We start from the raw sequence: 72,089 nt of genomic DNA, 5'->3' as shown, positions 1-72,089 counted from the left end.
TGAACATTTTGATCATTCCTCTAATACAGGGGAGACCCTTCTCTGTGGATTAAAAGATGCTGAAAGCAGGCATTTGCAGAATACTGGATTCAAGTTAGATCATGAAAAGAATATGTGAAAGCGTTGAAAAGATTATTTTCACATATACAAGCATGCACATTAGTACTTGTATGTCAAATTGTTTGAATAATGAATCAGATTTTCAATTTTTTCTAATAAGATTTGAAGATTGATCTGCAGAATATGAGACATGCATTGTCAAAAGATACTCTAAGACCATTTTCAAGAGTGAACTTCAACTGTCCCTTCCAACAGTTTCATTGGTTGATTTATGATATAAATTGGCATTTATCAGTTTTAATAATTGTGTTCTTGCATGCATAAATTGTATTGTGTTATCAAAGAGCTGATCTGTGAGTGGCGAAGTAACTGTTACCGCTCAATTTAGCAAGGGTCCAAGGAGGGGTTCCTAAGGGACTACTAGTAGATCAAGTGGCAACAATGGGACAAGGACCCACTGTCACCTTAGTCGATGTCCCTTGTTCTTTACAGACTTTCACCAATGGGAGGAGTCCCGATATGAGGGAAATCACTAATGAATGATAAGTCAATGATAGGATAAACAATGGTTTCTAGAGCCCATTCATAGGAGAGACTGAAATGGTAGGGTTTGCTTGCTTTAGAAGCAAGGTGTGGGGCTCTCCAAGAAAGGCTTAAAGTAGGCCTAGACCTAGGGATTGGAGATAATACTAGGTATGGGATGCCCTAAACCTAAGGTTCCTAAGGGAAGAAGGTTTCTAAGTGGCCCTGTGAAGTAGGGAAGGATGGAGATATGGGACCACAAAGAAACCCAAGAGGACCAAAGAAAAACCTAGTGTTTTGGGTGAAACTTCAAACAAAAGATCCAGACCAAGCAAGGGAAGAAGAGGGATAAAAAATGAGTGAACTTCCTTCGAGTTTTCTAGTGAAATAGACCCCTTCGAAGGTCGCTAACCTAGAGGGACCAAGTGCTAAACGATTTTGGAGCTAGGTGTGTTAGTTTTTGTAGCATCAAATGTGTTCTAGTCATGAAACTTGGTGAAGAGGCTAGAATACATGAAATCTCCATAACCCATAAATTGTTTCTCGAAATTCCACCTAGAGATGGCTTAATTATATTATGAGCCTATTTTTTAATGTTTCATAAGTCTAAATTTAGGAAAACTGGTTAATTAATTAGAACAAATTAAGTCAAGGTGAAAATTCTCTAGAAACTCACACGGATCGACTCCGATATGATCCTTGCCCTTGATTAAGTTTTATTATTGGCCGTTGGAACCCCAACAAAGGATTATAAGAAGAAGTCAATGGGCACTTGAGAGTACACTTGAACACTTGTGAGAACCACAGAGTTCGATTTCCTTAGAGGGTTCAATTTTCAGTGAGCTAGTAGTGTTGGAAGAATTCGAGGTTTAGTAGGGAAACGAAGATAGTGAGGGGCAGGGACAGTGATGTTGGCCGAAGTTTCTCCAGGAGGCTGCGCAGAAGCCTTAGAAGGCAGTTTGATTTGCTGAGAGAGGAAGACGTCTTCAATTCCAGAGGTCGAGAAGGAGTCCCAGAGTGCCAGAGAAGAATTTTCCCAGCCAGTAGCAGACAGGGAAACTTGATTAGCAGATGATTCGAGCAGCAGTTGCAACAGGCAGCTTCAGGTTGATGCAATGCTTGCACAGATCCAATTGGATGACTTGCTTTTCAGAGGCAGTCTAGTGCTAGAATTGCTCGGAGTGGGGGTGATTTCCCTCTAGATATTTTTGCCATATTTTCTCTTTAGGATAGCCAGATTTCAACATCCAGATTATTGTACTCAAAATTTCTCACTGCTGCATAATAATAACACCCTCATCTACTCCAATGGTTTTCCCATGTTGGGTTTTTTCGGGGACAATTGTCCAAAAATAATGGTGTCAAAATTTTTGGGTGTGCAAGCATTTGTTAGTTTCCTGCATTTTATTTTCCGCAGTATTTTTATGGTGAAAATTGCAGTTGTGATTTTATTCATTGTTTGTCGTAGCAAATAAACTGCACAATTAAATTTACAGTTAGAAGAATAATTTCCAGTTGCTGCAATAGATAATTTTTTCACATGGTATTAGAGCATGAGTGATCTATTAGCTCTGCTATTGACTTCACTGGTTAAAGGGCAAATTCAGGTTCTGGGAGCGGTCTTTTCTCCCTTCCTCCTCCATTTCCGTTACACTCTCATACTCTCTGTTATATCTGCTTCATCCATAAATCTCTTTCATCTTCGTTTTAAGCCCCGATAATGTGTCGTCACACCATTACTCGCCCTTCCTCTTTCCTCTCGCTCATATTTCTTAACCCCTGTTTTCCTTCGTTTTGCTCTAAATTTCTCCATAGCTCCGTTTCCTCGCCTCCCGTGCGGTTCTGTTTAAATTTTATAAAACCCTGTGTAAACTCTGTATAACCCGCTTTTCTTCTCCCCGGGCGCTCAACTCACGAGACCGCACCCATAATTAACCCTCTGTTACCTTTGCATTTACAACCGTTGATCACCACGATCTAACGGTCTTCGTTCTTCGCCTGCGCGTTAAACCTCGCGCTTGTTCCCTTTCATCTGACTGTCCACCACTAGATCGACGGCATTCGCTTCCCCCGATCGCGTGACTTGCGCATGCGATAGCCAACGGGGAAGTGATTTTGGACGGCCACGTGTCTTAATCCGATTGTATCGCGCCCCACGATACGGAAACCGCCATCGCACCAAAATCGGTGCGGGGAATACTGCCCGCCCGTGAAACCGTCGTCCTTTACGATTCTCCCGCCCGTGAAACCGTCGTCCTTTACGATTCTCCCGCCCGTTAACGTGTGCGCGCCTTCCGATAGCGATCACCGTCGGATCTGGTGCGTCCAGATCCGACAGCCCTCGTTGTCCCGATCCCGTTGCCCTCCGTTAACTCGCGTAAATCGATCCCCGCCGTTGATTTTATTCATCTGACGGCCCATGTTCATTCGCCCGTCTGCGCCATTTCCGATACCCCTCGTCAAGTCATCTCCGCCGTGGATTTTTATGATCTGACGGCCATTATTTACCTTCGCCTTCTACTCATGCCTCCTCCATGATTTTTGACTCATTCGACTGTCTCGAGCTCCCGACTGATCTCTGCTGCCCAAGGAAGGAGAAAGCAATGATCTGCTGCCTGTACCTGCACAGTTAAAGCCTCAACAACTGCAATTAATCAACAGAGTGGCCGAAGACAAATAGGACTGCCTCGAGCAGTTAAAAGCAGTCAAAGGTTATGGGTTTCATTCATATTTTACTCCACCTGATCAGAGAAGGACTGCAGAGCACCAGAAAGATTAAATTCATCCATTAAAGCAGTCAGACTGCAGCAGAGACCCATATCTGAATGTAAATGTGGTTGGTGGTCCATTAAAACACCTCCATGCTTAGTAGCAGAGATATTTTGTAACCAACCTCTATATATACCAAGAAACAAGATGTAATCAGTTGATGAGTGTTGGATGAGTGTTATTTTGCTGTAAGGTTCAACTTCTGGAGATTGTAACTGCTGTGATACCTGCAGTGTCTGGTCTTCATTTTCAACTAATGCAAGCTTCTTTTGCTGTTAATTGTTCACTGTCCACTTCTTCTTCTTGTTCCAGGCTATGCCTGTCTTGCATTTATTCATGTGCTGTTAATGTTAGCATTAGAGGGGTTGTCATCCCACCTCTGTGTTAGGTTTTAGCATGTATCATTGAATTTGTATGCAGGTTTTTGTTGTTTTAATGCCAGAGAGCTGTCATCCTGTCTGTGTATTAGAAAACAGATTTACAGACCTTTTAACTGGTTGCAGCCGGCCATCACAAGGTCCTGTGCATCTGCTGGTGTGGTCAGTCTTCTCCATTATCACCTTATCCTCAAACTGTGAGTAATTGGTGGTTAAAAGCTTTGTAGTCTGGGGGTGTTCACCCATGTCTGGGGTCAATCATAGTAGAAGTGGTTATCTGGCTTGAATATGTAGCATTTGTTTCATTCATCCACCAATTTATCCAACTTTTTGTTGAATTTGTAATGTTCCCGAGCATCACTGATATACAACCTAGGTGAGTTTCTTGGGCTGATAACATGATCAACCGGGAGGCTCAAAATTGGAGAAGGGAATTTCGTTGTTTAGAGGGAGAAACAGATCGAAATTCTCAGAGGCTGCGGAATACCTTGACAGGTAGATCAAGTTGCTAGGTAGGGAGTTCGATTTTCAGTTGTAGGCTTGTAGAAAATTCGAAGTTGCCCAGGATAGTAATTCCAGCAATCAGAGGGAGTAGCAATAGCTCTGTTTTTTGTTGAGCATATTTTTGATTGGACATAGAGGGTTTTGCAGCAATAGAATCAACGTCGGGTGGAAGAGAAAAGCACACGAGGGAAAATTTCTCTCAGGGGACTTCGAGTTTCAGAAGTTTGGTTTTTTCCAGGAAGACTAGCAGTAGCTGAGTGCAAATTTCCTCACTTCAGAATGGAGTGTGGATAGCAAATCCAACAGCCAAGCAAACAGAAATAGGGTATTTTCGATAGATTCAAAAACGACCACAACAAGGCTCAGAGACCAAGATGTATTGGAGGGAGCCTCCAATTATGTCATCTGGAAGGCTAGGATGTTATTCCTTCTAGATGAATATGGTTTGAAGACCTATGTAGAGAGTGTGGTAGTAGTTCCCCAAGACCCTGATTAACAGGAGTACAAGAAGGAAATGGCGAAGGCCAAGAGGTTGATTCTGGATGGTGTCTGAGATCACCTAGCCTCACACGTGGCAAATAAAAGGACGACCAAGGAGACGTGGGATGATTTGTCTGATCTATTTCAGAGTCCTTCCAAGCAACAAAATATGTATCTCCAAAGGAAGCTGAGGAACACCAAAATTTAGAAGGGCGAGAGCATAGATGCCTTTCTCACTTGGATTCAAGAAGTATGAGATCAACTGTCAGTTGTTGGGTCAACACCTCAACCAATAGAGCTTGTAAGATTGGCACTAAATAGTGTCTCGGAGGATTGCCATGTATTTCTTCAAAGTATCTTAGCCAGAGATACCTTGCCAAGGTGGGATAGGATGTGGTCTGATTTGTAGCAGGAGGAATTGAGGCAGGCTCTGTTGAAGAGTACATTCAATGGCAAGAATAATAAGGGCATGAAGAGTGAGGAGGAGAATGTGGCCCTAGCATGTAAGGGCCCTAGTCAGGGACGAGGGGAGCAGAAGAAGAAGAAGAAAGACCTGTCTAAGGTCAAGTGCTTCAGGTGTGGCGAATTTGGCCACTATAGTACCCCATGTCCTCTTAGGATGAAGGACAAACATGAGAAGCAGGACTAGGCAGCAACACATGTTGAGATACATAGGCTATCCTCCAGGTTGGAAGAATATGTTGCGGTGATGGTAGCCATACCTCCAGGAGAGAGGTGGGGTGACTTGGAGATGTAGTCCCAGAGATTGCAGAGTTTGGCAGGGTCCATTGAGGTTTCCTCCTCATGGATCATTACTTGGCTACGAGGACCCATAATATTCAATAGCAGGATGGATCAGTGTCAAAGATGTAGTCAAATTCCATTGTGACAATTGCAGACTAGTAGCAGTCAGGTGCTAAAGGGCTTAGGTGGCTCAGTGCAGAGTTGGCAGCAACACAAATTCTTCAGTGACAATCAATGTTATCAAAACCGGACTGGAACCGGCCGGTCTGATCATTTTTGGCCCAAAACTGGACTAGTTTTGTTCTGTTTATCCCTTCCCAGGTCAACGTAAAAAAATAGTCTTTTTTGATTTTTTCAATTGGTTGGCCCACTTCTTTCCCATAGGCCAACCTAATAATGAAGACTATGGTCCTATTATTGCTATGCATCTCATGGTAATGTTAAATTCGTAAAGTAAAAGTGACATTCTCCTTGATCTTTCATTTCCATCCTTTTACTTAAATTTTTAACATTACCATGAAATGAATCAGGATTATTGATTTGAGGCTTTTGCGATCTATATTCTTTGTAGTATTGTCTTCCAGAGTCATCGCATTTATGTTTGATTGGAATCGACGTTTCGAACCAACCTCTGTGGTTCATCATCAGGATTAGATCCATGAGTGAAATAAGTCAGAACTCACTGAGGTTTAAATAAGGCTAGGGTTGAGATGGGAACGAATAATGGCCATTATTCATCTAACTTGTCGACCATTATTCATTCCCATCTCAACCCTAGCCTTATTTAAATCTCAGTGAGTTCTGACTTATTTCACTCATGGATCTAATCCTGATGATGAACCACAGAGGTTGGTTCGAAACATTGATTCCAATCAAACATAAATGCGATGACTCCGGAAGACAGTACTACAATGAATCAGGATGTTTGAGAGTGGTTCCAAACTCAATGGATTTCATATGGAGAAAGTAGAATTTTAGATTTCACTCGAAATCCAAGAGACCTAAAATTTTTTCAGGATATCAAGATTGCGGGGATTGCAAAGTGAAAATTTCATCTATCACAGCAACTGGAAATTATTTTCCTAATTGTTAATTTATTCAACAATTTATTTGCAGTTTGCTACGAAAAATACCAAATAATTTACACTGTGATTTTCACAAACGAATAATGCGGAACAAACATAGTGTTGGAAACTGTTGAAGTTTCTAAATTTACTTGGTTTAGAAACCCTTCATGCACTTTTCTGATTTATTCCTACCTACTTGTTATTTTTCTTTAACAAGTTATTTACAAAGTAAATACTGAAAATAAACACCAGTGCATGCGTAACATATTACAGATCAACAACTAAAAGAAACAAGAACAAACACACCACATGACACCATTATTTTTCGACCAATGTCCCCGAAAAAATGCAATGCGGGAAAACTGGTGCAACTATCTGAGGGTTTTCTTATTAAGCAATATCAGCGTATAATCTAGGTGCCGAAACTGGCCTACCCAACAAAGAATTTCCTTAGTAGCTATACCTCACAGTTTGAGAGAAATCTCCTGGCTGAAACCCCGAAAAATCCTTCCGGCAACGCAGCAGAAAATTGCTCTGCAACCCCAGCGTCTGCCCAATCTGGACTGCGTTAGCCCCTCTCTGTCTCATGCTGTCCCTGCGTCAGCCTTTCTTGGCCTGTGTCAGCCCCAGGAGGCCTTGCGTCAGCTTCGGGAGCCTCTACGTCAGCTACGCTGGCCCCTCTGGTGCTCTGTGTAGCACTTGGCTGCCTCTGTGTGGCCCTGTGTGAGCCCTTCTGGCTCTGCGTCACCCTCCTTGGCTGCTGCGCTACTCTCCCGGTACAATCTCTGCCTTCTCTATTTCTCTGTACTCAACGCCCCTCAGTTGCTCTCCGATCACTGATTCTATCTCTCTTAGCAAACACCGCTCTAGAGAATAGAATGACTGATCACTTTGATGTGTTCTCCAAGTGACCCTCAAGCCTCTTATACTTTTTCTATTGACATCTCGACGGCTGAGATTAAGTCCCTAATCAATGGCTAAGATTAGATCTGGCTTGATCCATGTTTTTTGGACCATTCTAACACAGATTCATATTAATACACATTAATATTTTATTTTCCCTAAGTTTAGACTTAGGGACTCCATTAAAAATATTAATTATTTTAATATCTCCTGATCTGTTTAGAATCTGCCCAAACTCTTTTTGGGTATTGGAGATCTCATGTGCCCCAACCTCTCCACCAAATTTCGTGGCTAGAGCACATCCGATGCTACCCCAAATCAACACTCCCTCTTAGCGAGGACTGTGCTTTAGCAATACTCCTCACTAAGTATTACTTTGATCATCCGGCATCGGTACCTGTGTTGATGCTAGGCCTTCCTGCCCAACATCCTTTGCACTGCTGCCTCCTATGCTGCTCCCCATGGTTGTGCCACTACCACTGCTACATCTGTACGACAAGTCCCTCTGCATCCGTGCTGCTGCTGGTCTTTTCTCCCAGCATTGCATCTGCACTGCACCTCCTCTCATCATATTGCATCGTGCTGTCCACTGCTGCATTGCAACTTAGTTACTGAGAAGTAAGTAACTGATCTCCTAACTGACCTCCTTGTTGGGCTAGAAACACCCACCGATGCACCCACTGATGCTGAAGCTCCCTCTGCCGCTGACAAGTGCTCCCTCTCTCTGACCTTTGCATGCTACAGCAACTCCCTGCATCTCGCACCGCTGCACACATTTCTGTGCCTTCTTGCACTGGTGCAACACTCCTGTGCCTCTCGCATTGTTGCAGCCTGCTAGCTCTGCGTTGTCTGGGGACTCCTGCACTGTAGCTCTCTTTGCCGCTCCATCTGCATCCGTCTCTACCCACTCAGCAAGTCCTGCTACTCCTTGTCGGGGCTCCCGTAGCAATGTATAATCCAAGAGGCTGGGCACCTCGAGGATCTTGCCCCTCATCGCCTATAGTCCTCCTGACTACAACTTGATGTCTCCCCACTTCCGCTCAAGTGGCGTGTGTGCACTCATGGCATAGTCACCGTTTGTCAAAACTTCCTTCTCTGCCCGTGCTGGCGCTACCTTAGTCTCGAAAGACTCTCCCTTACTCTTCTTCCTTGGGCACTGGGTCGCATAATGACCCATCTCCCCATAGTGGAAGCACTTGATCTTGGAGAGATCTTTCTTCTTCTACTTCTCCCGCTTTCCCTTAGATGCTAGGGCCACATCCTCCTCCTCCTGCTTGACCTTGATCCCTTTGTTGTTGCTACCTGTCTTCGACTGCCGTCTGATCTCTTCCTGGCGAAGAGTTGCCCACATCTCGTCCCAAGGTGGGAGAGTCCCTCTGCCCAGGATACTCTGGACAAACACTTCCCAATCTTCTGAGACAACATTCAGGGCTGTCCTCACCATAAGCTCCTAATCCGGTGTCGCTCCTATAGCAGTCAACTGGTCTCGGATCTCATTCAGTCCTCCGAGGAAGGTGTCAATCGGTTGACCCTTCTTCATCTGATACGACCTCATCTAGTTCTCGAGCAACGTTCTTCTTTGCATAGAAGTATGCTGGTACAGGTTCTTGAGAACCTCCCACATCTCAACTGTCGTTTCCTTCTCGGCTATATGTGGTCCCACATGATCCTTGACCCTGTCAAGGATAATGCACTTGGTCCTCGCCATTGCCTCTTCATACTTGTCATTATCATTGGGGTTGACTGGGATAGCTATAACCTTCAAGGCGAAGTTTTTGACAAGATTCCTGTCAAGTATTGATAAGATTCTGGCCTTCCAGACTGCGAAGTTCGATGCTCCGTCCAGTTTATCCCGGTCTCTTACCCCGTGTAGTGCCATGATGCTCCTCTACTTCCCTCTTGGAAGTTCTTTGTTCGACTCCTCTGAGTCTACTTCCCGTCAGGAAGTTCTCTTCTGGACTCCCTCTGAGTCCTGATTTCCCTCCTGGAAATCCTTCTGCCGCTTGTTGAGATGCCCCCTACTCTGATCGTCTTGTGAAATTGCACTGTTGATCCAGGTTCCTCTGCTAGAAACCCTCGGTAACAACTCCTCTAGCCCTGCTCTGTCAGGTACTGTTTTGACTACAGCACCTCACCAGCTCCACTCTGCAATATTTCTGCAGCCTTCTAGACTCCAGTGACTGCCTCTTTGTGAACTGCGTCAGGCCCCCTCTGCCTCACGCTGGCTCTGCGTCACCCTAGATGGGTTTGCGTCAGCCCTTTGGCACTTTGCGTCAGCAACACTGGCCTCTTTGAGGCTCTGCGCAGCTCCTAGCTTCTTCTGCGTGACTCTGGCTGGCTCTGCGTCACACTTCTTGGCTTCTGCGCTGCTAGAAACAACTTCTGTCACCTCGGGACAATTGTTTTCTGCTGCTATTGCTCCACTCGGCTGATGTCTTTTAGTCCTCCTGTGATCTGCAATCACACTTTGATACCATGTTGAAGTTTCTAAATTTACTTGGTTTAGAAACCCTTCATGCACTTTTTCTGATTTATTCCTACTTACTTGTTATTTTTCTTTAACAAGTTATTTACAAAGTAAATACTGAAAATAAACACTAGTGCATGCTCAACATATTACACATCAACAACTAAAAGAAACAAGAACAAACACACCACATGATACCATTATTTTTGGACCAATGTCCCTGGAAAAACCCAATGCGGGAAAATCGGTGCAACTATCTGAGGGTTTTCTTATTAAGCAATATCAGAGTACAATCTGGGTGCCGAAACTGTCCTACCCAACAAAGAATTTCCATAGTAGCTATACCTCACAGTTTGAGAGAAATCTCCTGGCTGAAACCCCAGAAAATCCTTCCGGCAACTCCTCAGCATAAAACTGCTTTGCAACCCCAGCGTCTGCCCAATCTGGACTGCGTCAGCCCCTCCCTGTCTCACGCTGGCCCTGCGTCAGCCTTTCTTGGCTTGCATCAGCCCCAGGAGGCCCTGCATCAGCTCCGGGAGCCTCTGCATCAGCTACGCTGGCCCCTTTGGTGCTCTGCGCAACACTTGGCTGCCTCTACGTGGCCCTGCAGAACCCTTGTTGGCTCTGCGTCACCCTCCTTGGCTGCTGCGCTACTCTCCTGGCACAATCTCTGCCTTCTCTGTTTCTCTGTACTCAATGCCCCTCAGTTGCTCTCCTGATCACTGATTCTATCTCTCTTAGTAAACCTCGCTCTAGAGAATAGAATGACTGATCACTCTGATGTGTTCTCCAAGTGACCCTCAAGCCTTCTCTTATAATTTTCCTGTTGACATCTCAATGGCCGAGATTAAGTCCCTAATCAACGACTAAGATTAGATATGGCTTGATACATGTCTTTTGGACCATTCTAACACAGATTCATATTAATACACATTAATATTTTATTTTCCCTAAGTCTAGACTTAAGGACTCCATTAAAACTATTAATTATTCTAATATCTCCTAATCTATTTAGAATTTGCCCAAACCCTTTCTGGGTATTGGAGATCTCATGTGCCCCAATCTCTCCACCAAATTTCGTGGCTACATCACATCCGATGCTACCCTAAATCAACAGAAACTGAGAAAATATTGCACACACATAAAAATATGACACCATTATTTTTGGACAATTGTCCTCGGAAAAACCCAACTTGGGAAAACCAGTGCGACAACTCAGGATTTTATTATTATGCAATAGTGAGAAAATCTGAGTACAATAATCTGGATGCCGAAATCTGGCAATCCTGCAAAGAAAAATACTGGCAAAAATACTAGAGGGAAATTACCCTCACTCCAGGCAATTCTAGCACTGAGCTACTTTTGAAAAGCAAGCTGTCCAATTGGGCCCGTGCAGGCTTTGCGTCAACCTGATGCTACCTACTACAACTGCTGCCCGAAGTGACTGCTAATCTAGCCGTCCTACCTGTTGCTTGTTGGGAAAATGTCTCTCCGACACTCTGGGACTTCTTTCCAGCCTCTGGAACAGAAAACATCCGCCCTCTTCAGCTAATCGAACTGCCTTCTTGAGGCTCTGCGCTACCTTTGCGCGGCCTCCTGGAGAAATATCGACCTCTTTGCAAATGTACTCGCTGGATCTGGAAAACTTCCTCTAGCCTCATTGTCCCTGCCTCTCACTGGCTCTGTTTCCTCACTGAAGTTTGAATTCTCTGACAACTGACTGTTGCTATCTGGAAATCGATCTGCTAAGGAAATTGAACTCCTGGTGTGTCTTCTCCAAGTGCCCATCGACTTTTTCTTATAATCCTCTGTTGGGACTCCAACGACCAAGATTAAATCTTAATCAAGGGCTAGGATCATCTTGAAGTCGATTCTTGTGAGTTTCTAGACTATTCTCACCTTGAATTAATTAGTTATGATTAATTAACTAATTTTTCTAAGTTTAGACTTAGGAAACTTTAAAAAATAAATTAATAATCTAATTAAGTCATTTCTAGGTGGAATTTCTAGAAATGATTTCTGGGTTTTGGAGATCTCATGTATTCTAGCCTCTCCATCAAATTTCGTGGCTAGAGCACATCCGATGCTACAAAAACTAACACTCCCTCTTAGCGAGGACTTGTTCTCTCTAGTGCTGAACAACTTGCTACAACACCTTGTCGCTGTATCACCTCCTGTCACGCTGTTGATGTCTGATCATATTGCCCACAACTCTGATGCTGCATCTGTGTTGCTGTTGACACTGCCATACTGTTGCCAACTCTGCATCTGCACTGCAACTACCTCTCATCTGTTGTTGCTGCAACTACAACTACTGGAACTGAGAAGCAACCAAAACACTGAATCATCTGTGATCAGTATAATGCATTTGTCACTCGAGTATCTGACTGCTACTAGCTATTGCATTGTCACTGAAGAATTTGCACTGCTGCCAACTTTGCACTGAGCCACCTGTTCTGCTGTCAATATTGCATTGCACTCCTTAGCATCTGACTACTACTACTTTGTAACTGTCACTCTGGTACTAACTGCATCAACTGCCACTGATCCATCTTGCTGCTGAATACTGTGGGCCCCCGTAGCTAGGTAATGATCCATGAGGAGGACACCTCAAGGATCTTGCCCATACTTTGCAACTCTGACCTCTGATCTACTCATACTGTTGCTGCTATTGCTTTGTTGCTGTCTCTGCATTGCGGCTGCAGCTACTGCAATGAGTCTGATCTCCTCAGGGCTTAAAGCACTAGCTTCCATAGGGATGCTCCCTCTGAAACTAGATTCCCTCTAAGTCTCGATCTCCTGATGGGAAATCTATCTGCTCCCGCCTAGCAACTCGCGCTGTCCTCTTATACTGGAAACTGGACCGAATAGTTTTGCATTGGGAATCTTCTAGCTGGAACTGCATCTGCATACTACAACTGGGCAATTCACAATGCCTGTGTCACTGCATCTAGCTTTGCAACTCTCTTCCGAGTACTCACTGCAACTAGATTTGCAATTGTCTAATGATAGATTGCGTTTGCCGACACTGAACCTACTATTATGATACTGTGAGCTCCTGTAGCAAAGGTGATGGTCCTGCTACAACAACCCAAAACTAATTTGACTAATCTCCTTATTGCATCTGTGTTGGACCCTTCCCAATATGGCACATTGGATTCTTATACTCCTCTTGGATCTGGTGCACCACTATCTCCTTTTAAGTCTAGTCCCTGGCTGGGACCTTCCTTTCTTTGCAACTCGCACTTCCTTCGGCATCTGCCTACGACAACTGGAAGTCGATCTGCTGCCTAGATTTGCATTCTGGCTAACTCGCATTGCCTCCTTTGTCATTCTCGTACGACCATCCCTGCAGAGCTTCAAAATCTAGAAACTAAAAACTGGAGAAATAAACTTTGAAAATCTCCCTCTTTCCCTTTGCTTGGCTGTTGAATTTGCTATTCGCACTCCCTTCTGGAGTGAGGAATTATGCCCACAGCTACTGCCAATCTGCAATCTGGAAAAATCAGATCTCTAAAACTCGAGATCCCCTGAGAGAAATTTTCCCTCTATGTGTTCTTTTCTCTTCCACTCAAAGCTGGTTCTGTTGTTGCAAAACCCACTGCATCCAACCAAGGAATCTTCTCAGCGAAAATTTGAGCTACAACTGCTCCCTTTGATTACTGGAATCACTAACCCAGGAAACTTGACTTTTCTTCAATCCTGCAACTAAAAATCGATTTCCTGCCCCAGCAACTTGGACTGCCAATCTGGGTATTGCGCAACCTCTAGGAATTTCGGCCTACTGCTCCCTTTGAGCAGCGGAATTCTCTCTTCTGCTTCTGAGCTTCGTGGCTGATCACTCATGCTTTGATACCATGTGAAAATTTCATCTATCACAACAACTGGAAATTATTTTCCTAATTGTTAATTGATTTAACAATTTATTTGCAGTTTGATACGACAAATACCAAATAATTCACACTGTGATTTTCACAAACAAATATTGCGGAAAAAAATAGCGTTGGAAACTGAGAAACTTAGCGCACATAAAAATATGACACTGTTATTTTTGGACAATTGTCCCTAGAAAAACCCAACTTGGGAAAATCGGTGCAACAATTGAGAAAACCTTAATACAATAATATGGATGCCGAAATCTGGCAATCCTACAGAGAAAAATACTAGCAAAAATACTAGAGGGCAATTATCTGCACTACGGGCAACTCCGGCACTGAACTGCTTCTGAAAAGCAAGTCGTCCAACTGGGCTTGCGCAGGCTCTGCGTCAACTTGAACTGACTACTAATTTAACTGTCTTGCCTGTTGTTGGTTGGGAAAACGTCCCTCCGACACTCTAGGACTCCTACTCGACTTGTGGAACTGAAAAAGTCCACCCTCTTAAGCATATCGAACTACCTTCTTGAGGCTCTGCGATGCCCCTGCGCAGCCTCCTAGAGAAATCTCGGCCTCTCTGCAATGCACTCGCTGGATCTAGAAAACTTCCTCGAACCTCGCTGCCCCTTTTCCTCACTGAAGCTTGAACTCTCCGGCAACTGATTGCTGCTCTCTGGAAATTGATCTGCGAAGGAAATCAAACTCATGGTGTATCTTCTCCAAGTGCCCATCGACTTCTTATAATCCTCTGTTGGGACTCCAATGGCCAAGATTAAATCTTAATCAAGGGCTAGGATCATTTTGAAGTTGATTCGTGTGAGTTTCTAGACTATTCTGACATTGACTTAATTAATTCTGATTAATTAACCAATTTTCCTAAGTTTAGACTTAGGAAACATTAAAAAATAGGTTAATAATCTAATTAAGTCATTTCTAAGTGGAATTTCCAAAAACGATTTTTGGGTTTTGGAGATCTCATGTATTCAAGCCTCTCCATCAAATTGCGTGGCTAGAACACATTTGATGCTAGAAAAACTAACATGCAACGTTTCCATTGGATTTTGTCATGTATGAGGTTAAGGAACTAGTATTTAATAAATAGCACCAATCCCTCTACGTACTTTGGTGTTAGTGGCAATGGTTGCTGAATTTTTCTATCATGATTCTACTAAAAATGTACCCATCACTGAAACAAAATCTTGACCTGAAATGCTACGCTTTTTCTCTTTTATTTTAATGCTCAGAGGGTTATATTGATGATAAAGATCCCAATATAGTCAATGATTGCAGACTTGGATGCTACTCATTCTTCAAATGAGGACGAGGAGGATGATCAGGATGATGATTTTGATGATGACATTGACAATTAGCACTTTTAGGTTGTAGTTGTAGTATTGTAGACTGTAGTATCATACTATCATGTTATTTTGGACTATAAAGGCCTTTTAGAGCCTGCTACCTGATGTTTTTTGATTCAATGATGTTTTGCACTAAGTGCTATTTTGGTTATATGCACTATTACTTGCTATATGAATGAGAACTTTTGCGTATGTGTATAAATGGTTTGGATTCATATGGATGCACTTGAATATATATGCTTTTCTTTAAAATATGAATATTTTGTGTTTTTGGTAAACCAGTTTTTTTCCCAGTTTTTTACCGGTTCCGGTCCGGGTCCAACCAGTTCCCAGTCTACTTGGTTTTTCGGTTCGATCACCAGTTCGGTTCTGATAACATTGTTGATAGTGCAGAGGCTAGTAGCAGTCAGGACTTAGAAGACAATGGTATAATACTGAACACAGTTGATTAAGTATTTTTGATGCTTCTCAGTTGTAGTTGTTGCAGTTGCAACAACAACATATGAGAGGGAGTTGTAGTGCAGATGCACAGTTGGTAGTAGTATGGCAGTGTTAGCAACAACATGGATGCAACATCAAATTTGTGTAGTGGTTGGTGGGCATTAGTAGCGTGACAAAGGATGATACAGAGACAGGGTGTTGTAACAGGGTATGCAGTACTAGAACACAATCCTCGCTAAGAGGGAGTGTTAGTTTTTGTAGCATCGAATGTGTTCTAGTCACGAAACTTGGTGGAGAGGCTAGCATACATGAGATCTCCATGACCCAGAAATTTTTTCTAGAAATTCCACCTAGAGATGGCTTAATTAGATTATTAACTTATTTTTTAATGTTTCCTAAGTGTAAACTTAGGAAAACTGGTTAATTAATCAGAATTAATCGAGTCAAGGTGAGAAGTCTCTAGAAGCTTACACTGATCGACTCTGATATGATCCTAGCCCTTGATTAAGTTATAATCTTGGCCGTTGGAGCCCCAATAGTGGATTATAAGAAGAAGTTGTTGGGCACTTGGAAAATACACTTGAACGCTTGTGAGAACCACAGAGAGTTCGATTTCCTTAGAGGGTTAGATTATTAACCAATTTTTTAATGTTTTCTAAGTCTAAACTTAGGAAAAATGGTTAATTAATCAAAATTAATCGAGTCAAGGTGAGAATTCTCTAGAAACTTACACTGATCGACTCTGATATGATCCTAGTTTTAATCTTGGCCATTGGAGCCCCAATAGTGGATTATAAGAAGAAGTTGATGGGCACTTGGAAAATATACTTGAACACTTGTGAGAACCACAGAGAGTTCGATTTTCAATGAGCCAATAGTGCTAGAAGAATTTGAGCTTTAGTAGGGACGCAAATATAGTGAGGGGCGAGGATAGTAGGCTGGAGGAAGTTTTCTAGATCCAGCGATTGCATTTGCAAAGAGGTTGAAGTTTCTCCAGGAGGCTATGTAGTCCTATCGCAAAAGCCTCTAAAGGTAGTTCAATTTGCTAAGAGGGGATGACATCTTTAGTTCCAAAGGTTGGGAAGGAGTCCCAGAGTGCCGAAGAAGAATCCCAGGGTGCCGAAGAAGAATTTTCCCATCCAGCAATAGGTAGGACGACTTGATTGGCATACGATTCGAGTAGCAGTTGCAGTAGGAAACTTCGCTTGACGCAGGGCTTGCATAGACCCAGTTGGACGAATTTCTTTTTAGAGGCAGTCCAGTGTCAAAATTGCCCGGAGTGAGGGTAATTTCCCTCTAGATATTTTGGCCAATATTTTCTCTGCTGGATAGCCAGATTTCGACATCCAGATTATTGTACTCAGAATTTCTCACTACTGCATAATAATAAAACCCTCATCTGCTGCACCGGTTTTCCCAAGTTGGGTTTTTCCGGGGACAATTGTCAAAAAATAACGATGTCAATTTTTTTATGTGTGCTAGAATTTCTCAGTTTCTTGCATTTTATTTTTCGCAGTATTTTTACGGTGAAAATTGTAGTTGTGATTTTATTCGTTGTTTGCCGTAGCAAATAAACTGCACAATGAAATTTACAGTTAGAAGAATAATTTCCAGTTGTTGCAATAGATAAATTTTTCACAAGATGTTTGTGTATCTCACAAACCAACCATGGGATTGACTTGAAAATTTGAGGGCATGTAGAGGACACCCTAGGGCATCTCCTCACCAACTTGCTGAGCAAACCAATGGCTAGAATGGAAATCATTGGATGCCCTAGGAAGGCCGTCTAGGGTTAGGGCATGAAAATTTAAGAAAGGAGAAGAATTTATGGTGATCACCAAGGACTTGTAGACCAATGCCTTGCAAATTGAGGAGAATGGAGTCAAAGTGATTTGATTTAGGATTTTTTCTCTATCAAGGAGCCTTATTGCAACTTTGCATGCCCTAGAGAAGCAACGACAAGGCAACAACAAGGATTTATACTTTGTGGTGCAAGTTAATGGAGTTTCAAGGTGTAAAGACCTAGCCCACCCCTAGGAATAGTTCGATCTCCTTGTCAAGATGAATAATGTATACAACGAGCCAAGATTACAATGTGTTTACAAATTTTGCATCAATAATTAAGGCACAAAAATAATCTAGCATAGCGTTCCACACATTAGACAAATTACATGAAACATTTCGCATAAAAGAAGCACTTACATGACAAGAGAATTATATCCATCCATTAAACTTGCAAAAATGAAGCTCCAAGGCAAAAAGCAAATATCAAAACATCAAAATGCATCAATTAATCTCCAATTCATCCATCAAATTGCAGGTCCGAGTTATTTTTCCAAAGAGATACGAATCCAAGAGATGATGAGGAATGAAATGAACCTCTCATCAATATATATGATCCCCTAATAATAAAATAATGTACAAATAACAAACCTTTGGTGACAAGCCCACCAAATAGCTTTATAATATGAAAAATAAGTTTATCAAGAGGGCCAAAATGATAGACAAGTAGCTAGGAGGGCCGTTGGAAGGCCAAATGAAGTCCAAAATGTGCCAAAATGAGTGGAAGGGCTCCAAAAATAGTGATGAAGGGGGTGGCCCCTTGATCTCCAAGCAAATGATCTGTGGTGCCCCAAAGTGGTTGTGGGGGCACAAAAACATCCTAATGGGTCTCCAACTTATTCGAATAAGAATGTATCTCACTTGCAAGGGATGAAACAATGATGGAAGCCCTCTCTTTGTCTCCCATGGTGAGACACAACCACATCTGGGCCCTTGATCAACTGCTAAGTGTGTAGCTAGCTGGGCAAGGTGGTCTAGGTGCATATCATCATCAAATAAATGGAACATGAGCGGGCAATGAGTGGTGGTGGAGGATCCCATGGCATGGCTATCTACTTTCTGCTATAATGGAGGCCCATGGCTCTCAATGCACACCTTATAAAACCCAATATGATCCTCTAGTGGGCATGGACTCCGTATAGGGAGACCAAACCCTAGGATGAAGACCCACTTGCAATCCTCCATAAGAACTAATGCATCTCCTCACCTTCCAGTACAAAAAATAATTAGTGTAATTGAACAAATGAGCTTACAAGTCATGGAACCAAGTGGGCACTTCATAGTGGCATGCCTTTCCATAATGGGCTTTGGAGTGTGTAGGTGTCTCCAAGTTCAAGAAAGAGGTTAATCAAGACCCTATTAAGTGGTTTCAACCTCTAAGGGAGTGATAGGTCTATGATATATGTCATATGGCAGGTGTCATGTGATATAATAATGGAACGAAGTGGGGCATCAAAGAAGGCTCCAAGCCACATGCCATGGTACAAGGGTAGCTATGATGAGGGAGACCCACACTTGGGTGTATAGATGTAGGAGGGAGAAATCATGGTATATGAGTTACCCTAACCTTTGTTTTTACACCCTTCTTCATATGCCTTTTGCCTTTTATTGATTTTATTCTTTTATAACTGCTCGGGGCTCCAGGGAAAGAAAGCATGATGTGTAAGATATAGCATAGATTACCCCCTTAAGGTTGGGCCGTTCATTGCCCATGTGCTAAATTTGTATGTCTCGGCCATCTTTTTCATTTTATGGTACATATCCTGTTGAGAGTTGTCAAATTATGCTTTTTACTTTTCTTTTTAGTTGCATCAACCTCTAGGGCATTGTTTCAGGCCTGACCCAAAGCATGGAGAAGGGGAGGGCGAGGCTAATTCCTTGTAGACCCAATGGACAAATGTGGATCCAGATGGGAAATCTGTGAAAAAGAGTTATAATGAACGAAGAGGAGTGGTGTATATAGTGTTGGGAAGTGGGACCACGCAACCAAAATCGGGATTTCCTATGTAGTGTGCTCCTAAAGCTAGTAGCCAATAAAGGAGATCCCACGGGACTAGGACACAAGGTTAACCACCAAGTTGGACCAGGGGACAAGAGTACAAATCAAGCCCATTTTTTTGCTGAATTCCCCCACTAATCCATGCCTAGAAGTGTCCATGATAAGTAAGCAAAAGTACCCAACTACATAATGAAAGCCATAGCTTCGGGGTTGGAAGGCCCACCTTCAAACATACGATCATGACAGCAGGGTGAAGGTGCATAATCGCTGGCTCAGGTGGTGGAGATGGTGGCACATCGAGCTATTTGGCGCTGCAAGGGGTCCTAGCTGCTGACTGAAGACAATCTAGGAGAATAAATTCTCCTATGGGCGTCACCTACAGATGGTAGGTAACAATAACAAAAAGCACATCATTTGATACCGAGTTATGAGATGGGTCATTTGCAGTTCCATTAATTATATTAGTTTGAAAATATTTATTATTAGTAACTATGTCTTTTTCAAGATCTTTAAATTCCTGAGCCAAAATATTTGAGAAAGTATGTGAATTTTCAATTGGTTTAAGAAAGGGATGGGTATCAATCTTAAAGCGATGTAAGAAAAATTCATCCACAATTGTGATCCCTGTGTCTTAAAAGGGCTTTATTAGAAAAAATGGTCTACTCTTTGTGAGATGAATTTTGTTATTTGGCGTGAGTACTTTTGGGCTCAAAAATATGTACTCTATTAACATCCACCATAGTGTTCTCGAATATAGATACATTACTGACATCTGACATAGTGTGAAATTGCATTTTCACAAGAGCAAATAAGAGTTGGCAATTGCTAGAGCACAGGTTACAAAACTTTCTGTTCTCTTAGGTTTGACAATGGCTTCTCACAGGAATATACAAATTTACAAAATATAAGTTCAGTCAACCTTTGATTTGATTTTTAAACACCTAAAGCATTTTGTCTTTGTCTTTAAACCATATTTAGAATTCAAGTGTCTTTTTATACTTCATAAGATTTAGGCTATTTTATAACACTTTGTAACCTTCAGAATTCAAGTGTCTTTTTATTATTTTATAACACTTTGTAATCTTTAGAATTCAAGTGTCTTTTTATACTTAATAAAATTTAGGCTACTTTATAACACTTTGTGAATGGCAGTTGTTCATCTTCTAGCCCATGATTTTGGTTAGTCATTAGCAATCATTGCAGGTCTGCTTTAGTGGTTGACCTTTGATTTATTGATGCTGCTTTAGGATGGGTCATAAAGATTCGATGATTGAAAGTAATGCAAGATTTCTCTTGGATAAGATTCTATGTTTTAAGTTTTCTTTCAAGATGAGGCTACATATGCCTTTGCCATGCCCTTGACTCTCATTTATTTTGTGTCAAAAGGAAACTTGTCCGGACTATTCTGTTATCTAGTCAAAGGTATGGATGGTAGCTGTGGCATCAAACATTTCTCACTCATGCATCTGAAAAGAACATCCTATAGTCGAACTTATCAAGCCTCAAGGGGGTTGTACATGGGTCAATTCTTGTCCTTTATGTTTGCTTATCATCTTAGGAGCAGTAACCGTCTTCTTAGTCGGGGCAGCTGAGTTGTAGCAATGGCTGTTAGTAGTACTGCAAAAGGGTCAGCATGTGTAGAAATTTTGAATAATTTAACACTTATTCACAAAGATTATCTTGATTATACACTATTTGCGGAATCATGCATAATACATAACCTCCTCTACCATTGATCATCAATTTGCGGAATTAAGAAACAATCGCATGCGCACATTGAAACATCAATCACACATATCAACACAGTATATCACGGGGAAAGCATACAGTTGGAAACCCCCAACTATCTGTATATTATATTGATTGAGAACATGTAACAATACATAGTACAATACTCCTCGCAAGTACTCAGTACTATCTCCACCTGTTACACACAAACTAGCTCAGATCTAAATCAATCACAGGTTTAAATCTCCTCCGCTGCTTGCCTGCCTCCACTGCGCAATCCTGCATGAGAATAGATGAGAATGACTGACCCAAACTCGTATTTCCCTTGGCTGAACCACGCAATCCTCATTGGCAATACTCAATCCATGGATTGTGCAAATCTCATGCACAACTATAGTCACAACTGACAGCTGTCTTGCCCTTTCACTCACCTCCAACACTTGTTTCCACTGAACTGATGTATTCTTTAGTTGATTTATGAGTTAATAATTAGTGAATTAATTAATAAGTAATTCACATCACTCATCACTAGTGTATTCTGCAGTTAGACTAAATACAACTAGTTCAACTAAGTCAAATTGAACACAACTCCATCAACTCCTCAATCAACTCCACCAAACTCAATCACTTGAGTTCTAACTGAAGTCCATCATGCAATAGCTCAACTAACCCATAAGAAAAGCGTATTTCCTTCTGGCAGTTGCATGTGCCACATCCGTAGCTCGAACTGAAGTGCTCCAAGAGGATAAGATAATGTTTATAGTCCAAATATTATTAAGAGCTAATAATATTCGACTGTTCTATTTTTAGCCCGAAAGTCTAAAAATAGACTCCGCCCATATGTCTAAAAATAGAAGTCCATCTATTTTTACCAACATGACCAATCATCCACAAATAGCATCTTACAACTCATAGACCATGATGCATATGTCTAAAAATAGACATAGTCTAAAAATAGACTTGCGCCAAAAATAGTCTGCGGGCCCACTTAGTGAAGGCGACTTCTTTTCACTAAGCTCCATCATCTTGTTGCATTTTCAACACTCCCTCTCAACAAGATATGGATTATTTGCAACCCCTATCCTGCAACTCTGGAATGTTTTGCATGCAACACATTTGCCCGGTCCACTTGCTCCAACAACACTTGGAACAAAAACACTCGCAACTGAACACTCTGTTGGGCTAGGAACATACTCTGATGCTAGAGCTCTACCTGTTGCTGACAAGTGCTCCCTCTCTGACATCTGCGCTACTACAACATCTCCATGCATCTCGCACCATTGCACACCTCTCTGTGCCACAAAGCATTGTGAAAAACACTTGTGCCTCTCGCATTGCTGCAGCCTACTAGCTATGCGCTGTCCTGAGATTCCCTGCACTGTCGCTCTCTCTACCGCTCCATCCGCATCTGTCTCTACCCAATCAGCCAGTTCCTGCTACTCCACATCGGGGCTCCCGTAGCAAGGTCTCATCCAAGAGGTTGGGTACCTCAAGGATCCTGCCCCTCCTCCTTGGGACGATCACTCTATATCGCCCCACCTCCTACCTGGAGGTATGGCTGCATGTGATCCCTCAGCCCACCTGGCTTGAAGTTTCGCCCTACTGGAGGTCTCTGCATGAGTAGATGTCTCTACTCTATCTCCTCTAAGCTTCCCTTGTTGTGGCTGCTCCACAACCTCTTGAAGCTGCTGCACCAATCGTGGCTGCTCCACAATCGTCTGAGACTTCTTCTGGCTCTGCATGTTGAGAGGTAATATACGCTCCCTCTCAACCACCAGGTCTCCATCAGTTGCCTTGCTGCTCAAGGCTTGGCATGCATCTTGAACCTTAAGAGCATACAGGTTCTTGTCCCGTGAACCAATCTGCTTCACCTGTCTAGTGATGATGTGTCTAAGGAAAACCTTTCTCTTACTGAAGACTACATCATAGCCTCTGTCTTCCAGCATCGCGATCGACACCAAGTTTCTCTTCAGTCCTAGTATATACTTGACATCGGTCAAGGTAAGGCGAGCTCCATGTTCCCTCTGAAAAATAACCGTGCCTACATCTGAGACACTATACTTCTCATCATTACCCATCGCTATGAGTATCTGGAGATCATTCTCCTCCAAAGTACTGAACAAACTCTTGTCACCGGGCATGTGGAAAGAAGCTCCACTCTCAAGAAACCAACCACTTCCCATCATGGATGAAACCATGCATGCGAAGAGTGTGAAATCCAACTCAAATTGTGAAGCAAGTGTCTCACCTTCAGATACTTCCCCGGATCCCTTCTTGGATTTCCTCCGTGGACAATTTGCAGCATAATGGCCCACCTCATGACAACGAAAGCATCGCACTTTCGATTTGTCAACCTTCTTCCCATCATTGGAAGAACTGGATTCTGAAAGAGAAACCTTCTCCTTCCCCTTCTTTGCTTTGGCAGCCAAAGCGCAATTTTATTCATCAGATGCCTTTGATGAAGATCCGTCCCTGGTATTCCGCCTGATCTCCTCTTGCACAAGATCAGACCAAAGTCTCTCCCATCCTGGCAATTTCTCCCGACCATTGACAGAGTCCTGATAAGAATGCCAACTCTTCGGAAGACCAAGGAGAGCCAAGCTCACCAAGTCCTCATCATCGACAGTCACCCCCACACTTCCCAGCTAATCCCGGCATTGGGTGAACTTCGTGAGATACTTGGGCATACTGTCTCTATTCTCACACTTAATGTTTCTGAGTTTATCCTTGAGCGCCAACTTCCTCTGGTCGCTCTTGCTTTGGAATAGATCTGTCAACGCTTTCCACATCAAGTATGGAGAAGCCTTTGGTGGCCCAAGTCCACCTGGACCCCCACCATTGTCTTTCTCAGCATTTTCAGTTTCCTTAATTGTAGCACAACTTACTATTTTTAGCAGTTTTTCGGGTCCTGAACTTCCGGAGCCGTTTTGAGGCCCTAAACGACGTTTTTTTGGGGAATCCGGGGGCAACACGAGTCCATGGAATGGAATGGTGTTGCCCGTTCCAACAATGATAGTGCTCGGATAGATCTTTCTAATGAGCTATTGTACGCGTCAAACGGAGATCATATGCCAAAGTTACGACCCCGGGAAGTTGATGTACCAACTTACCCCCAAACGGGGCCCACGGTTTGGCGTTTCATCTCCTAGGGTTAGATTTTGGAATGTTAAGGGTTTTTCCATTGTTTCTCAACAATAAATAGGCCTTCGAGCCTCATTGTAACACAGTTCAGAGGCATGTAGCCATCACATGTCTTCTCAGAGATAAGCTACCATCGCCCTAGCTAGTTCATTTCCATTTCTGTTTGTAAGCATATTTCAGTATTTTCCATTAATGAAACGAAGTATTATTTCCGCTGCATCTTTGTGTATATGGTTATCTCTGTAATTTGTTGCGTTCCTGTTTAAATCCGGATCAGTGGTATCAAAGCGGTCTGCTTTTTCTCTGTTTTTCTTTGCATGTCCCCAACAAGGTCGAGATATAAGGAGTTAGGGCTTGAACTGGTTGAACCTTTGCAAGACCAGCCTCGCAAATCCCGACAACCTCCCATGGCGGACGAGAAGAAAGACGAGGGGGCAGGAGATCCCATCAAAATCTTGCTCGAAGAAGCGCTCGAGCGACAACGGAACGCGATGATGGACAGCTTTGCGCAGATCCTTCAGCGGCTACCCAGAAGCGGCGCATCGGCTTCCAGCAGCTCCTCTGGAAACGCCACACCCTTTAAGGTACAAGTTAATTTTGAAATCCCCATATTTGAGGGTCAGATAGATGCCGATGCCGTAGATAAATGGTTAAATCTGCTAGAGGGTTATTTTTCTATTCATGAATTTTCGAGTCGGGAAAAGATTGTTTTTGCTCTTCTCAACGCAGCCCCCCACGTCAAGGATTGGTGGGAAACCTACTGCGAGCAGAAGGATGAAAGTATTGGCTCACTATTTTCAGCCGCACCCACCTGGGATTCGTTCCGGGATGCCATCAAGGAGCAGTACTACCCTGTCGGAAGCTATGAGGATGAATACATAAAGTGGACCACGCTGCGGCAGGGAAGGGACCAAGACGTGCCGGAGTTCACCAATCTTTTCCATACCCTTCGCACAAAGTTGGGTATCAAGGATTCGTAGCAACATTTGATACTCAAATACCGTGGCTGCCTGCACAAGTACATCCAGGAAGAAATATAGTTCCTAAACATCCCTCGCTCGGCGCAGCATACCGGTATGCCGTCAAGGTCGAGCAGAAGTTTAAACAAAAGAAGCGAGACTTTGGATCTGCGAATCCAAAGCAGGGGAAAGGTGCCCCTAAACCACAGAACAAAGGACAAAGCCAAGGCGGGACAGCCCAAGACAACCAGCCGAAGCTGCAAGCAAAGAGCAACGCCGCGAAGTCGAGAAAGGACACTGGAAAATGGTGCGAGTTCCATAAGAGCTCCACTCACAACACAAGTGAGTGTCGGGCTAAGCAGTCACTGGTGGCTGAACTAAAGGTTTCAGAATCAGATGCATGTTCCGACTCTGAGTCAGAACCCGATAAGGGGTATGAAAAAGGGAAGCAGATCATTGATGCGGATCCCATCGCCACTGTTGCTACCACAAAGATCCAGAAAAATTGAACCTTCAGATGTGTGGAAGACTGCCTTCAAATCCAAGGAGGGCCTATTCGAATGGTTGGTCATGCCTTTTGGATTGACGAATGCTCCTGCAACCTTTATGAGGCTAATGGATGACATCTTGTGGCCATTCACCAACTCCTTTGTAGTAGTATACTTGGATGACATTTTGATCTTCAGCCATAGTTGGGAAGAGCACCTCCACCACATCCGACAGGTTCTCCAAACACTGCGGCAACACAAGCTATGTGCCAATTTGGAGAAATGCACTTTTGGCATGACCGAGGTTCAGTATCTGGGATACATCATTGATGAACATGGGGTGCATGTCGATCCAGCCAAGGTCCAAGTCATTCGGGATTGGCCCTCTCCGACCACTCTAACAGAGCTCCGCAGCTTTCTAGGTCTTGCCAACTTCTACCGCAGGTTTGTGTTGGGATTTTCTCATATTTCTTGGCCCTTGAGTCAAGTCACCAAGGGCGGGGCGAAAGCAAAATTCTTTTGGTCTGAATCTCAACAGAAGGCATTCAGGGAGTTGAAGGATCGCCTCTGCACGGCACCAGTGCTCGCGTTACCAGATTTACAACAACCATTTGAGGTCGAGACAGATGCCTCTGACTATGCTATTGGGGCAGTCCTTACTCAACATGGACATCCAGTGGCATATCACAGTGAAACACTTTCAGACACAGTCCGGAAGTATCCCACTTATGATAAAGAGATGTATTCCATTGTACAGGCCTGCCGACAATGGAAGCATTACATTTTGGGGAAGGAAACGGTCATCCACACAGACCACTGACCTCTGCAGTTCATACAGACCCAAGGGAAATTGTAGAATGATCGCCATCAAAAGTGGTCTACATACCTGCAACAGTTTCACTTGAATATCAAGTATAAAAAGGGCAGCACCAATAATGTTGCAGATTGCCTCAGTCGACCACCGATCATGGCGCTAACCACCGTGTTCAACTCTTGCGGGCACGAGACCTCTGATTGGCCACTTCTCTACAAAAGCGACCCAGAATTCGGCCACACATACCAGACACTCTTGGAGGGTCGGCAGGTTGCAGATTTTCATCTCCAGGATGCCCTATTATGCCACCTCGGTCACCTTTGTGTTCCTTCAAGCGAGCGTGCCAAGATGATTTGGGAAGCACACTACAGTCGGGCTGCTGGGCATTTCGGGGTCGAGAAAACAGTGGCAATACTGCAAAACTATTTCTATTGGCCGAATCTTCGACAGGATGTTGGGAAGTACATCCGATCATGTACTGCCTGTGCCATTGCCAAACCGACCATTAAGAAGCAAGGCCTCTATACCCCGTTGCCTACCCCTAGTCGACCTTGGGAATCCATCTCCATGGATTACATGTCAGGCCTTCCTTCCACTAAGCATGGAAATGACTGTGTTTTTGTGGTCGTCGACAGGTTCTCAAAGATGGCCATTATGATGGCCTGCAAGAAGAATATCACAGCAGAAGCCACTGCTAAACTTTTCTTTGAACGAGTGTGGGTACACTTTGGGATCCCACAGTCTATCATTTCAGATCGGGACAGTCGATTTCTCAACACCTTTTGGTCCAGTCTCTGGTCAATGCTGGACACCAAACTCACGAAGTCCACAGCCTTCCATCCTCAAACTGATGGCTAGACAGAGGTTGTCAATAGGATGATTGTGCACATTCTGCGCATGTATAACTCAAAGCATCCACGCACATGGGACGAGAGCCTCCCCTACGTTCAGCACAGCTACAACCGAGCTCTTCACAGCTCCACTGGCCATAGCCCTTTTCAGGTGGGTTTGGGATTCCAGCCACTATGCCCCATCGATGTGGCCATGCCACTTGCAGCTACTCACATAAATTCAGCTCATGTCCAGTCCGAAACAGATAAGGCCACCAGCTTCATTGAGCGCATCCAACATATTCGCCAGCAGGTCCATGACATTCTTGAGAAATCAAATGCCAAGTACAAGCAGCGACATGATCAACATCGGGTGCCACACAAGTTTCAGGTGGGCGACAAAGTCTGGTTGCATTTGCAAAAGGAACGCCTTACTGGAGCCTATCGGAAATTGAGACCACTCCGATATGGTCCTTACACCATTACTAAGGCTATGGGAGACAATGCATTTGAGCTCAGCATTCCCCCATTCTTTGGCCTGCACCCAGTATTCAATGTGGACCGCCTTCGGCCATACTTTCCACCATTGCTAGACACATCCGACATTGCAGAACAACTCAAACCCACAGAATTAAATCCAGATTGCATGGAACAAGCTGCAACTGATCGGATCATGGACACACAGATCAAGAACACTCGCCAACAGAATATCCAACTGTATCGAGTTGTCAAAGCGGGCCAACTCCTTCAGCAGGGCAAGTGGCTCACCAGGGAACAAGTTCAACAGAAGTTTCCTCATCTCATGGAGGAGCTCAACGCAATGGGGACCATTGCTTCCTAAGGGGGGAGGAATGATCCAAGTGGATATTGGTGGCCACCTGCCAAGTCCACCTGGACCCCCACCATTGTCTTTCTCAGCATTTTCAGTTTCCTTAATTGTAGCACAACTTACTATTTTTAGTAGTTTTTCGGGTCCTGAACTTTCGGAGCCGTTTTGAGGCCCTAAACGACGTTTTTTGGGGAATCTGGGGGCAACATGAGTCCATTCCCCGTTCCAACAATGATAGTGCTCGGATAGATCTTTCTAATGAGCTATTGTACGCGTCAAACGGAGATCATATGCCAAAGTTACGACCCCGGGAAGTTGATGTACCAACTTACCCCCAAACGGGGCCCACAGTTTGGCGTTTCATCTCCTAGGGTTAGGTTTTGGAATGTTAAGGGTTTTTCCATTGTTTCTCAACAATAAATAGGCCTTCGAGTCTCATTGTAACACAGTTTAGAGGCATGTAGCCATCACATCTCTTCTCAGAGATAAGCTACCATCGCCCTAGCTAGTTCATTTCCATTTCTGTTTGTAAGCATATTTCAGTATTTTCCATTAATGAAACGAAGTATTATTTCCGCTGCATCTTTGTGTATATGGTTATCTCTGTAATTTGTTGCGTTCCTGTTTAAATCCGGATCAGCCTTTCCATGCAGGCTGGATACAATGTGATCCTTCACGCCCTCCAACAAAATTCTTCGACACTTTGTTGTCTTCTTTTGCCAAACCTCAACGTGAGCAGCATCAGTAGGCTTTGGGACCTCAGTCTCTATGAAATCCTTCAACCCATTGTCATCTAACACCGCCTCCATCCTGTCTTTCCATGCAATATAATTCGAGCTGCCTTCAAGAGCATACTCCAATCGCAATCCGTTGAAAGACATTTCAACTTTGTCACCAAGAAAACACTGTTGCAAATTCGAATTCCACCATCTCAAAACTCAACCGCTTTTGATCTAAAATTCGTGAGAACAAAGTATTTCTCGTACAGAGATTGACTGTATGGGCATTCACCGGATATCTCACTTTCCAAAAGAAGGATGAATCCAGAGGCTATCTGGCCCGATTACAGACTCTGCCTGAAGAAATAAAATATAAACACTTTCTGAATAATAGATTTGATGATCAACTCTGCTCCGATACCATGTAAAAATTTTGAATAATTTAACACTTATGCACAGAGATTATCCTGATTATACACTATTTGTGGAATCATGCATAATATATAACCTCCTCTTCCATTGATCATCAATTTGCGGAATTAAGAAACAATCGCATGTGCACATTGAAACATCAATCACACATATCAACACAGTATATCACGGGGAAAACATACAGCTGAAACCCCTCAACTATCTGTATATTATATTGATTGAGAACATGTAACAATACATAGTACAATACTCCTCGCAAGTACTCAGTACTATCTCCACCTGTTACACACAAACTAGCTCAGATCTGAATCAATCACAGGTTCAAATCTCCTCCGCTGCTTGCCTGCTTCCACTGCGCAATCCTGCATGAGAATAGATGAGAATGGCTGATCCAAACTCGTATTTCCCTTGGCTGAACCACACAATCCTTATTGGCAATACTTAATCCATTGATTGTGCAAATCTCATGCACAACTATAGTCACAACTGACAGCTGTCTTGCCCTTTTACTCACCTCCAACACTTGTCTCCACTAAACTGTCTATGCACTGAGTTAACTGATGTATTCTTTAGTTGATTTATGAGTTAATAATTAGTGAATTAATTAATAATTAATTCACATCACTCATCACTAGTGTATTCTGCAGTTAGACTAAATACAACTAGTTCAACTAAGTCAAACTAAACACAACTCCATCAACTCCTCAATCAAAACTCAATCACTTGAGTTCTAACTGAAGTCCATCATGCAATAGCTCAACTAACCCATAAGAAAAACGTATTTCCTTCTAGCAGTTGCATGTGCCACATCCGTAGCTCGAACTGAAGTACTCCAAGAGGATAAGATAATGTTTATAGTCCAAATATTATTAAGAGCTAATAATATTCGATTGTTCTATTTTTAGCCTGACAGTCTAAAAATAGACTCCGCCCATATGTCTAAAAATAGAGGTCCATCTATTTTTACCAACATGACCAATCATCCACAAATAGCACCCTGCAACTCATAGACCATGATCCATATGTCTAAAAATAGACATAGTCTAAAAATAGACTTTGCGCCAAAAATAGCCTGCGGGTCCACTTAGTGAAGGCGACTTCTTTTCACTAAACTCCATCATCTTGTTGCATTTTCAACAGCATGTAATGTTTCAATTTGGCAAAGGGATATCTTTTACTTGTGCTTTCTGAAAAGAAAGTACTAATTAAAAATACCAATTAATACTCACAATAGTAAGTTACATATATTTATAAAAAGAAAAAGTATGATCAGCTTGACTCCCAGAATTAAACAATTTGTATTTTGTAAAGAACTACTATAAAATGCTTTTCATGTTATGCATACATGTAGGCACAAGTAAACCATATATTGCATAGTCTGTTTAATGTATAATCTGTTTTTAAATGAAAATGCTATTGGTAAGAACAGTTTCATTTGAATTACAGGCGGACGACATGCTATATGTTTACCTGGAGTATGTGTCTAGAGGTTCAATTCACAAGCTACTTCAAGAGTATGGCCAGTTTGGAGAGCCAGTTGTTCGCAGAGATACACATCAGGTCCTTTTTGGGCTGGACTACTTGCATAACAGAAATATTGTTTATAGGTGCTTATTATACCAATCTGTTGTTAAATCTTGCAATGATTTTTATGATGCGAGAATATGCTGCTTTGTCACTTGATTTATTCTTTTTAAATGATTTCTAGGTGTCATTCTGTTGCCTTCTTCGATGGTATATATGGAATAGGGGTCTAATTTCAGTTGATTATCGATTTTGCAGGGACATCAAAGGTGAAAATATCCTTGTTGATCCTAATGGTCATGTGAAGCTTGCAGACTTTGGCATGGCAAAACATGTACTGTTCCTGCAGTTTATTCCTTGCGATGACTTAGTTTGACAGTAGTTACAAAAAAAATATTTGACGCTAAGTGGCAATTTCCATTTTCTATGAAAATATAAATATTGAAGAAATTTTATGAGTGAACTTGTGGATATGTTGAATATTGAAGTCTATTATAAATACCGAAACCAATATAACCAGTTTATTTGTAGTGTTGATTGCTTGGACATCAATGCTAATCTGTTTGGTTAAATATCCATGTTCCTATAGCACATAAAAACAGATAGGCAACTCAGTATGTACGTTGTATTTATAATCCCCTCCAATGCAGTTACTGCATGTTCGCTGTGCTTTAAAGCTGTATGTGCCCCTGATTAGATATAACTCTTCATGAACATTGTATGCTCTTTAGTATATTGTCGAGATAAGCTTCTGATACTACCGAGCTAAGCATTGTTCACAAGTATTTGAATTGTATTTGGAATGCAACACACATGCAAACGAAACATGTCCTCAGGGGCCGCATCAATTAACATGGACTTCCTTTGACTAAGGTGCTAGGTCTCTGGGGTATCTATTCCATTGACTAAGGTGCTAGGTCTGCGGGGTATCTATTCCACTGAATTACATCGGGACTTACACCTGTTCTCATCCCTTTTTTGGCACTCCATTTGGATGGGGAAGACAATGTTTAAATTTGTGTGAACGTCACGGGCAAAGCAAGGGTTCCCTCATTTGTAAATGCATTATATATTTTTACCATGTACTATGGAGGGATGGTCTTTAGAAAGCAATGGGATGCACTAATATGGCAGGAGTTTGAGTTCATAACTGCTTTGATTATCAAATTAGAGCCATGATTTAAGCAAGGCTATTTTTTTACTTTCTGTCTTTAGATCACAACACATTCCTGTGTTTTGTCATTTAAATGAAGTCCATACTAGATGGACCCCGAGGTATTAAGAAAAGAAAAAAACAATAGGAAGAAAATTCGAATTTATAATGAAACCCGCAGCACTCAGGTGAGGAGCAATTGAGTTTGTGAAGTAAAAACTTCTACGATACACAGAAATATATATAAAAATATTTATTAATAATTGATTGAATTGAATGATGATTGTTTACAGTGAGGGTCCCTGGCTTATATACCACCATGGGCATCCTTTGGGGAAAGGGCATGATCTTATGATTGTGCCCTTTCGTCTAATTAACCTAAAATTAAATAATAAACCTAAAATTAAATAATTTTTATATAACATTTCCTTCCTCTTGAAAGAATGCTTTGTCCTCAAAGCATACGTAACGATGGATGTTGTTGACAAAATGATTCATTCTCCCAAGAAGCTTCTTCTTCGGGTAAGTCCTTCCACTGGATTAGATATTCCTTGATTGTATGATGTTGAAGCTTTATTTCTCTAGTAGATAAAATATCTTTTGGTTCTAGAATGACCCTTCCCTCATCATCCAGGGATGGAAGCGTTGTTTGCACTGATTGATTGTCTCCTAGTGCCCTTTTAAGGCAGGAGACGTGGAAGATGTTGTGAACACGACTTTTCTCTAGAAGGCTTAAACCATACGCAACTTGGCTGATCTTTTTGTTGATCTGATAAGGTCCGTAGAACTTTGGTGCCAATTTGGTTAACCCAAACGTCATTACTTTAAATTCATAGTGACCTTCGTGTGTTAGGAATGTTGTTTTTGCTATGTCTTCCAATCTGATCCTGATTTGATAGTGGCCTGACCTTAAGTCCAATTTTGAGAAGTATTTTGCGCCATGTAGCTCATCCAACATGTCGTCGATAAATGGAATTGGGAACTTGTTTTTAATTGTTATTTTGTTTAATCCTCTATAATCAATGCATAGCCTGAATGAGCCATCCTTCTTCCTTACCAATACCACTGGAGCAGCATATGGACTTTTACTTTTTGAGATGATCCCTCACTTTAAAAGGTCTTGGATTAATCTCTCAATTTCCGTCTTTTGGTGATGTGGATATCGGTATGGCCTGATGTTGACAGGGTTTGACCTTGCTTTGACTTCTATTGTATGCTCAATTTCCCTATTAGGAGGCATTTTCATAGTTAGGCCTTGAAATATTTTTTCATGCTTCTGAATTAGATCTTGTATCTCTGGTGACTCTTCGCTGGTCATATTTATAGCTAACATTTCCAATTGGTGACATTGTACTACATAAGCAGGTGCTCCTTTTCGAATCATCTTCATCATCTGAGATGATGATACAATTTGATTCTCTGGTGCTTGGAATCTGTGTAATTTGTACTTTTGACCTCCCCATTTGAATTTTATGAATTGTACTTGATGGTTGGCGGCATAAGTACCTAAGTTCATAGCCATTGGATACCTAAGACCACATCTACTCCTCCTAATGGTACAGTGAAGAATGAAGATTCTAAATTAAAGTCTTGAATCTGCAATTTGACCTTATGGCATTTTCCTACCTTTTCAATCTTCTTACCATCAGCTACCATCACCTTCATGTTTGGTAAGGGAAATGAAAAGATGTTGAGTCTCTTTGCCATGGTCGCATTTAGAAAATGATGTGTGCTACCAGAATCAATGAGAACCACTACGTTGTTCTTCTTTATATGTCCTTTCAACTTTAAAGTCTAAGGTTGTGATAGACCTGTCATAGCTGATAGTGACACTTGTGGAATACTTTCGTCATCTAATTCTGGTGAGAATTTCGAGGCGTCTTCTGTTTCTTCTATGTCAGAATATTCACTATTTGAGTCATTCGTTGCTTCACAATTATATAGGTTTTTTAGATTTTTTCCTTTAGCACACCTATGTTTGGGGTCCCACTTCTCACCACAGAGTTTGCATTTGCCTTCTTTTATCCTTTGTATTTCCACATTAGATTTTTCACCTTCACGACGATGTGGTGGAATATATCTTGTATTGTTTGAGTCCATAGACTGGGGTACTCTTCATCTTGAATATACTTTTTCCGTTTTTGACCAAAATATTTGCTCAAATTTCTTTTCAACAGTTTTTGCTTTTCATCTTGCTACTTCTTTTGATGTAATGTCATGCATCTCAAGTTCTACTTGTAAATGGGTTTTAAGTCCGGAGACGTATGATTGACTTAGACGAGACTCTGATAACCCAGGTACTCGTGTTACTAAGGTCTCCCATTCTTGAGTGTATTCGTCCACACTTCTTTTTTGTCGTAATTTGATGAGTGTTGAAATGAACTCTTCTTCTTTTACATCTTGGAATCTTTTAAAGAAATTTCCTCCAACTAATGGCGTGTGTCGTCTTTTTTCACCACATATACCAATTATATGCTCTCCCTTTCATTTTCATGGATGCGTGCCTAAGCCTTTCGTCATCATCGTTGATGTCATAAATCTTGAAGTATTCTTCTGCTTTATTTATCCATGCAACACTGTATTTTTCGTTTCCATCGAATTTAGGCATCTCGACTTTTGCCCTTTTTTGATATGTCGCTAATGGTTGAGCGAAAAAAGGATGTTGATTGGTAAATGTATCCCAGAGTTGCTTATTTGAAAAAATCGCTTTACTATTTTCTTGGTGGTGCGTCGTTGATTTTTTTGGAGATTCAACTTTATGAGAATCTGTTGATTTTGTTGAGTCTGATGAATAGTGCTCTGGATTTTCTTCATCTTCTTGGAGTAGTTGTTCGGGTGTAATATCTTGCTTTCTACACAAGAAATTCAGCATTGCCAAGGCCGGTTTTTGGTTCAATTCAGACTGGCTCTTATTCTGATCCATCTGTTGTTCTATTCGATTCATCGTATCCTGAAGCCTCTTGATATCATCAGACTGCCTACTAAACTTACCCTCGAGATCGATTAATCTTGTATTGACATCATTAGAGTCGTTAGTCACCTTATTCTCTATTTCAATCAATCTTTTATTGAAATCGACCATTGACCTTGTTGACATTGAGCGAGTTTGTGGGGGCGTATATTTATTTTCCAGCGTAATTTTTTTTAAATAATTAAATTAAATTAATTAATTTAATTATATGACATAAGTTTAGTTTTTTGTTGTTTTTATTTTTTAATTAATTAAACAAATTAATTAATTAAATTAACGTTATATATATAACTTATAACTAAATTAAAGTTATATATAAATATACATATACATATATATATATATATATATATATATATATATATCGTGCGGATAGTTACGTCTGGCTGAACGGTTACCTCACGACAGTCACGTTTTTTTTTTTAATAACTAATACGATGTTGTATTTGCTCAAATCCGCACAAGGTCAGCAGATGGAAATAGCAGGGACACGGTGTGAGCACGACAGCGGGTGGGAAGGCGGCAAGGTGACGGATGGACAACCGACGGACAGTGGACGAGCTGTGGACAGTGGACGGGGAACAACAGACGGCTGATGGACGCGGTGCAACAAGCACACTCGGATCCAGGGCAGCGACACGTCAGGTATATGGATGCGGATAGGGGGAACGGAGTTGGCAGTTGGACGGCAACAGTGAAGTGGACGGGGTGACGAGTGTGTAAAGGAATAGACACAACAAGGGAGCGGGGTTTGGCGGCTGCGATGGTTGTGGACAAGTAGCGTAGAAGACAACGGATGGTGGAGAATAGTTAGTGGAAGTATGGACAGCGGTGGAGAGCAGAATATGTGAATTCGATGGAAGTCGATGGGGCAGCGGGTAAGGAAACTGATGGCAGCAGATCAATATAGCCTAAGGAGTGAACGCGCTCTGATACCAGATGAAGTAAAAACTTCTATGATACACAGAAATATCTATAAAAATCTTTATTAATAATTGATTGAATTGAATGATGATTGTTTACAGTGAGGGTCCCTGGCTTATATACCGCCATGGGCATCCTTTGGGGAAATGGCATGATCTTATGATCATGCCCTTTCGTCTAATTAATCTAAAATTAAATAATAAACCTAAAATTAAATAATTTTTACATAACAGTTTGCCACAACGCTGCATTCATTTATTAAGGCAATAACACATACACAAATATAATGGTTACATTATGTTCGGGAGATCACAACAATATTCCATGATCCTTGCAGTACTTGACGAAGTTCCCCAATTTGTATTCTCCCCCTTGATCTGAACGAAGGATTTTTTTAAACTTCCCCATCTGCTTCTCTGCAATGTTTGAATCTTTGAAATATTAAAAACATCATTCTTTTTCCCAAAGTACACCCAAGTGTACCTTGTGCAATCATCAATAAACAACAAAATATAATAGGAATTGTTGAACACTCTGTGTCAATTACCCTATAGAAGTACACATTTTTTGCAAAGGAATTCCATCATGTGTGAGCAGTGAAATATTCAGGATTCATCACCATCATTCGTCAGTTCATCATAATTGTAAACCCAAATTATGCAAGTTTACTGTAAATGACTAGTATGACCGTTTAATTATATAACAACACCTAGGTAAGCCTTTGATTTTGGCGACGAATTTCATTCTAGGAGGTTTTTCGTCTCACAGGGTTGTGTGTTTCTAAACATAGATATTCGACAAAGTTTTTCCCTTCAGTTTAAACCCCAAAGCTAGGATGAAATTTGTCGTCAAGATCTTAAGTAAGACTTAGTGTTCTAGTCGAGTTTCTTGTAAAAGTGATTTGAGAATAATTTAAACACATTTAGCTAAATTATTTTATTATAAACACACTTGGTCTATACTAGATCATATTGTGTCACATAATTGGGTAAATTATTAAGAGTTTATGTATAAAGGTGGTTTCCTCTTTCAAGGGTTGAATTAATTGTAATATTTTTATGTAAAAATATTTTGGTGCACGGTCCCTCATATTTAAACACCATGGCTTAAATATTTAAAGGTAAAAAAAATTATTAATACCCTTTAATATCAATTAATTATTTTTCTAGACAAAATAAATTAAAATCTTAAGCCAAAAAATTAATTAATTTTAGCCAAAAATGATTATTTTTGTTTTTGGTTTTCTGGGAAAACAGTGATTAAATAATTAGTCGGAAATTGGTCACAAAATAAAAATGAGAGAAAAATAAATTCTTTCCAAGTGAAAAAAATTGAAAAAGGGAATGTGCACTTTCCAAGAAGGGAATCTCCACAAATCAAGCAAGCAAAAATTCAAGAAAATGTTTTTGGTCCAGAAAATAAGAATTAATTCCCCGAAAAATTGATTTTTTAATGAAAATTGAATTTATGGTCCAAGTTAGTTAAGTGAATGGGGATTTTTTGAGGATAAAAAGTTTGAAAAAATATTTCTTGGACCAAGAAAAAATTCATCATCAAGGAATTCAATTTTTTTCTCAAGCAACCGATAGTGGAGATTATTTTGACATGGATCAAGCATTTAAGATCAAGTCAAATTTGTGCACCTTCATGGAACTAGCCATTTTTCACTTGGAAGAGTTTCTGAGCTCTCATTTTTATTTCTATATAAGGAAGCATATGATCCTCATTGTAACATCTCTTGATGTTTTGCTTTGGCTTTTTGGTCTTGAAATTGTCTCTATTTTGAAATAATAATACACAAGTCTTTGGGGTGAAATATTGTGGCTCTTCTCTCATGGATATGGTAATGAATTATTGAACTTAATTTCCTACTAGTGATTATATTTGTCACTTTATTTGCTTACATAGAATTATTAGTGTACAACTATCTTACAATGGTAATAAGATTTGGAAAATATTTTAGGATTGGAAGTAGCTAGTGTGCTCTTGTTTAAGTTGTTAGAATTTCTGTTGGGCATGGAATCACCCCAAGGCAGGGTTTGGGGCTTAAAGCCCAACTTTTGATCGAATTTTTTTGTAAAAGCTCCGCGAATTGCGGGCGTGGGGCGCGAAATTATAATAGAGTCACAGGGTTGTCTGCCTTAGTTTTTGTAATGTAATGTCGGCTGATTGTATAAATAGAGCGAGGCTCTAAGTGTATAAGATAACTAATAAAAGATAGAATAGAAGAAGAAGAGAAGTCTAAGTGATTGAGTCGAAGTGTAAAGTGTGTCTGTGGGTCATAGAGTAGGAGAAGGCTCTGCAGCTGAGTGCGCAGAGGCCTAGTAGTCTGCAGCTGAGTGCGCGGACCCCTGCAACTGAGTGCGCGGGGCAGGTTGAGTCTGTAACCGTTGGGAGAATCAATAAAGAGAAGTTTTACTACATTTATATGTATCTTTTCCTGGTTTAATGCATGATTGGATATAATTTGCAAGTATACTGTTTATTTACTGCGCGAACCTGTATGAATGTTTTTGTATAACTAATTATAACTTAAGACATTCAAGGAGGCGAAGGTAATTAACTAGTACTGGAAGATAAGTAAGATCTCGGGTAATAGCACAGAGCGCGGCGCGGGAGCTCCACAACCCTTGGTTAGGGCTGCGCAAAGGCAGTGTATCAGGCCGCGAGGAATGGGAAAGTGCACGAAGCAACCTACACGCAGGAACAAATAGTGGACCAATCGAACCTCTCAGACATCTCAAGGGTGCGGAAACCTGGTTCTAGCACCCTCCCATACTACTTCGGGTGAGACCTCAGTCCGCGCTCCGCGAACTGTTGCCGAAAGGGCCAGTAGTACAGGGATTTGTTTGGCTAATTAACTCCGAACCTGGGTTAGGCCCCAACAAGCCAACAAATGGTTCCGTTGTTGGGACCGGGATCTGCATAGAGATGTCTGATGTCATATCATTGGAATCCGACAAAGAAAGGAATTGAAGATTGGTTGGATAGAAAGATTCACGAGTTCGCGGTGCAGGAAAACAAGAATCTGCGACTATCAAAGGAAGAGTGGTTAGACTGCTACTTATATACAGAGATCCATGAAATTTTCTTTGCATCCTTCCCCACTGAGTTGTACGAGTGGATCGCGAAGCTAGCAGATAGCCAAGGAAGGTGTAAACTTGACAAACCTATTGTGTGGACTCCAAAATTGGTGCGCAGACTGGAGGCATCAGAAGATAAGATCGCGCGCGCTGTCGATCACTGGCTCGATCGAATCATAGGAGGATTCATCACCGAATTCGCAGTAGATACTTCAATCAACTATAGCGAGGCAGAACGATGCTTCCTCAAGGGACTGCGAGGTAAGTACGTTAAATCTTTGAACACTTGGATTAAAATGCTACTGTGTGAAAAGCGGGTTATGCGAATAAATTGATGTTTGGGGCTACGAGGAGTGGGAGAATCTACAAAAACGAAGGTAGCACAGAACTAGAAACTAGCCCCTTGATTTCACCTCCGTGAGGGGGTAAAGAAGAGCTCGTGAAGGTCTCGCCAAGAAGTGCGATCAATCTGATAAGGCAGAGAATTCTGCGCATACCACCCCCACCCACACCACCACCAGTTTCACCGTCTTCACCCCTGTCTTCGCCCATACCTCCGCCACCACCGCGAAGCAGTATGGAAAGCGCGATAAAGCTACCAGTGTTCAAGGGAGTAGGGAATGAAGATCCGAATCAGTTTTGGTTCGTGATAAAAGCTGTATGGGAAGCACAGGGTGTCACAGACAACAATATAAAGAAGGCAATGTTGGTCAGCGCTCTGCAGGATTGAGCGCTGACTTGCTATATTAAGCATTCCAATGACAATCCAAATGCGAGGATCGCGAATATCCAAGTTGCGCTAAACAAAGAATTTAGCAGGCCAAAGTTCGAGGCACAGTCGATCATTGGATTCAAGGAGATCACAATGCTACCAGGTGAGACCTCGTGGGAATTGGATCAAAGACTGAAGTGCACAATTCGCGAAGCGAACATGACATTAACAGATGGGCAACACCGCGAATGGTTTGTAGCATCGTTAATGCTGCATCTATGAAACGCACTGTCGCAACAAAGGCTAACCACTCAGGCTGAGGCTTTGGAGGTCGCGATGAGATTGCACAAGACTCCGATATAAGATCCTAACCTGGGAGTTCAACAGATTCACGCACAATTGAAAAACTTGTGCCTGGAAATGCAGAGTTTCAAACAAGACAGGACAACCCGCCCAGAGATGCACAATGAGGTATGGTGCGTAAAATGAAAAGGCCAGGGGCACGATAAGGACCACTGCCCATGTTCGCAAATTACCTTGCGGGAGGAGGGCCAATGCCACTTAGATCGGAGGCACAAGCAGGACCGAGCGCGGTACCTGCATTGTGGTATGCGATTTGTCAAAAGGAAAGCATGTTACAGATAACTGCCATCTATTACAGAAGTATACGCAGAATTCAAAGCAGTTGTTCTGTAATTTCTGTAGGTCGATAGGACATGCTGAGTGCACCTGTCGAAGTTATGAACTGATGATGGATCGAACTCCTACCTACAAAGTTCAGGCTGAAACATGGGCCCTCGAGCAAAACATGAATGACACGCACCAGATTTCAGGGACGCAGACGAGGTCGAGGTGGAGGGGGACCAGGAAGAGGTCGCGGACAACTGATATATTACAATTTCGAAGGGCCAGGGAATTATGCCTGTGATTGTACGAATCCAATGCGACCATCATGCTTGTATTTTACGTTTTGCGTGATAAAGGAGCACTCCAACCTCCCTCGACTTAGAAACTGTAAATGATGAGGTCTGAGCTGCGCGAGGAAGACCCTAATGTAAATATCATGCTCTGGATTGGAATTACGACAAGAGATGACAAAGGCAAGCAGCCTGAAGAAAGTACCTGGATTCGCAAGGCTCCAACGAAGGAACCAAAATTTGATTTGGAGCGCACTAAGGAGACCTTCATGGAAGCTAAAAGGAGCTTCGCTGATGCCTCCACTTCGGGAAGTAAAGACAGACTGGAGCCGGAAATGGACCCATCGATGCTCACTACGTTCTTGGAGACATGCATGAAGCTTCTACGCGATAGAAAGGCTGCAAGAACTCATAACTAGATGTGCTGGGACCACGCCAGGAGAACCGCGCGTAGTCCGGAAGCTCGGGAAGCACACAACACGAACATGAAGGGAAATGAGATTGACCGCGCAGATCGGGGAATATGAGATGGACCAAGTGATTCTGGATCTAGGATCAGACGCAAATGTCCTGCCAAAGCAGACATGGGAGCGCATGGGCAGGCTTGTGCTGCAATGGTCTCCTATCCAACTACGGATGGCGAACCAACAAAAGATCCTACCTATGGGGAGATTGCAGGGAATCACAGTAGATATCGAAGGAGCAAGCGCGCTAGCAGATTTCGAAGTGATAGAGATTGTTGATGACAATAATCCCTACCCCGTGCTATTGGGAATAGATTGGGCCACTGACATGAATGGAGTGATAAATCTAAAGAAGCACAAAATGATCTTTGAGAAAAAGTCATTGCGCATAGTGGTACCTTTAGATCCTGCAGAAGGATTGCGCTACACGTAGCCAGTGCGCGACTATGACAGTGGCGACGATCTGGACTGCATCTACAAGATAATTGTGCGTGAGCAAGATTGGGTAAATCCAACTGCGGATGGCTGAATCTCTTGGGAGTGCGAAAGCTCCTACACATCAGATTCTGACGAGGAGATAGAACGATGGCAGAATTGATTACACGAGGTAACCACGCTCAACTGTAACATGATGACAAGATCACTGCACTGCATAGCAACAAAGGTAAGAGATCTGCCTACGTATGATGGGTTAAGCGAGGTGGATGACTTCCTGAACAAATTTGAAAGAGAAGTACTGGAACAACAACGTTTCGACGCTCTGAAATGGGTACTGCAAGCTACGCTCACAAGATGGTGGGGTACGCAGAAACGCAGTTTTGAGGACTGGCGCGAATGCAAAAAGATGATGCACATGCAGTTTGGGAAGCCTCAGATGCGATTAAAAGACAAGTATGACAGATGAACCGACCCGCACACCCACCTATCCAGGTGGATACAGGCATATGGTGTGAAACCTGCACGAATGCACACCGTCGAGACCCGATCAGTAAGCAGGTGCGGGTAAGGCAATGGCGCAAACGACCCCTTCGGTTGGGACCACGAAGTATGGAAAGACCAAGTGCGCAGAAGAATATCCACGCAGAAGCTTTTAACAAAGTACGCGAAGCACTGAACAAGGTCCACAATGTGAAGTGGACTGACTGGGACCTGCGCGTACCAACGGTTCTATGGGCTTATAGGACTGTGTGCAAAAACCTGACCGCGCAGGCACTGCCAAGGTTGGAGTATGAAGCAATCGCTGTAAGCCCTATAGTACTTGGAGAGCTTAGATCGTGCATGATAGCACCGGTAGATACGACAGTTCGTGGAACCTTGGAAGCAGAAATCCAACAGGGAAATTTTAGACTCCAAGAACTTGAAGAAGAAAGGGTACGATTAAGGAAGAAAAGCGCTCTGGTGGACGCGGAAGTCAAGAAGTTGGAGGACGAGATAAAGGAAGATTTTCTCGGCAAAAAGACCAAGGTGATAAGGCAGGATGCGTACGATCGCGATGATAGGTTTAAGGCCTATCACTGCGAATTGATCAGTCTGATGCCTTGGCTTGGACCGCACATTGCTAAGCGTATTGACTAGGGTAGTATGTTGCAGATGGTAAAGTGTGCGATGCCGACCGTAACAATAAAAGGTGGGTATTCTCCAGGAAACATGATGGATGATAGGATGAAACTTCACACGGGTGGTGCGACCACCTGACTAGCCAAAGGAAGTACAGTCTTAGTGCTCCAGGCAGTTGAAAGGAAGCGCGGGACTATAAACTATTTTGCCCGGGAGCTGTGCGATGTTGGAGCTGCGCACAGAAGCAAAGAGTCACAAGCTCCGCGCCCGTGCACGGGGGGTTGCGTTGCCGCGCGGGTTGGCTACAAAGTGAACGTTGAATTCACTATTCACGATGGGATGCTCAACTTAAGACCAAATGGAGCGGGCGTTAGGCATTTAAGATGCGATTTATGGGCAAGATTTGGGGAAATCTGCCGCCAAGGGAGCATTAATAAACTGAATTTGGGGGAATGGTCGAATTCAAATTCAAAAAGTGCTATAAATTACAAGGGGCTTCTCAGCAAACAACACCTTGTCAAAGCGTCCCGGAGCTGGCCATCCCAACAAACACTCCAGCAAAGGCGCGTGTCCACAGGTTAGCAGCAGGGGTGCGTGAGGCGCGGGAGGAAATGACAAAGGTTTAGCTGGAGCTAAACCTTTAGATCGCCGAGCTGCGGTTAAAGGCGTAGCCATCCACCCCTCCGGAAGTTAGAGAATAACGCACTAGCGTTATCACAGTGGGATTGGATGAAATTGGCAGTGTAGTGCGAAAATGCACCAGCATGTTGGAAGAATCATTTGAGGTTCTGACAAATTTGCTGGAGGACCCCAACATCCAGCGCTTAGAGACAGAGGCACGAGAAATCCAACAACAGTATGACAACGTCAAAGGAACTATGCAGACAGTGGCCCTCACTCAGAGGCTCGCGCGGATGCAACAAGCCAAAGCGCTGAAAGAACAGGTGGACGTGGCACGACACAAGGAAGCAGTCCTAAAGGCACGCGTTCAGCCTTGGATCGACGAGGCCTTCACCATCACAGCAGAAATTGAAGGCAAGCTCGCACACATGCAGGGGATGCATGCACTGATGCAGAGGAGCACTTTCGACACAACGGTCTCGGAACAACACATGCAGTAGATCCAGCAGGCAGCAGCTCAGTGCACTGCTGACCTTGCCGCAGTTTGAGCACAGTTGGAGGGACTTCGCGCAAAGATCTCAGATCGACAGAGTGACTCGAGGGCAAGTCACGATGTTTGTGTTGGGGGTCTGTTGGGCATGGAATCCCCCCAAGGTAGGTTTTGGGGCTTAAAGCCCAAGTTTTGACTGAATCTTTTTGTAAAAGCTCTGCGAATTGCGGGCGCGGGGCGTGAAATTATAATAGAGTCATAGGGTTGTCCACCCTAGTTTTTGTAATGTAATGTCGGCTGGATAGACCTACCCATGGTCCGTGGACCATGGGATTGTATAAATAGAGCGATGCTCTAAGTGTATAAGATAATTAATAAAAGATAGAATAGAAGAAGAAGAGAAGTCTAAGTGATTGAGTCGAAGTGTAAAGTGTGTCTGTGGGTCATAGAGTAGGAGAAGGCTCTGTAGTTGAGTGCGCAAAGGCCTAGTAGTCTGCAGCTGAGTGTGCGGACCATTGCAGCTGAGTGCGCGGGGCAGGTCGAGTCTGTAACCATTGGGAGAATCAATAAAGAGAAGTTTTACTACATTTTTGTGTATCTTTTCCTGGTTTAATGCATGATTGGATATAATTTGCAAGTATACTGTTTATTTACTACGCGAACCTATATGAATGTTTTTGTATAACTAATTATAACTTAAGACATTCAAGGAGGCGAAGGTAATTAACTAGTATTGGAAGATAAGTAAGATCTCGGGTAATAGCACAGAGCGCGGCACGGGAGCTCCACAGCCCTTGGTTAGGGTTGCGCGAAGGTAGTGTATCAGGCCGCGAGGAATGGGAAAGTGCATGAAGCAACTTACGCGTAGGAAAAAAAAGTGGACCAGTGGAACCTTTCAGACATCTCAAGGGTGCGGAAACCTGGTTATAGCACCCTCCCATACTACTTTGGGTGAGACCTCAGTCTGTGCTCCGCGAACTGTTGCCGAAAGGGCCAATAGTACAGGGATTTGTTTGGCTAATTAACTTCGAACCTGGGTCAGGCCCCAACAAGCCAACAATTTCCTTCCATTATATTTTTCCTGTCTCATCTGAAGCTAACATAATCTTTTTGAGTTGTGTAGAAAACATTTAATTGAAGATCTCAAGCGTGAGGGGATGCTCTTACTTAAGTTATCCAGCTCTTGAGTGATTAAGTAGGAGATTCCATTCTACTTTACTTGAAAGATTTATCTATTGAATTTGTTGCAGGGTTTTGGACTTTAGCTAGAAAGAAAAAATGCATTTACGTCAAAATTTCTTTAAATTATTGTGCTTAATAGAATAAATTTGCTAAATTAGAGTTATTATTTGCTTGTCATGGAACCAAGTTGTACTCATATTACATGAAGTAACTATTGTATATTTTGTAAGTAAATCCTTGTGCTTAGATCTAGATTTGTGCATAGTTTTATTTATTTTGTATATATTTTTCATTCATTTTATATATATATATATGTTTGCAGATTTGAAGGCTTGAGTGAGGATTTCTCTAACAACTTGTTTGGAGGTGGATCAAGAGGAAGATTGGATTTTTAATTTCCAAACCCTATTTTTCTTGCACGGTTGGAGTCTTAGAGTTTTCATTAATTTTTAAAAGTCGTTAACCTTGGAAAGCTTATTCTAGCCTTTTGCATTACAAGATTTAATTTTGTGTGGCTCAAATAATTTTGCTTGGGGCCACATGACATTTTTACATAGATCGTTTTATTTGAAGGCCATAATTTTTTTTTTTTAAAGAAGGCTAAAACCTTTTGAGCTTCTTTTTTGCTAGATTTATTATCTAACCCTTGCCATTTTTGCAAAGATCTAATATTTGTTTTAGCAGGGGTTTCATCAAATTCTTGGTTTGAAAGAATATTGTTTTTGGAAAAGAAAATTAATTTTATAAAAGAGAATTGATTAAGCTTGGGATTTTAGGATTTAAAATTTTTCCATCCACAAAGTTTATTCCGCTTAATCCCTAGCATATATTTTTCCTTGATTTTAGACGTTAAATTATTTTTTGCAGTGGGGGAAAGTTTTTTTTTTGGGAGAAAGTCTATTGTTAAAATTGTAAAATTATTATAATTTTTCTCTCATAGGTATCTTGGGGAAGGATATTAAAATTCTATTTGAAAATCCTTAAGATTATTAAAGCCCTCTCATTTCTCAGAAAGGAGGTTTTATTTGTAACTTTAATAAAATCACTTTTTTTAGGGGAGCTTGGGATTATTTCCCATGGTATCTTGTCTCCTCTTCTAGGAGGAGTCTTGAGTTATGCTAACTTCCTAACTCTTTAATTTTCTTGCATTTGTTAGAGTAGCTCACTAACCATTTAGATCTAGTTTCATTGTTAATCTAACTGCCATCTAGCTATTGTTTCTAACTTGCATTGCCTAAGCACTTCACTTGATTATCATCTATTGATCTAAATAGCTTTGGTTTATATTGAATAGCATTTATTTGGCTAATAGATCTAAGTTCTATTGAAGTTGCTTATATCTCTCATCATTTAAATAACTTCTTGTGCTTTGTTTCACAAAAGAGCAAATTTCTAATAAAGAGCACTTGTGTTATTTCTCTAATTGACATTCTCCTTAAACGCTTTGTTTCATTGAGTAACTTTACATGCTTCATTGATCTTGTGATTTTGGGCTTAAAGTACTTTTCATCATAAGTGGATTAGCATTTCTCTCTTTGAAGCATATTATTTTAGTTGCATCTCATTAAAGCATTGCATTAACATTTGCATTTAATTTGTATATTAGATATAATATTTGGATTTCACATAGATTAGTCTTGCATTCGTTCATCTAACTTTCCCTTTCAATTGGTTATTTGTAATTAGAATTGTGGGCTAACTATTTCCTTGCAAGCTTTTCCTTATATTCTTGTACTCAATTTAATGCATATTGTCTTTTGATTGTCATATCATAAATTAAGCATCTTTACTTCAAGTACAAGCTTTCTTTCTTGCAAGTTTTACCACAAGTCTTATTGCTGATAATTTTAATTGCTTATAATCTCTTGGTTTCTTGTACTAGCGCTTGTCTTGCAACATTACTTATCATATATCTTGAAATATCTTTGTGCAAGTGCTATAATTGTTGAAAATAGCAACAAGAAATGCTAAAAATAACACTGCTATAAATAGCATTTCGGGATACATTCCAATTTTAGTTAGTTCCTGAACTAAAATTGAAAATTAAAATTCGAATTTGATCTTAGTAGCTGTTTGTAAAATAATTAATTAATTCATCTTGAGTTAATTAGTTAGAGAAAATCAAACATGAAGTCTTTGTGAAGACATGCAACAATTATCCCTTTGATTGAGGAAGTTATCCCTTAATTAAGGAGATAAGGATGAGTTGTAATTAGTTAGCTCAGTTAGTTAGATTAGTTCCAAACAATTTGTGGAACTAATTGTGAGTTCAGTCAGTTAATGCATGCATATGCAACTAGTGTTCTCCAGATGACTGAATATTCTCTCATAAATAACTCATGCATGTCAGTTCAGATAGAGACCCAGTTGAGATTAAAATATGGGACAATGTACTATCAGTTGCAGGAATATTCCATTGATGATATCTCTTGCATGCAGAAGGAATTCATTCCTTGGAGATTGCACAGTTACTTCTGAGTTTGATGAGTGTGTGATGAGGCCAATTCGCATAGGTGGCAACATTGGACCCCAAGAAAAATTGCGCAAGGAAATAGGAGGCTTGGAGGATTGGAGGAAGACATATGTTGTGTCTATTTAGTCTGTGAGTTGTATTGAGGGATTGTACTGAGAGCTGAATAGCTTGTGAGCTAAAGCTTTGTGTAATCCAGACATATTTCCACTTGTATGATAATACAGAGATCGGGGTTTTTAGCTGAGGCTTTCCCCAAAGTATTCTTCTGTGTTCATGTGTGATTGATTTCTCATTCTCTGTTATATGTGTTCTATTTGATCTTGCTCATAATCGATTAAGCTTCCGCAAGTTTGTTTGTAGAAGTAGATCAAGTATTTTACTTTAGTATATTGCATTATCAGGTGATCTATAGTGGGAAATTCTACAATAATATGGCTTGAAAATTGTTTATAAGGCACTGGTCTATCATCTATTTATCTCATTAAGTGTCTTATTGAATTAACTAAATCTATCTTCAATAACCACATTGCTCATTAATCACACTTGCAAATTAATTATAATCAAGTTCATAAGATAACTAAGTGTATCTCCTAGAACTTGTTGGTTCCCAACAAGTTTCCCATCATCTTTCACTTCTCACCTAGGAGATAGTTAGAACGTGGTGGGTAGGGATCAGAGTGACAACCCTTGCCTTAAGCGTTGTTTCCTTTGGTGTACACTTCGGACGACAACATTTTTTGGCGCCGTTGCCGGGGATAGAGTTTTTATGTTCCTGGTTTTTGACATATTGGATTTTTAGAGTTAGATTCATGTTCAAGTGGCGACTCCAATTTTTTCATTTTCTGCAAGAATATATACTAGAAGCCTTCTTCTCGTAGATTTTTTGTTAATCTTGAACAAGAATATCTACCTAATTTCTATTTGCTCTTTCCTGACCTGGTTGAACAAGACATCATGGATGTGTTTTCCCCTTGTAATTTTACTTGCAATCAAGGTTATCCACATGACCTTCTAGAAAAGGTTTACTTGTTGCCTTCCTTCTGTTGGCATTATGATACAGGTGTTGTCCTTGATGGCAACTCACTCAGATGGAAGATCACAATACAACAGGTTAACAACAAATAATTACAGATCAGACTACAAAGAATGAAGAAAGAAAGGTATATGTAGGTTCACCTTGACCAAGCTGCATATACACGCAGGTTCATTGAACACAAGTCGGGTATACGTACACACGCACTTTCACAAAAAGAAAAGCGCGTATATCTTGGAAAACTAAGTTTTTGGTTCAAGGTATTTGGTCCATGGTATTTTGATCCATGGTATTGGTCCAAGGTATTTGGTCCATGGTATTTTGATCCATGGTATTGGTCCAAGGTATTTGGTCCGAGGTATTGACTCTAGGTATTTGGTCTAAGGTATTGGTCCTAAGTGGTTTTGGTCCATGGTATTGAGAAAGGCCTAAAACTATATAAGGAGGAGAAGATCATTAGGTCAAGGTGTGCAAGTATCGAATATATGATGATGTGTGAGATCTAGTATGCAGGTTATTGGCTTATGGTGCTGTGCTTGATTTGAACCAAGGATGAACCTTAGCGGTTGATAAAGGATAAGATCTAATGATGGATCGAGATCTTAAGGCTTGAAATAAATTATTATTATGTGGTTTTATTATGTATAGTCTAGATCTGAATACTAACGCATGTGTTATTCTGGAAATATTATGATCTGGGTATAATTGAAGTTTGCAATAACTGCAGAATTATGAATTAATATTTGCAGATGTATATGCTGGTTGGATTTGATAAAAGCACGTATAAACGCAGGTTCGGCACATGGAAGTAGCGTATATCTTATAAAACATGTTTCAGTTGTTTCTGTTTGCTGTTGCAGAGTTCTGGGTTTTGGTTACTGTATTCTGGTGACACTATTCTGAATGATTATATTGATTGTGATTTGATGATGGGTTGTCAAAGTGATTGATTTATTCAATGATGGTTGATTCAGAAAGTGATGATTGAGTTTCAGTGATTGGTTGATGCAGATGTATTTGATTTTGTTGATGGATTCTGTCTGAAAATTTATGAAACGTGGTCCTTGGAGGAAGAAAGAAGGTCGTAGCCTTTTGTAGGTAGCTGCCTATGTACTAGTAAACATATTGGCTAGTACAAGAGTTAGGGGGTTGTAGCTCCCTTCCAGTAGAAGCTAGAGAACAAGAGAAGGTTGTAACCTTCTGCAGGTAGAAGCCTGCGTACTAGTATAAGTCTGCACTAGTACAAGATTGTAAACAAATTTTCTTATTATTAAAAGAAGACAAAGACGACAACAGTAGGTGGTTTTTACGCACATTGGGTTTCCACCTTATATCTTGGTGTTCATGTGTGTGGCTTATGTGTGATGCTTTATTATGTTTTTATTGCACTGTTTAATAAATCTCTGATATACTGGTTAAAGTTCAATGCATGATAAATTGGGTAAATCAAAAGTTCTCTGCATATATGATGGTTGCTTTAAGTACAATCATGTGTACATGCTAGTTCACGTAGCCGAAGTAGCGTATACAAATCTGTTTGGGAAATAAAATTATTGATCTTATAATACTGATTCACCACCCCCCCTCTCAGTATTATTTCCAACACCTTCCATGGAAATAATGTGATTAATGTTGAATCTCATCTCAAGGATTTTAAAGTTTTCTTGGGTAAATTTGCTAGCCATGCTAATTATAATCATGAAGATGTGAAAATGAGGCTTTTTGTCCTTTCTCTGGAAGAAGATGCTTTGGACTAGTTTACTGACTTTCTGGATAACTCTTTTGATTCTTTACAATCGATCACCAATGCCTTCAATAATAAATATGGAGATAAGAAGAATAAAAGGGATTTACTTTACGCCATTAACAATATGAAGAAAGATGAAAATGAGATAGTGGAAGAATTCAATAAGAGGTTTAATGATATTGTTAGGAGTTTATCTCATGATTATAAACCTCTAGACAAGTCTCTGTTTCTCCATTACCTCGATGCATTTACAACTGATATTTCTTATGAGTTGAGACACACTAAGCCTAATGATTATAAGGTTGCCCAAACTTTGGCGGAAGAAATGGAACAATGTAGGAAATCATCTGAGAAATCTGAAATTCTAGGAATTGAATTACAAAACCATATAAGTAATAATACTTGGAAGAAGAAAGGCCCTCCTCATGAGCAAAGACTGCCATATCAACTTGAGTTTACCCATCTTGTTGAGCAAGCTCCGCCTTACTATAGACCTTGCAACGCTCTTCATGATGAAGCTATGTGCCCTGTTGTCAAAAGAATCATGGATAGTAGAATGATGGGGACAAGCAATCAAATTAATGTTGTTGGTAAGGAACATCATTTGCCTATAGAGGATCAATTTGATGATGAAAAGGAAAATGATTAAGGATATGTAACTCAATTATACACAAATGATTCAGAACATCAAATCTAACTAGATCAATATTAAAAAAAGGATAGAAGCCACGGAAGAAAATCATGACAAAGAAAGGAGTTCCATGAACTTTTTTTTTACTTGTCATGAGAGCAAGACACACCCAGGAAATGATCGCCATGAAGGATAATCACTCGTAGGAAATGAAAACTATGGAGGCCAATCAGATCACTTTGCAAGACATATTTGTGAAAATAGAACTCAACCAAGCAAAATTAATAGTAAGGCGTCCTTGGGAAATAGTTCCATGTAGAAAAGATTGGAAGAAATGGAAAAATTACGAGTACACAAGTTTCAACGTTGTCTAGATAATAGATGTTAGAAAATAAAAAAGCTTTCAACAAATCATACACCTCCTAACCCGTTGAAGTTGGTCACATCTTGTTGTGAACTTCATGAGAAAGTTGTTTATCCCATTAAGGAAGGTTTAACTGAGAATGACATGGTTAGAAAGGAAATTGAAAAAGATCAAGTTATAAATATTGGGAAAAATCAAGGAATTGGTCTTAGTCATAACACTTGTGAGACTGATCCATCATTCATGACAGAACAGATGCAGAATGAAGAAAGGCATGTCACAAAAGTTTTGGATGGTCCAAATTTTCCATCTAAGCATTTCCATGAGCAGGTAGAAAGGTCTACTTTGATCACATCATCATCAACACCACGGTCTACCAAGAAGAAGAGAAAAAAAGAAAAAAGGAAAAAGGATCTAAAAGATAAATCATCAATGTCAAGCAGGAACAAGCCTCAGCAAGTTAGAAGTCAAAAGCAGAAGAGGCTTGATAAATTTGATGCTCATATACAACACAACATTGAGATGGGTCAGTGTCCCAAAATCTTCAGAATTTCACATGGCACATCAGAGAAACAACCTATGGATCTGCTAAAGAGGAAGCAGGTTCTTAGCATGGACTTCACTGAAGACATCTGATGCCATAACGCATCCTTTTTATTGTATTTCTAACCCTACTCCTTGTCATTTTAGTTACTAGAGTAGTTTTCATTTCAAAATTTAGTTTCATAGACTAAATTTAATTTCTGCCATTAGATTAGATTTACATTTCATGTTAGTAGAATTGTTACTGGTTACAAAGCTTCTATTTCAAGTACTTAATGTTATATGATTGTTTTTGGATTATATTTGGATGGATGCTACTTATATGATTTCGTGTGTTGTTTGGATGCAGATTCTGGATTCTCACATTCCTTCAGTGAAACAACGTGTCCCCAAGTAGAGCCAGATGTTGACTACTCTGTGTCAACTACTCTATAGCAGTACATATTTTCGCAAAGGAATTTCATAATGTTTGAGCAGTCAAATATCCAAGATTCATCATCATTCGTCAGTTCATCAAAAATGTAAACCCAAATTTTTCAAGTTCATTATAAATGATTAGTATGATTGTTTAATTATGTAACGACATCTTGGTAAACCTCTGATTTTGGCGACGAATTTCATCCTAGGAGGTTTTCCGTCTCGCCAGGTTATGTGTTTTTAAACACAGATACTCGACAGAGTTTTTCCCTCCAACTTAAACCCCAAAGCTAAGATGAAATTTATCTTCAAGATCTTAGGTAAGTCCTAGTGTTCTAGTTGAGTCTTTTCTAAAAGTGATTTGGAAATAATTTAAGCACATTTAGTTAAATTATTTTACTATAAACACACTTGGTTTATACCAGATCATATTGTGTCAAAAACTTGAATTTGGGAGACCTGGTTCTAGGGTTCAACAAAGGAAGTGACAGAGGTAAATAAGTAACCATGGAAGCGTAGGGAGGAGGGAGCTCCACTCCCTCCTACAACAATGTAGTTTCCAATAGAGGAAGTGCATGGAGAAATAACAAGCCTCCACACTCCTCGGAGGACAAGACAAAAAATACTGAAACCCAGACGGCGGAAGGAAACAATACCCATGCAGAGCAAGGGATCCACGAGGAAGATCGACAGGAGAAGATAGAAGAAGATAGAGGTCAAGGAACAAAGAATAGAACCAAGATGGGGCCTTGTAAACCCAAGACCAATACTAAACCACGGGTAATATTGAATGATCTAGCTCTGCAAGAGCACATGGATCATATGGCAAACTATGCTATAATATGCAAGTTTATGGGAATCTGGCCGACAGAGAAAGTGATATACACTTGGATAAAATAAAACTAGAAACCAAAAGGGGAGTTAAATATACATCTTGGATCCGTGGTGTTTACGAATATGGAGGACAGAGATAAGATTTTTGAAGGAGGACCATACTTTTATGCGGCAGCTGGTCTATATATGCGGCCATGGACGATGAACTTTGTGCCGGAGCGAGAAACATTCACATCGGTATCGGTATGGATCAGACTCTACTCCTTACCTTTAGATTATTGGATGCCAGAGTCTTTAAAAGCTATAGGCAATAAATTAGGTCATTTTTTAAAGATTTCAGAGGCAACACTATGAGGTAAGTATACCTCCTATGCTCGTATATGTGTGGAGATGGACCTATCAGGAGCTCTTCCAGATGAGGTCATTCTAGAAGTCTATGATGAGGAATGGGTTCAGACAGTTGACTATGAGCATATCCCATTCAGATGTCGCAAATGTCATGAGCATGGACACCTATTCAGAGATTGTCCTCTTAATAAAAGGGAGGAATACCTAAACACCAGTAAAGAAAAAGACCATACAGGTTTTACTAAAGTGGGAGGAAAAGGGAAAGGAGGGGGAAGGAAGATACAAAAGAATCCTAATGATAACAAAACAAGAAGTCACAATAGATTTGAGATCTTAGAAGAAAGAGAAGAAGATGAGGGCAATCAAAGGAAAACGGAGAATCAGGCAGAAAGGGGGAAAGGAAAAGAGACCAGCATGGAGTTCACTCAGGAACAGAATGAACACACAGCAGACCCATTGAGTACCATGGAAATGGAAAAAGACCATGAAATGACTCAAAGTGAAAGTGGTACAGAGGACCAAGACGTACAGGAGATCCTGGAAAGGGAGAACCTAGAGCTAGAAAAGTTTATAGAACGAGGAGAAAACCTGGGAATAAACTCCATACCACAGGAGGAAGTTGACAAGGTACAACAGATATTCCTTAATAAGTCACACCAAAAATCTGAAGGAGTCAAAAGGGGACATGACAACCAGGAAAACAAAGGGGCTTCCTCAATAGGATTAATAACAGGAAAATTGACAAAAAACCCAGGCAAGAAGAGAGGAAGAAAGAGACAGAAAGAATTGCTGCTAGAGTGTGGCAAACTCATGATTGACTCAGGAAGGATGAAAGACCTTTCTAGTTACTCCTTCAAAACCCCACCTCAATGAAGATCACAACCTAGAACATTAGAGGACTTGGGAGTAGAAGAAAACAGAGGAATCTAAGCAATAGGATCAAGGAGGAAAAACCTGACATGGTGTTTATACAAGAAACAAAATGCTCAGTGGAGAAGGTTAGAGAAAAAATAACGACTGGCTAAATAGATATGAATATCTTGAAGTCAAGGCAAATAAATTTGTTGGTGGCATTCATACTCAAAAATTTGGTATGCTTGACGCGGAGGCGTCCAGACACCACCTTTCTTTGATAATCCAACCTGTAGGTGGCAGACAGTGTTACATGATCACCAATGTCTATGGTCCTCAACCAGTGGAGGACAAACTTCGGCTCCTCAATATACTAGAGGATATGAAAAAGAGATATCAAGCTTTACCCTAGATTCTAGGAGGAGATTTTAACATGATAAAATCACTCACAAAGAAGAAAGGGGGAACTAGAACACTTGGTAGGGATTCAGTTGCCTTCTAGAACTTTCTCACCAATATGAAACTGGTAGATATGGACACTAGCAATGGTATTTTTGCTTGGAATAAGAGAAGAGGGGGCTCTACCCAAGTAGCCTCAAAATTAGACAGATTTATTATCTCAAAGGAACTTCTTCTCATGGGGAGTGGCCTGACAATGTTCATCCTTCCTTTTGGTGGTTTAGACCACTGGCCCATCCAATTGGAAGCTTCTCTAATTGGTAAACCAAGGAATAGCCCCTTCAGGTTTGAGAACATTTGGCTCATGCACTCAGATTTCCTCACAAACGTTGAAAAATGGTGGAAAGAAGAGCTACACTTGCAAGGTACAAAGATGTTCCTTCGATATTGCAGGATCAAACACATTAAAGGCAGACTCAAAGAGTGGAATACAAATGAATTTGGGAATAAAGGAGAAGTGGAAAATAAATTGAAGGAAATAAACCAAATTCTTATCACAGAAGGCTACACTGAGGAAAGGAAAGAGATAGTAGAGTCACTTCAACATGAATGGGAAAACAGATGTCTACAAGAGGAAATATTTTGGAGACATAAATCCAGAGTCCAATGGATTAAGGAAGGGAAGCGAAACACCAAATTCTTTCACAGATCCACCATAGCTCACAGAAACAACAATAGAATTGTGAAACTTATAGATCATCATGGTGTAGAAAGAAACACTCATGAAGAGATGGAAGAGGTTCTAGTCCAACATTTTTAGAGAATTGTAGAGGAAACTACAGCAGATAGATCACATTTTACAGAAAAATTTACATAGTACATTCCTAAATTGGTCTCCAGAGAACATAATTACAATCTCAACAGACTAGTGACAAAGGAAGAGCTTGAGGAAGTCATCACATAGATGCACAATGGGAAATTTCCAGGCCCAGATGGCTTCAATGTGGAATTTTTCAAGACATGTTGGAGGATTGTAAAGCATGATATTCTGGAGGTAGTGGAAGACTCACGTAGATCTAAAAAAGTCTTGAGGGCGCTTGATGAATCTTTCATTGCCTTAATCCCCAAATAGGAAAAGGCCACATCTTCGGACAGATTTAGACCTATAGCATTATGTAATGTGGTGTACAAAATAATATCCAAATTAATTGCCAACAGACTCAAACCACTCCTCCCAACCTTGGTGTCAGAGGAGCAAATGGGCTATGTGGAAGGAAGACAAATTCTTGATAACATAATTCAAGCACATGAAGTGGTTCATTCACTCATCACCAATAAGCAGGCAGGGATGATAATTCAGCTGGACATAGTGAAAGCCTATGATAAGCTTAGCTAGATGTACATAAGAGAAGTACTAAAAGCATATGGCTTCGACTATAATTGGATTAAGTGGGTCATGGCTCTAGCTGTTCAATCCTTCTCATTGGCTCTCCCTCCAAAACCTTCAAGCCTACAAGAGGTCTCAGGCAAGGTGATCCTCTTTCCCCTTTCCTTTTCATTTTAATGATGGAAGGGTTAGGTAGAGCAATCAGTTCTGCTAAGGCGGAAGGAAGAATTCAAGGTCTGAGACTCACTCGAGGCGGGGACACGGTGACAGATGACCGATTTGTGGATGATACTATGCTTCAAGGCACACCTACAGTTGAGGAAGCCAAAGCATTCAAGCTAATTCTGCATGAGTTTGCTATGGTAGCAGGTATTGAGGCAAGTCTTACTAAATCAAATATTTTCTTTTTCAACACTGATATATCGATTCAAAGGAATCTTTTCAAATTTTGGGCTTTCAGAGAGATTCATTTCCCTCGAAGTATCTGGGAGTTCCCCTCACTGATAAACCGTTGCACAAGGACATCTGGGAGCCTGTTTTAAATAAATTGAAAGACAAAATCAGCAAGTGGACAAACAGAGCCCTAAACCTAGCAGGGAGGCTGATTCTCACTAAGGCTATCCTCCAAACCATCCCTATCTATATGCAATCAGCCATTCCGACACCAACTGGGGTCAGTATTCAAATACGAAACATTCAAAGAGACTTTCTCTGGGGGAAAGGTGAAGAAAAGAAGAAATGGGCCCTGGTGGCGTGGGAAAGGGTATGCAAACCTAAATCCCATGGTGGCCTGGGTCTACATGACCCAGAAATTCTAAACAGAGTTCTGGGAGCTAAAGTTTGGTGGAGATGGCTAAAGGAAATACAATCCCCCTGGGCAAAACTATGGAAGCAAAAGTATGCAATGAATTGGCAGGATATGAACCTCATAAGAATGATAGGACAAGTAAAAGGTTCTCAAGTTTGGAACAAGGCCTGGGAGAACAGGGCCCTAGTACAAAAACATAGTTTCTGGGAGATCAGAAGCGGAAATTTGGCCTGGTTCTGGGAGGATAATTGGCAGCAGGAGGGCAATCTCAGCAGTGAGGATTTAGCGAGTATCCAAACAGATACCATTAGCAAAGGATTAAGGAGGGTAAGTGACTTTTGGGATCAATCAAGGAACAATGGAAAATGGAGAATATGGAAACTTCCAGTTTACAATGAGATGAGCATGCTGAATACTCAAGCTATAGCCCTTAAAGGTCTTTTGGAAAAAAGGCAAATCTTAACCTCAACCTCAGATGATCAATTAAGATGGGGAAAGAACAAGGCAAGCCTCTTTACCCTTAAAGAGGCCAAAAGAATAGCCACATGGCTTAACCTTCCAAGCACTGACAAGACTTGGAAAGAAATCTGGGATAAACCTCATTGGATGAAGGTCAAACTGTTCAAGTGGCTGGTCCATTAGGGCAAGATTCTGACATGGGATAATCTAAGAAAAAGAGGCTTTGTTGGCCCCTCAAGATGTCACCTGTGTGGACAACAGGAAGAAACCACAAATCATCTCCTTAACAGATGCTCCTTCACTGCCACACTATGGAACTGGGTTGGAGATGTCTTTGAGCAGACTGACAGGCACGAAGAGGACATCATTGCCACGCTGAAAAACTGGCGGATTTTTTTTCGGATAATGATATAATAAACTCAGCTTGGGTGTTGACTCTAGGGTTCTTAATCTGGAATGTATGGAAGGAGTGCAACAACAGGATTTTCAAAGACAAAATGGGCCCGATGAGCAGCATCCTAAAGCTAATCCTTAAGCAACTCAAGGAGACTGTCCACATCCTGGGGGGTGTTTCTACAGAAAAACCCATAGGACACAGAGAGGCCAGAATCCTGGAAAAGTTGGAGCTTCAGGTTCATCTCCCTCAGTGTCCTCTGCAGATCAACAAGAATACCTCAGAAGGAAAGGCTTTCTGGCAACCCCCTTCTCAAGGTTTTTTGAAATTTAACATAGATGGAGCCTCGAAAGGAAATCCTGGAGAAGCAGGTTATGGAGGGGTCATGAGAGATGAGGAGGGAAACATACAGGTCATTTTCTATAGTTATCTAGGGAAGGCAACCAACAATATGGCTGAGCTCATGGCGATGGAGCTATGCTTGGAAATATTGCTCAAGCACAACATACATAATGTCATCATTGAGGCTGACTCGGAATTAGTAATTAATTCGGTCAAGTGGATAAGCGTAGGAGCAACACCAGAGAAAATCTCAGGTCACTGGCGGCTTCTGCAAGTCTACCAAAGAATTCAATCACACCTAAGAATCCTAAGAACTCTTAGGTTTGTGCATGTTCGCAGGGAAGCCAACAAAGTGGCGGATTGGCTTGCCAATGAGGGGGTTAGAAGCAAGCTTACAGACATGTGCTGCTAGTGGGAAGAGGTAACGGATGACAGAATGAGAGATGAATGCTCAGCGCGGGCCCTCAGCGACAGACAACAATATCAGAATAGACAACGAGACAATATTTCACTTCATGTCAATGAAGCATAAGTATTTCTCAAAGGATGAGCACTGTAAGTTCTCACAGGAAGCCTGGACAGAGATAGTCATCGGGCTAGGGGATATCTGCCAAAAAGGAAAAAGCTATGAGGAAATGGGCTACCGTGAAGAAGGACAACGGATGCCATCACAAATCCTAGGACATTCCATGCACGAGGTGACCCTTCTGGGCATGTCATCCTCGCGTAATACTTTGGAGGACAGAGGATTAGGAAACCAAACTCAAAAACTGCTCAAGAGAAACCACCCGCATCAGGTGCCCTTTGACCCAGAAGCGGTTTTCCCGGATGGTAAACAAGGCCACTTAGCAAGCGACGCGTGGCGGGGGAAGAAGAGAAAATACTGCCCTCACTGTGCGGTATTCCTCGGGCTTATGGGCGGCGCGATATTGACTGTGGCTGTCAGATCAGGAGGGGGAGATCAACGACCATAGTTTGTCATGCAAGTTCGTGGGTCTGGAAGGTCAAAACTGCTTATGGTTTACCACCTTCATCGGGCGCCCTCAAACCAAAAGATGGTTTTCATGAAAAGCTAGCGATGCCACTCAGAGAGCAACACGTGGCGGGGGACGGGAAAGGAAAACCACCCTTATCGCGCAGTATTTATCGTGCTTTTAAGCCGCGCGATATGGATACTAGGCATCGGATCAGAAGGAGAAGATCGACGGCTAGCGATGGTCGAGCAGTTTAGGGGTTATTCTGTGGGCTACTGCTTCGCGCGATTTGGTTTTAGATCATCGGATAGAAAGGAGACAGATCAACGGTGGCTAACTTGGGGTCCACATTCATGCTTAAGGTTCTGGGGCTGTCTCGGCCTTGGTTTTAGTTTTTCGGGCACGTTGTGTATTCTTCCCTCTTCCTTTGTGGGGGTTTGCGCCTCGGCGCGCTTGTTGTAACCTTTGTAATTTATTTTCTTGCATAAGTCAATAGAAGGACCGTCTCTTGCCTAAGCAAAAAAAACTAGATCATATTGTGTCACAAAATTGGGTAAATTATTAAGGGTTTATGTCTAAATGTGGTTTTCCTTTTCAATGTTGAATTAATTGTAATATATTGATGTAAAAATATTTTGGTGCATGGTTCCTCATATTTAGACACCGTGGCTTAAATATTTAATGGTGGAAAAAAGTTATTAATACTCTTCAATATAAATTAATTATTTTTTTTGACCAAAATAAATTAAAATCCCAAGCCAGAAAATTAATTAATTTTGAGCAAAAGATGATTTTATTTATTTATTTATTTTTATTTATTTTTATTTTTTTAATTTTATTTTTTAATTTTTTATTCTTCCGACAAAACAATGGCTAAATAATTAGCCAAAAATTTGTCAGAAAATAAAAATGAGAAAAAATAAATTCTTTCAAAGTGAAAAATATTAAAAAAGGGAATGTGCACTTTCCAAGAAGGGAATCTCCACAAATCAAGCAAGCAAAAATTCAAGAAAATGTTTTTGGTCAAGACAATATGAATTTATTCCTAGAAAAATCATTTTTTAATGAAAATTGAATTTATGGTCCAAGTTGGTTAAGTGAATGGGGTTTTTCGAGGAGAAAAAGTACGAAAAAAAATATTTCTTGGACCAAGGAAAAAAACTTCATCAAGGAATTCGATTTTTTTCTCAAGCAACCAATGGTGGAGATTACTTTGACATGGATCAAGCATTTAAGATCAAGTCAAATTTGTGCACCTTCATGAAACTAGCCGTTTTTCTCTTGGAAGAATCTTTGAGCTCTCATTTTTTCTATATAAGGAAGCATATGCTCCTCATTGTAACATATCTTGATGCTGTGCTCTGGCTTTTTGGTCTCGAAGCTCTCTCTATTTTGAAATAACAATACACAAGTCTTTGAAGTGAAATATTATGACTCTTTTCTTTGGATATGGTAATGACTTCTTGAGCTTAATTTTCTACTGGTGATTATATTTGTCACTTCATTTGCTTGCATAGAATTATTAGTGCATAGCTATCTTACATTGGTAATTAGATCTGGAAAACATTTTAGGATTGGAAGTCACTAATGTGTTTTTTTTTAAGTTGCTAGAATTTCCTTCCATTAATATTTTTTCCGTCTCATCTGAAGCTAACAAAATATTTTTGAGTTGTGTAGAAAACATTTAATTGAAGCAGATCTCAAGTTTAAGGGGATGCTTTTGCTTAAGTTAACCAACTCTTAAGTGATTAGGTAGGAGAGTCCATTCTATTTTACTTGAAGGATTTATCTATCGAATTTATTGCAGGGTTTGGACTTTAGCTAGAGAGAAAAAATCATTTACCTCAAAATTTCCTTAAGTTATTGTGCTTACTAGAATAAATTTGCTAAATTAGAGTTATTATTTGCTAGTGATGGAACCAAGTTGTACTCATATTACCTGAAGTAGCTATTGTATATGTTGTAAATAAATCTTTGTGCTTAGATATCGATTTTTGCATAGTTTTATTTATTTTGTATATATTTTTCATTCATTGTGTGTGTGTGTGTGTGTATTTGTTTGCATCTTTTCTCACATGTGTTTGCAGATTTGAAGGCTTGAGTGAGGATTTGTCTAACGAGTTGTTTACAGGTGGATTAAGAGGAAGATTGAATTTTTAATTTCCAAACCCTATTTTCGTTGCACAGATGGAGTCTTAGAGTTTTCATTAATTTTTCGAATTCGTTAACCTTGGAAAGCTTATTCTATCCTTTTGCATTACAAGATTTAATTTTGTGTGGCTCAAATAACTTTGCTGGGGCTGCATGAAATTTTTGCATATATCAATTTATTTGAAGGCCATAATTTTTTTTTTAAAAGAAGGTTGCAAGCCTTTTGGGCTTCTTTTTTTCTATTGATTTATTATTTAACCCTTGCCGTTTTTGCAGAGATCTAATATTTGTTTTAGCAGGGTTTTCATCAAATTCTTGGTTTGAAAGAATATTGTTTTTGGAAAAACAAAATAATTTTATAAAATAGAATTGATTAAGGTTGGGATTTTAGGATTCAGAATTTTCCCATCCACAAAGTTTATTATGCTTAATCCCTATCATATACTTTTCCTTGATTTTACACGTTAAATTATTTTTTTGTAGCGAGGGAAAGTTGTTTTTTGGGAGAAAGTCTATTGTTAAAATTGTAAAATTATTATAAAGTTTTTCTCTCATAGGTACCTTGGGGAAGGATATTAAAATTCTATTTGAAAATCCTTAAGATTATTAAAGCCCTCTCATTTCTCAGAAAGGGGGTTTTATTTGTAACTTTAATAAAATCACCTTTTTTTAGGGGAGCTTGGGATTATTTCCCATGGTATCTTTTCTCCTCTTCTAGCAGGCGTCTTGAGTTATGCTAATTTCCTAACTCTTTAATTTTCTTGCATTTGTTAGAGTAGCTCACTAACCATTTATATCTAGTTTCATTGTTAATCTAACTGCCATCAAGCTATTGTTTCTAACTTGCATTGCATAAGCACTTCAATTGATTATCATCTATTGATCTAAATAGCTTTGGTTTATATTGAATAGCATTTGTTTGGCTAATAGATCTAAGTTCTATTGACGTTGCTTAGATCTCTCATCATTTAAATAACTTCTTGTGCTTTGTTTCACAAAAGATCAATTTTATAATTAAGAACACTTTTGTTATTTCTCTAATTGACATTCTCCTTAAACGCTTTGTTTCATTGAGTAACTTTACATGCTTCATTGATCTTGTGATTTTGGGCTTAAGGTACTTTTCATCATAAGTGGATTAACATTTCTCTCTTTGAAGCATATTATTTTAAATTCATCTCATTAAAGCATTGCACTAACATTTGCATTTTATTTGTATATTAGATCTAATCTTTGCATCTCACATAGATTAGCCTTGCATTTGTTCATCTAACTTTCCCTTTCAATTGGTTATTTGTAATTAGAATTGTGGGGTAACTATTTCCTTGCAAGCTTTTCCTTATATTCTTGTACTCGATTTAATACATATTGTCTTTTGATTGCCATATCATAAGTTAGGCATCTTTACTTCAAGTACACGCTTTCTTTCTTGCAATTTTTAACTCAAGTCTTATTGCTCATAATTTTGATTGCCTATATTTCTTGGTTTCTTGTACTAGTTTGAAATTAATTTATAAGGCATTGGTCTATCATCATTTATCTCATTGTGTCTTATTGAATTGACTAAATCTAACTTTAATAACCACATTGCTCATTAATCAAGCTTGCAAATTAATTATAATCAAGTTCATAAGATAACCAAATGTATCTCCTAGAACTTGTTGGTTCCCAACAAGTTTCCCCTCATCCTTTACTTCTCACCTTTAGGGACTACCCCTCTTAGCTTTCCTAGGAGATATCTAGAATGAAGTGGGCAAGGATCAGAGTACACCAAGGGAAACAACGGGCACCTCCTAGGGATATGGTCTGCATGGGTCCACAAACATCAGAATGCACAAGTTATAATACATCTCTTCTTCTCCTATCAGAATTAGAGGGGAATTCATCTCTATGAATTTTTCCTAATGCACAAACTTCACAAGCAACATATTCATTCTTTAACATAGGGAGTCCTTTAACCATACTTTGTTTATGCAACAACAATAAATCATGATAATTGATGTGACCATACCTCTGATGCCAAAGAATTTTTGTTGACATAGTTGTAGAAGTCAGTGCTTGATGACTTTTGTTGGTGACATCAAGCTTGTACAAACCTCCAACTCTGACTCTTAAAGCAACAAGTTTGTAGTGATTCAACAAATCTTTCACTATGCAAAGTGTTTTGAAGAATTAATCCTTCAAATTATGATCTGTAATTGTAGACATAGAGATCAATTTTTTTCTTGATCCTAGGCACATACATCACATTATGAATGTGCATGACATTGCCATTTGGCAATATTACAGGAATATCCACACATCCCTTGATTTGATGTGGGCGATCATCTCCAAGATAGATATTAGAACCATTGCGTTCCTCCTTGAAATTCTCATACCAACTCCTGTTACATATCATATGAATTAAAGCTCTCGCCATAAATTGACTTAACACACTAACAAAGTATGTTATGTCAGGTTTGGTTGTAGTAAGATAATTCAAACTTCGAACTGGTTGTCTATACAATGTACCATCTACCTCCTTTGAGCCATAATCAAATGAAGTTTCACATTCTGTTGCATTGGAGTAAAGGAAACCTTGCACTAATCCATTTTAAGCCTTTTAAGTACTTCTCTGACATACTTACCCTAAGTAACAAAAGTCTGGCCTGCATCTCTCCACACTTCAAGACCTAGAGAGTAATGTAATTCACCAAGATATTTCATCTCAAATACTTGTGACATCTTCTCCTTGATTCCATCAATCAGTTTGACTGAATTTACCGTAATAATTAGGTCATCAACATACAAAGAAATCAATACTACATGCCCCTTTTCATCAAACTTGGTATATAGATTTGGATCGCTTTGACTCCTCATAAAACCCTGCTGAAGAAAGAAGGAATCTATCTTTTCATACCATGACCTAGGTGCCTACTTTAGCCCATACAAAGATTTGTTTAATCTGCAAACTAAATGTTCCTGCTCTTTTTTCACAAACCCTTTAGGTTGTGTCAAATACACCTCCTCCTTTAAATCACCATTCAGAAAAGCATATTTTACATCTAATTGGTGCAAATTCCAATGGTACTTTGTAGCTAATGCAATTAACAATATAATAGTATTTAATTTAGCTACAGGTGCAAATGTTTATGCATAATCAATTCCCTCATTTTGTGAGTACCCTTTTGCCACCAATCTAGCTTTATATTTATCTATACTACCATTTGTTTTAATATTGGGTTTGTACAACTATTTACATCCTATTGTAACTTATTTTTACCCTATTAATATTTTGTATTTTTTCCTTTATGTACAAAATAAAAAGAAATAGAGAAAATGAAAAAATAGAAAAAAGAGAGAAAAGAGAAAAAATAGAAAAATAAATAAAAAATGAAAATAAAAGAGAATAAAAAAAAGTCAAAAGAAATAAATAAAGGGATAGAGAAAGAATAAAAAATTAAAAAATCCCAATAAATTGCGCACGTTTAAATGTCGCCCATCATATTTATTGTATTTTTGTGTTTTATATATAATAAAACAATTTGATTGGACCGTTTCCTGTCAGCAATTAATGAAGGCGCAACAATGAACAACTATGATTAAGCCTGCCCAGATCAACGACTTATGGCTAATAGCGGGACTCCCGGCATCCCCGAACATTAATGAAGGGGGAGCAGATTTCATAAATCCCGCTTCCTCTACGTGGCACTCCCGCAACCATTGCGACCCTCCTCCGCTCAATACCGTTTACTACTCCCACTCACAAACCACTCTTTCTCCATCCATTTCTCCCACCATCCGATATCTCGCTATTTGCACTACTTGATAACATCTTACTACATTTAACTACTGCTATCCTTCTCGCTAAATTTGAATACGACCGTTGCACATTTAATCTCCCGCCAATGTTCATTTGCATTAAATACCCTGCACCCATAATCATTAAACTAACAAAGAAACTGTTATTCACTCCTAATAAACATTGTTATGCTTTTCAAATCACCAATTCTGCCAATTCTGTATGTCACTGCAATTCACAGAACGCCACTGCAAGTAGAATCCCAACGAATGACCTCCAACCACCATATTTCTGGGTAGCTCTATCGTGATTTTTTTTAGTAATTTTGATTTTCCTAATGGCTTCCCATAAAGGAAAAATGAAAGTCTCTATAGATAATCCTTTACTGCCCCCTGTCATTAATTTAGATGAACTCCCACTGGTTGACACTCAGTTTAAGATTGTAGAGACCAATTGTGAGTTTGATCTATACGAATTTCACAATTGGGAATTTCAAAAGTATGAAGACGCCATTGATGAGTTTTGTTTTTGGGAATCCCTACTACCCCAGTTTTGCTTCCCTCAAACCCATCATTTCCCAGAATTTGTAGCATGGTGTGGAGCTTGATATCTTCCTAGCCAAAGAGTTGTAATTTCTCAGAACAATGAGACCCTTTTCCATATTACAGTTGAGTCAATTTTCCAAGCCCTCCAGCAAAATCCTTAGGACTCTTTACACCATTTTTCTTTTGATGCTCTAATGGAAATCTATCAGAAACTTTCTTTCTCACAGAGAGCTCACATATTTGAGTAATTTTTACCAGAAAACTCAGAATTACCTAGAACCAACCCACCTTATCCCTCTGCAATGTTTCCTGAGATGTCTAGGCAGGTAATTTCCTTAGTGTCTTGTCTGTTAGGATATCCCAGTGATCAGTGGGTTGATGAAGTCATTTTGGGTTTTCTATCAGTGTTTTCTTCTGTTTAAAAACCTTCAATTATGTTCAATTACAATTTGTTTCTTTCCGATATTATTCATGATCAATTTTTAAAGTTTAGCGCTAAAGGATCATTTAAGCATCAATCAACCTTGGTTTACTTGTTCTTATATCATCAGTCAGAAAGATTTAACTTTCCTTTACAAAAGTTGGATGTTGAAGGTAAACCTCTGTCAGTAATCCATTGGACATATTTGGTGAGGAAAACCTATGAAGAGTTTTCTTTTAGTGATTTTGTTAATCAATTCTTGTACATAACTACTTTTTTGTTAAACAATGATGCACTCCCCAAAATTTCAACAGAGTTCAAGAGAATACCATGGCTTATCAATACCGCATGCCCAAAAGCCATAACTCATTTCAAAATCAAAATATTTTATAAATATTTTATTTTAATTTTATTTTTTAATATTTTTTAAATTAAATCTAAAATAAAATGGGTATTGGGGAGATGTTTTAATGTCCTGTAAACATTTTGACTCTATCAAAATAAAATAATAATTATAGTTATCAATAAAACATTTTAACTTGGTCAAATTACATAAAATTTAAAATAAAAATAAAATAAAATAATAAACATAAAATTTATAATTATATTTATAATTATAAAAAATAATAAAACCAACCTAGATCCATCTTAACTTCGGATCTACCAAGCACCGAGAGGGACTGAATCTCTTTTAACTCTAAAATAGGTTTGCATCTCGAGAGATTTAAACCCCCTCAACCCTTGGTAGATCCAGAGTTAAGATGGATCTAAGCTGGTGTAATATACAATTTAGTGATGGTGAGTAGGGTTTTGGTTGAATCTACAATTGAGCAATGGTTAGTTGGGTTTTCCTATGAATGAAATCTACAATTGGGTTATGATGAGGATTTGGGCTGATCGGAATGTACAATTAGGTAATGGAGAGGGAGAAAAACCCTAATGACACATAATATCAACATGAAATACATACAGAAATAGAGGGAGAAAATGTATTGGGAGGGGGGGACACTAGTTAGCTTATATCCATATTAACTCTGGATGTATCAAGCATCGAGAGGGATCAAATCTCTCAAGGTCAAATCTCTTTTTTGAGTGAAAAACTTGAGGAAATGTTTTCACCTCAAGAGATTGATCCCTCTGTTCCTTGATAGATCTAGAGTTTAAGATCTGAAGGTTTTTTTTTTTTTAATGTAATTTAACCAAGTCAAAATGTTTAGATAACATAACATAACATAACATAACAGGGCATTACAACATCTCTTTCATACTGGGAAACATGAAATACATATAGAATAGATGGAAACAAGGTATTGAGTGGGAGAAAAACCCTAATGACACATAACATGAACTTCAAATCCATATAGAATTAGAGGGAGAAAAAGTATTGATTTACAAGCGAGGGGAAAAACCCTAATAAAAGATAATATGAACATACTTGACTGACATGTAGAAATAGAGGTGGAAGAGGGAGAACACATACAACTTTCTTGCTTTGAAGAGAAACATGCAAGGCTTAATGGTGTCCTTACAAAGCTATATGCATTATTTCTCCTAACATCAAAAGCCTATGGAAGAAGAATGAAGTATGGATGTTAAAATGGAACTTGTGATGACTTATACATATCACTGGTTAGCTATACAAATGAAATTTAGTTGCAAAATGAAAATAAAAGCATGTCAAATATATAGAATAATTGTGATTTAGATTTTATATACTAATTTTAATTTGGATTTAAATTTTATTGACAAGATTTCATATACCTTTGAATTGTAATAGGTTTGTCAACTCTTCCAAATGTGCTCTTAGATGCTTATTACAATAGTGTATATGTTTGTTATCCCGTTGAAGCCACCCACACAAATTTTATGGTAATTTTAAATGGCTGAAGTTATGGTGTCATAGATTCCATTATTATTAGTTATTTTACTTGTACTTAAGAGTCAAAATGGTGAAGAATATTTGGCAACTGCAATACATGTGATAAGTTCAACAACCTTGGTACTACTATATACCGTATCTAGCATACTTATAAATTCCTTTGAAAAAATCTATGATTGATGCCAAAACTAACTCATAAATTGGTAACAAATACGTCGAAGAAAATTGCTAGAATGGATTGGAATGGGTTATGCACTTTATGGATTTTATCTTTGGGCATATGCTATTAACAATTTATATTGCAACTATTCAATTTTAGTTTATGTAGGATATCCTATGTTGTCTACATGAAAATATGTTATAAATATAACACTTATAAATTCCTTTGAAAAAATCTATGATTGATGCCAAAACTAACTCATAAATTGGTAACAAATACATCGAAGAAAATTGCTAGAATGGATTGGAATGGATTATGCACTTTACAGATTTTATCTTTGGGCATATGCTATTAACAATTTATATTGCTACTATTCAATTTTAGTTTATGTAGGATATTTATGTTGTCTACATGAAAATATGTTCTAAATATAACACAATTACTAAACATCAACCAACACAAATAATAGTAAACACCATCTAGTATCCACCAAAATTATTAAAAAGACATATTTTAAGTTCATTATAAATAATATCAAGTACAATGAAGGAAACACTCTCAGGACTTTGATTTATGGCATTCATTAGATATTCCCATTCTTCCAAAATGCCTCTTGGATGAGCTTCAAAACCCAAAACTCTTTAGGTTGAAAGTGGAAGGTGATTTCCCAAAAACAATCCCAACACACCATCAAAATGATTTCCTTTTAGGCATTAGTTCTCCGATAGTGTTAAAAAATGCATCAAAAGTACTACTTCTAGGAAACTCATTTACCTACATAGGGTAGCACTATAATTATAATTCATTATGAAGTATATGGTGGGGAAGATATAAGTTTTTCATCACATTTAGTGTTTCTCTAGTTGTATTAATATTTTGATGGCTAAATATTCCATTTTGAATTTACACATGGTACCATAAATTATGAATGGATTGGACTCTTTGAAGTTTCATGTGCATAACCTATATTTTTTCTAGAAAGAAAACACAATGTAAATGGATTACAATTAATTATACCTCCTACCCAACATGTACTTGGATATTTTAAAGCTGTCATTAAAATACCCATAAATGTTTGATGTTTTTTTTCTCGAATCTACAACAAAGCAATAGATTTTCACCTTTACTAGTTTCTCAAATAATACATAGCTCATCTAAGTTACAAGAGACCTTGTATGGTTATATATATGCTACTTGGAATAGGTCTTCATTCCTAATTAGTCATACCACCCACAAAATGAAGCAGCGCAAAGGTTGATGTGCTTTTGATCTTTATACCTCTAGATCTTTCAACCATATTTCTAATGCTTCTACTATGTTTTCATCCTACACACCTTTGTCACTAGTGATGGATCTCTAGTTGGGTTCATTCACTGCAATATGGATAAATCTCTAAAACGGTTGTCGAGTGAAACCATATTTCACTAAGAATTCGTAGATGTGGGGTCCTCCCTTACCTCAAAATAAGGATAAATCTGCGGGGGAGAAAATATTACTTGATATATGTAATTATAGTGTTTTACATTGAAAATAAAATTTCATCTGTAATTGAGAAAGTGTATTTATTAATTTGAAAACCCTTACAAGATACTTGATATATGTAATTATAGAATTTTACATTGAAAATAAAATTGATTTGTAATTGACAAAATGTATTTACTAATTTGGAAACCCTTACGAGAGACTTTTCAGCGTGTAACACTACACACCTCTTCTATGAAATAACGTTGAATACAAATCTAATGATGCTTGCATAATTGTCATGCATAATGGACATCTCGGGGGACTCTATTCCCTTTTTGAAAGAGACTGGACATGATATTGACAAGTTTCATTTTAAGAGGAAAAATAAATAATGGATTTGTACAAAAACTCTTTGAGGAAGGTAAAATTGGTAAAGATTAAGAAAACTATAAATTATCATCAAGTTGATTTCATACTGGACATGATATTGACAAGTTTCATTTTAAGAGGAAAAATAAATAATGGATTTGTACAAAAACTCTTTGAGGAAGGTAAAATTGGTAAAGATTAAGAAAACTATAAATTATCATCAAGTTGATTTCATAAAAAATATAAGAGTAAGTTGAAAGCCTTTAAGTTATTAAGGTTTTCAACTATTCTCTTAGTCATGCCAAGGAAAGAAGTGGAGTGCCATTTTCTTCCTAATTCTCAATATATTAAGAGCAGTGAATTTTGAATGGACAAGCCAAACCATGAGAAATAAAGCATTGCACTCATTAGTATTACTATGTTTTTTGTATTACAAACCCAATGTTAAGTAGAGGCAATTGTATTGTTGAGTTTCTTATATTATAAAAGCAACTATGAGAGGCAATTGTATGGTTGAGTTTACAATAGTTCATTGTCAAACATATAAATTTGTTTGTTTAGTGAAATTTTATTTTACTTAACTTTTATCTATCTTTTCAAAATCTGAATGAAAATTTTAATTGAAATTTCGGTCAATTTTTTTTACTTTTGCAGTAATTTTTAATTACTTAATATCCTCAATTATAGTTACTAATTAAAGAAAATAAATAAAAATGATTTAATTGTGAAAAAAATTAAAATGTGTTTAATAATATCTGACTTTCTAGTGGAAATTAAATTATGTTTATTTATGATAAAAGAAATGAAAAAAATAAAAATGAAAATCTCACAATTATGTTCCCAAGTTAACGAGAGATTAACACAAATAATACTAAAAACAACTTATAAATATAATAAGATATTAAAATATTTATTGCTGTATTGATATGAAAACAACATAACAATCCCCTGGATTAGGGAAATTGCCAAAGAAATGAATAGCATAATCACCACTTTTGCTCTTTGCATTCCAGTTTCTTGATTCCTTGAAACAACAACAAGAGTTGGAGAGGCCAATGTATTTTTGCTGCAACAACAAGAGTTGGAGTTGCCTCTTATTGCACTGAATCATCAAGCCCATTTATTGGCACTACCATCAAGTTTACTTGATTCTTCCTTGTAAGGACCTAACAAGTTCAACAAAATTAGCTGGAAAGTGTTGGGGATGCCAGGAACCACTACCACTATCAGGCCAAAATGCTACACATGATGATCTCTTTGATGGTTTTGCATGCAATTCAAGTCATTGCAATTCAAAATGTTGATATCATTATAATGAACAAAAATAGCGGAATCCAAAGTGCACAAATATTAAGCCCTGTGTGAAAAACCCTGTAGACATTGTGCTGATACTTGGCCACAATAAAACGATAAATATAAAGAGAATGACCCACCTTGATGTTCATGCAATGTAATTATAAATCCCCTTTTACTCCATCTCATGCCATTGATTCCTTTTCTTCCGTTATTCTCGCAATCATGAAATCCTGGAGGCTCCCACAGGACGCCAGAACTCTTCAAATTCATTCCACTTTGGTGGAGTGGAGTCGTTGTTGTCCATATCTGTGAAGGGGGGCCAGCATAAGACATCATGTTATTGAACTTTTAATTAATTCAAGAGGGCATTGCATAAAAATGTATTGGAAACATAAAAGGCAAAGTGGCACAGAGGTTGCAGAAGCAGAATGGTAGAACTCTCCCTCAAAGGAAAGTGGAAGAGGGCAGAATATGGAAATGGCATAGAAAGAAAAATCACATAAAGCAGCCCATAGAAATGCATTACTTGCAAACTTGAAAAGCAAAGGTTGCAGAAGTGCAGTTGCTGAATTATACCAAAAGAGAAAATTAACGTAAAATAACTCGTGAAACACACAACAATATGACTTGCAAAACAACAACAGAGCGATGTGACACAGGTTGCAAAAGCAGAATCATCAAACTCCACCTAGATGGTAAATCAAACAGAGCAGTGCATGGAAATGGCTTGCAACGACAAGTTGCAGAGCAAGAGTGATTCAACGCCAACAGGGTTAAATTGAAAAGAGGAATGAAAAAAGCTGTAGCCGCAAGATGATTGAACTTCACTAAAGAGAAACCAAAGAGAAGTTTATAAATGATAAAAATAACTCGTAGACACAAAAAGCAAAATGGCACGTAGGTTGTGGAGACCGAATGCTTTGCCCCCACCAAGAGTAAACTGAATAGTGAAGTGCATAGAAAATTCCTTGTTAGCATAAAGCAGAGTGCCATAGAGGTTGCAGCAACGCCCACCAAACAATAAACCGAAGGTGTGGTGCATAGAAAGGGTGGCTTGCAAGCACATAAAATA

The sequence above is a fragment of the Pinus tabuliformis genome, chromosome 6 (assembly GCF_031772625.1).
Source record: "Pinus tabuliformis cultivar Carrire ecotype Pingquan chromosome 6, CPIR1, whole genome shotgun sequence".
NCBI lineage: Eukaryota > Viridiplantae > Streptophyta > Pinopsida > Pinales > Pinaceae > Pinus > Pinus tabuliformis.
Note: the sequence above shows the minus strand (reverse complement) of the source record.